The 62749-nt window shown below is 38.8% G+C and overlaps 3 protein-coding genes, 1 long non-coding RNA gene and 2 pseudogenes across 6 annotated transcripts; 3 read left to right on the top strand and 3 right to left on the bottom strand.

The window, feature by feature from the left end:
• Positions 1–3306: 3306 nt before the first annotated feature.
• Positions 3307–14529, bottom strand: LOC145491748 (uncharacterized). Its single transcript, XM_081470995.1, has 11 exons — positions 13868–14529; positions 12928–13188; positions 11583–12349; positions 10469–10637; positions 9703–9746; positions 8966–9094; positions 8178–8357; positions 7607–7728; positions 5723–5876; positions 4299–4444; positions 3307–3828 (listed from the first exon to the last, which is right to left on the bottom strand). Exons 1-11 carry the CDS (start codon positions 14007–14009, stop codon positions 3405–3407), a joined length of 2538 nt encoding a protein of 845 aa, XP_081327121.1. The 5' UTR covers positions 14010–14529; the 3' UTR covers positions 3307–3404.
• Positions 13892–22644, bottom strand: LOC145491745 (V-type proton ATPase catalytic subunit A-like). Of its 2 annotated transcripts, XR_014049879.1 has the most exons (4): positions 22452–22644; positions 22287–22330; positions 15581–15777; positions 13892–13975 (listed from the first exon to the last, which is right to left on the bottom strand). XR_014049879.1 is itself a non-coding variant. In XM_081470993.1 (3 exons), exons 1-3 carry the CDS (start codon positions 22534–22536, stop codon positions 15631–15633), a joined length of 276 nt encoding a protein of 91 aa, XP_081327119.1. In that variant the 5' UTR covers positions 22537–22643; the 3' UTR covers positions 15530–15630. The 2 variants fall into 2 exon arrangements, 1 of the variants encoding a protein (XP_081327119.1); XM_081470993.1 differs by lacking the exon at positions 13892–13975 and having other exon boundaries at positions 15530–15777; positions 22452–22643.
• A 62-nt stretch (positions 22645–22706) lies between these two features.
• Positions 22707–28516, top strand: LOC145491739 (TM2 domain-containing protein 3-like; annotated as a pseudogene). The gene is made up of 5 exons (XR_014049878.1): positions 22707–23078; positions 25001–25093; positions 25866–25932; positions 26739–26814; positions 27373–28516. The product of XR_014049878.1 is annotated as a TM2 domain-containing protein 3-like (transcript).
• A 1243-nt stretch (positions 28517–29759) lies between these two features.
• LOC145492702 (uncharacterized) lies at positions 29760–32134 on the bottom strand. The gene is made up of 3 exons (XR_014050046.1): positions 31665–32134; positions 31500–31570; positions 29760–31222 (listed from the first exon to the last, which is right to left on the bottom strand). It is a non-coding gene; the product is annotated as an uncharacterized LOC145492702 (long non-coding RNA).
• A 1718-nt stretch (positions 32135–33852) lies between these two features.
• LOC145492723 (uncharacterized) lies at positions 33853–36681 on the top strand (annotated as a pseudogene).
• A 14086-nt stretch (positions 36682–50767) lies between these two features.
• Positions 50768–54391, top strand: LOC145491741 (uncharacterized). The gene is made up of 5 exons (XM_081470990.1): positions 50768–51025; positions 52531–52764; positions 52882–53008; positions 53603–53674; positions 54267–54391. The coding sequence occupies exons 1-5, from the start codon at positions 50947–50949 to the stop codon at positions 54340–54342; spliced, it is 588 nt and encodes a 195-aa protein (XP_081327116.1). The 5' UTR covers positions 50768–50946; the 3' UTR covers positions 54343–54391.
• The last annotated feature ends 8358 nt before the right edge of the window (positions 54392–62749 follow it).

The raw sequence follows: 62749 nt of genomic DNA, 5'->3' as shown, positions 1-62749 counted from the left end.
GGAGAGGTTCTTTTCTGCTTTCAAGTCTCACGTAGTGATTGAAACCCTAAACCAGAATTGGAGATTGATTTTACGTCTGCTTCGAGGAGGCGCGGTAGCCTCATGGTTAGTGCGCTCGTCTCCGGATCGAGCGGTCCGGGTTCGAGCCCTGGTCGGGGACATTGTGTTGTGTTCTTGGGCAAGACACTTTACTCTCACAGCGCCTCTCTCCACCTAGGTGTATAAATGGGTACCGGCGAACTTAATGCTGGGGGTAACCCTGCGATGGGCTAGCATCCCATCCAGGGGGGAGTAGAAATACTCCCAGTCGCTTCATGCTACAGAAACCGGGATAAGCTCCGGCCTGATGGGCCACTTGGCTCCTATGCAGATTTTACCTTTTACCTTTTAGCAGGACTATGGCAGTTTTGTTCCAGCGAGCCTCGAAATTGGAGCGCGAAAATATGTTTTAGTGAGACTACAGTATCTTAGTTGCTATGATTGATGAGTGCGCTGTATGTTGAAAAGCTCAATACAACATGGCTGCCTTAACTGCCTCATGGACGTGATAGCGTGTGTTAAAACAACCCATTTAGAGTCCTCCAATGTAAACATTTTGGCTTCTCGTTCCATCTTACAAATTTTAGAAGGTCGTAAATTGTGATTTGATAAAATTCCTTTTAACTTTTATTTATACACGAGTAAAAACATCAGGACTTAAAGTAAATACTAAAATTGGATTAATTATATTGTTAAGATACTAATCTACTACTAATTAAATCTAATAACAACAAAAATAAAATCAATAACAAAATGCCTGCTCTCCATGAATGCCGTGGGATTAATTAACTTATTCATTATCAAAAAGGAAACCCCTGCAGCCGGATTTAAAACGAGCAAGAGTTTGTGCTTGCCGCAGATTGGTAGGTAAGGTGTTCCACAGCACTGCACCACTATAGCTGAAACCGTTTTTTTTTTTTTTTAGAAATTTGGTTCGGGGTAGTGGAAGAACTAGTTTGCCCTCACAATCCCTCAAGAGAATAGGTAGATATTGCACTCCGATCAGTAAACATTGATTTCAGATAATAAGGGCGAGACCATTAAGTGATTTATAGACCATAGTGGCTGCTTTTAATTCCCGTTGAAGATTAAATTTTTGCCAGCGAAGTCTAGCAAAGAGATCATCCGCATTGGCATCATATGAAGAAGAGGTCAAAGTTCGCGCAGCGCGATTCTGTAGTTTTTGTAGTTTAATGGAAAGAGATTTATTGCAATTTTCCCATACGACACCACAGTAATCGAAATGAGGCTGAACTAAAGCATTATAGATGTATAGGAGCGTTTCAAAAGAAACAAAAGACCTGCTTCTCTTCAAGATGCCAATGCAGGAGGCAGTTTTTTTGAAAATATGTTCGATATGTACATTCCAAGTTAAGTTTTAATATAATTTATTTATTAGACAATCCAAACATTTCCTTCCTTTGCAAATCTGTATCTGAGCTTCCTAAGAAGTTAACTTTTACTTTTTGTTGACTTTTACTGAGGGTGGAGGGGTAGCATGTGAAATCACTTCCGTCCACGGTATACAATTCTCGTCCACATCTGCTCTCTCACAATACCTCATTCACTGGGCTTCGCGCATTTTTTTTTTCCTAACATTTTATTATTATCACAACATGACTTACATCACTTTCACTACAAAACGTAAAGTTAAAAAAATTACATTACAAGAAGTAAGATTACAACTAACAGTTAATACATAATATATCCAGTCTTGCTTTGAGGCTTACCGTATATTAAATTATCACCATTTACAGTAAGGAGAGGAGAGGCTTCCATAGCGAAAGAAATTTTGCCTTTTGGCGTTTAGAATATAAAATCGATCTTTGCACAATTACTTTGTCTTTAACAAATTCAAGAAAGTGAAAAAAGCTTGGGGGTTTAAATTCGATCCGTTGTAGGAAGATGTGTCTCTTGCCAAGAAGGAAGTACGTAATAATTAAAGATATGCAATTTAGGATCTTCGGGATTATAGCCATACATTATACTCAAGTCATCTATTAGCAAACATTCACCACTGTGATTTTTCCACCAGCTTATGACTTCAAACCAAAACTTTTGAATTACAATACAGTTAACTAGCATATGGGATAGCGTTTCTAACGAGTCACAATGTATGCAGAGAGGAGAGTTTATGATCTTCATTTTGTGCAACAACACACCATGTGGAAGGATATTATGAATAATCTTATATTAAAATATGCTTAATTTTGTTTCTTTAGTTATTTTAAATGGAAGCATATAAATTGCACTGAGCTTGGAATTCTCTACTCCTTGTCTACAAAGTCTAAGGCTAGCTGACGGTTTTATAAATTTCCTTTGGATAAGTATATTGCGAGCTTTTTTACTAGTAGTTGTGCTAATTTCTATAGTTGCATTTTGTTCCATATCTTGATTGTCCATGATAAATCCCGGTCTCAAAGCACACTTCCATCTATAAGGTATAGCTGATATTAAACCATATAACTCAGTAAAAGGAGCCTTGAGACCAGTTTTTAAAAGAAACTTATCAAATGTAAGAAATTTGTTGTTTTGATCGAGTAGGTCTTTGATTCTCAGTATACCAGCTTCATGCGATTCTTTCCAATATACTGATTTACCGTCTATTAAAATATGCTTGTTATTCCATAGAATTACATTTCTAATGCGGATTTCATTGTCTGAAATTTGCTCTCGGACTTCCGCCCAAGCGTTAAGAACATCAGTGTAAAATGATGGTATGCTGTTTAGACTTAGCAATTTTACATCATAATCACAATCAAAAATTAATGGCCCTCCAACATTTTTCAAATAAAAGAAAGGAATTGTCATCAACCGATCTTCTACACCTTTCTTCATTCTTTGAATCCAAGCAGTTTGTAGTGACTTAGATATAGTCTCAAATTCTGGTAAATCCAACCCTCCTCTTTCTTTTGGACCAATAAGCGTATCCCTTTTTATCTTTGGTTTCTCACCATTCCAGACAAAATCGGTGATTAATTTATTAGTTATATCTATATAATGAGGCGGTGTATTTATACACGCGCTTCGCGCATGAATGAGCTAAAAATGGTGGGGGGGGGGGGGAGGGGGGGCTCAACGTGTTCTGCTCTGCTCGTTTTATATAACAGGCTGTCATTGCAACAAGATGAAATGCTAGGAACAAACTTCATTTTAGTTTAAAGTGCTTAAAAAACAAGCTCGGTAACCCGCAATTTTTTTGATCGAATTGTGTTAAGTATGATAAGATGCAACTTTTTGCAAAATTATAGAAATATTCTGTGGAGAGTGTTCAGAGGCAACTTAAATTTTCGAACAGATTAGGGTGCCCCTGAACCCTCTCCACGGATTTGCAAAAACTAGTGTAATTCCCTTCGTCGTCAATCTCAAATAGTAGTTATTCTTAGACGTGCATGCCCCTTGGCTTGTATGTCGCTGGTGGCAAGGCCTGTGCTCTTTGGTATTAGCAATGTGGGTTGTTTTATCCCGTAAGTAGAGAGACATTCATAATCGTGTGTTGTCGCTAATGTTGACAATTGACACTGGTTACCACTCCCATTGCAAGCAACTTTTTCAAAGGCCCCCGTTGTCTCTGAAGTTGGCAGTGGGAGTTTCTCACTTGCCTTGGTGACAGGAAATGTTTTACAGTTATCTGTCTCAAGCGAGCGCATCTCACATGAACGAGGGGTTGAGACTTGTTGGTATTCGTGCTCTGTTAGGAAGTCATAAAAGCACGTCTCTTCGCTATCCCCTCTGCGTTGGCAAGGTTCTTCCTCAGTCTCATTCATCAACAAGGACTGCTTTGGTTTTCTGAAATTGGAAATTGTTCTGAATAAGCGTGTGATACATCTTGATAGGCGAGTTACTTACGTATAGGCTCATAAGTTCTGTTTGTGGTTAAATGAGAGGCTCCATAAGTATGTTTAATCATTCATGTCAGGAAACTATATATATGTTGAACCACAGACGAGAACCATCACTAAATTTTTTACATCTAAGATCTCAGCCAGCAGTTGAAAAACACGTAAGTAAAACACCATAACCACAGCACGGCAAACGAATACATAAGAATTGTCATGCTCGCCGCTTGTTTAACATATCATTTTGATTGACATTTTTTCTGAGCTTCTAATTTCAATTTGTAAACTCGCAACCTGGCATCTTTAATCTAATGGTTATTTCGGGTTGCCAGCGCCCTTGCTTTTCAAAACTTTACCCATATGAAATCCAGTAAGTAATTTAAAGTGTAATAAAGAGGACGTTGTTGTCCAGTAACGAACCTGCCTGTGAGGTCTTCAAATAAAGCAATACACGGTGGTCTGTGTTTGGGATTGTATCGCCAACACCGCTGCATCGTGTTGTACATCCAGTCTGGACAGGAATTTGGTTTGTGTAACAACTTGTTGTTTTGAATATTGGGCAAAATCTGGGGGGGAAAAATCCAAAAATGCCCACAATAATGACGTAAGAGGAATCATACTCAACCTCTAAATGAGCACAAAGGAGTCAACACTCCAATGAGGTCTTAGCTGATTTAGGCTCGTAAATGGATTGGTCGAAGATTTAAGAGTCATCGTTATGTTTGTCTGAACTGAAGGGATATTTTTCGTGGCAACAATGTTTTGATAAGCGTGGTCTATGAAAATCGACGTTTCTTTATTTCGTCCATTTTAACATCCCTTCTGTTATAGAAAATTTAAGCTAGATTTGTTGAGTACCTGAGTTCAAATGAAAAGTACGAGTTAAAGACGGCAGATCCAAGATGACGGGCTGGCGACATGCCATTGACGTGTTTTTAACGATAGTAGATACCATTTTGTGCACACATTTACATCAAAACGTTTCATTACCATATTAAGTCAAGTCTGCGTTCAAACCCGGTGGCCCATCAGGCTGAGACGGATCTCTAGTTTCCCTCTGGTATGCTAGTCCATCGCAGGGTTACCCCCGTAGCACTGAAATTCCCTGGAACCCATTTATACACTGGGTGGAGAGAGGCACCGGGAGAGAGAGCCCGTTGCCCCATGACCTCACAGTTACAACAAAACGTCATGAAGTACCAATCAGGTGTCGAATGTAATAAAGACACACAGTTTTTGACAGATTTCAATTAGTTTTCATGGGAAGAGGCCAATGCATAGTGGATCCCTTATTTTTCAAATTTTCACCTGATTAGATTCATCTGGAGATAGAGTGGAGAGGTTCTTTTCTGCTTTCAAGTCTCACGTAGTGATTGAAACGCTAAACCAAAATTGAAGATTGATTTTACGTCTGCTTCGAGGAGGTGCGGTGGCCTCATGGTTAGTGTGCTCGACTCCGGGTCGAGCGGTCCGGGTTAGAGCCATTGTGTTGTGTTCTTGGGCAAGACACTTTACCCTCACCGTGTCTCTGTCCAGCCAGGTGTATAAATAGGTACTGCCAAATGGTTTTGCTGGAGGTAACATTTCGGACTAGCATCCGGGGGGTCCCAAATAGGGGGGAGTAGAAATACCCTAGTCGCTTCATGCTACAGAAATCGGGATAAGCTCCGGCCTGATGGGCCACCTGTGGTCGTGTGCAGATTTTCATTCCTGCAGCTGAGATAAAAGCCTCGAGCCTTTAACAAAAGTGTTTATTTTTCTGTCAACTTGCTTGTCTATTAACGTTTAGAGAAGGAAACTTAAACCCTAACTTGTTGAAATCTTTCATACAAATATGGAATTACCTCATCGTTGGAAATGTGGAAGTAAGGCAGCGTTCGTTCTCGAAAACGTGCACCATTGGTGAACGCCGCGTAAAGTTCCCATGCTACCACACCAAATGACCATACGTCACTGGCGTGACTGTAACGTCCCTGTGAAATCACTTCCGGTGCACTCCTATAAAAAGCAAGTTACTTTTCCTTCAGTTTGACATCTTGAAACACGATAGGTCATCATACTATCTCCAGTAAGCGACGAATAGCTTAGCAGATCTGCTCAAATCGCGGTTTAAACAGGGTACAATAGTCTGACTTACAAAAGTCTCACTTACGGTATGGGAACCGACTCTAACAACCCTGCAGAAACTAAAAATAGGTTAATGGGGCACCATTGAATCTGTTTTTTTTTCCTGTTGTCACTGAACCTAACAAAATACATTTTTGAGCTGTGGAGATATTTTGAATGAAAAACAAAACAGGACAGATCAATTTTACTGACTTGTTTGTCTCACGATGGAATCACTTTGAGAGGTCGATCGCTACGTTTGTACAGAAGCTCACGAAAACAACAAGAGCAACAGCTAACCAAGGACCCATGCAGGAATTCAAATCAACTGCGATTTTACCCTTTATCAAAGGTGTATCAGAGGTTCTTCGCCGCTGCCTACAACAACAAGGTGTACGCACTCTCTTTAAATCTGACACAACTCTTAGGCCCTACTTAGTGGTCCTACTTAAGACACCCTTGAACCAACAAAACAAGACGGTGTTGTTTATAAGATTCCTTACGAATGCGGCAAAGTGTATATCGAAGAAACAGGGAGAGCTACGCAAGAGAGGATAAAAGAACATGACAGTGACATACGACTTGCTCGTACGCAAACCTCTGCAGTTTCAGAGCACGCCAGCGAGACTGGGCATTTACCCATTTGAGACAAAGTCAAGTTCATTGATCGTGACCCTCACTGGGACACACGCAGGGTCAAGGAAGCTACCCATATAATACTTCATGCAAATAACATAAATAGCGATAGTGGAATCGAAATTCCTGAAGCATGGATACCTAAAATCAAAAAGCACAACAGCCGGTCAGTTACAATGCAGACCTATGCTTGAGGGAACAGCGTCACAAAGTCGGAGTAATAATGAGGATCGAAATGCACCAATAGCAGCGAACCAAGGTGCTACAAATAGCGACACGCAAACAATCGACCTCATCGCCTGATGAAGACTAGCAGTATAGCAGTCGAAACGTCGCGATCAACATCTCAAAGTGACTCCATCGTGAGACAAACGAGTAAAATTCATCTGTCCTCTCATTTATCTGTCATTATTCACCACGACGAATAATAGACAAATCTTTAATCACAATAATAACACAATTATTATTGAATTCGACCACCTCTGACTTCAGCGGATCGGAAACTTTGCTCGGTCCGCATATTTTTTCAAATGATACTATATACCCAGCCTCAACCAATAAACAGTTAGTATTACATACAAAGTAAGTTTGAGACAAGGTGGCGCAAAGCAGTTTCCAGCACTTTCCAAAAATTTACGCTGGCGCTGAACCCCATGTAAAGAACTTTGCCAAAAGATGCGTCTTATCCTGCTTATCAAAATTCGATAATACAAAATAGTGTTCACCGTGCTCGGTTTTGAGTTATTAGCAGTTAACAGTAAAATTAAAGGTGTTTTTAGTAGTTCATAATGTTGCTATGGCAGCATATTATGTCACGAAAATTATAAGAACGTGTTCACTAATGATTGGGCATTTTTATGCTACATGATTGTAGCTTCCAGTAATAAAAAGTGGATATAATGATGACACAAAAATCTAAGTCTTGGAAAGTGCTGGAAACTGTTGCCAACCACCTAAAAGAAAGTAACCATCAAGGTTCCACTAACCAGCGAGTAGAGTCAGGAGAGATGTCTGTACTAACCACCACTGACTTACTAGTGTCTTTACCGGATCTCATTTCAAGAGACTTGGAGCGACCAAAACGGATTATCTGCACCTGTAAAACTCCCTGTTCAAAAAAAAAATTGTTGTTCATAAAAAGTGAATAGCTGAGGATGGTCACCGAAATATTACTAGTTCTTAGGCTAATTTCTTCCGGTCGAGGCGTAAATAATTTTTCATAGCCAGTCGGCACGAAGTAGTCGATATTGTGATGGTGCAGTGTTTGCAAATTTTATATAAATATAAGCTACTAAACTTTGCAGCTTTAACATTTACGTACCTTAGAGTAATTTGGTATGACCTATCATTGTACTCAGAACTTGATGCTTCCATGGCAATTGTGTTTTGAGAAACATTTTTTTGAAACATTACCCGGGGTATTTATTGTCAATTATAACAAAGCCAGATGGTAACTTGTATAAATCTCTTTATTGAAGTACATCTGCAATGTTTTTTTTTTTTTTTTTGGAAAAAATTGTCTGTTGAGACAGTCATTTGAACAGGACATGACATTACCTCCTCAAGCTCCACAACATTCACATTCTCGGCTCGAAGGGCTGCATGTACAATGTGGTTTTCGTGAAGGTACTGAAGCGCGGAAGCTACTTGAGACAAGAAAGTGACTATGAAGGTCTCCTCGCAACGTCCATTGAGAACATACTCCTTCAAGTTTCCCAGAGGACTTGCCACTGAAATCTGAGAACCAGAGAAGATTTTGACTGAACAGAAAAGTACCATACAACACATACATTTATTAAAGTTAATGGGATAACTGAGGTACTACGCGCGCTCTGATTGGTCAATAGTTGCCAAACCTGTGGTCTATTGTACCGGCAAGCATATGATTCCCGATATGGTAGAAGTACGTGATAACTAGAGTACTCAGAACACTAGCGACAACAAAATTAACAGTTTCCGCCTTCACCATTAATAAAGTTATTGATTGATTGATTGATTCACCGGCTGAGTTATCAATAACACGAATATCTTTTCATTCAACATGTACATGGAAATTTGAAAGGAAAAACAGGACCAGAAGTTTGTCGCGATGTTATCTCTCTTCAGTGGCAAAAGTAGCTAAACGTTTTGCGCCGATTTCGATTACACTTATGTTAAGAAAGACATTTTAAGCGCTTCCAGCGCGATCCACGGTCTGCGGAGGACGCATTTCGGACTAAAGCTGGGCTAGACTGATCAATTTAGGTTATTAAAAAAGCAGGGAATATATTTCTTTCCAGTTAAAATGAAGCTTATCAGCAGTTTTAAATTAATCAAGCTCAATGCATACTCAATATATAGCTTACCATTTCCATGACTCGAACAGGTGACTTTGTCATGCATAAGTTAATGCAAAGGTTGGGATGGTGAAGGTTAAGAAGCCTTTTGTGATGCAGTTCATCTCCACAAATGATACTTTCCGTTACTGAGCCACTCTGGAACAACGGAGACAACGTGTTACGTCTATAGCTATAAGTATATATCTCAAATGAAAATGACTAATGAAAATGATTTAAGACCATGCTAAAATTTCCTAAAAATGTAAAAATAACTACATACAAGTTACAGTCAAACCAGGTGTTCTGTTGATGGCAAACGTCCACCACAACAATAATTTGAATGACAGTTTGAGTGGTGCAGGTTGCATCCTGCGCTAGCAACTTGCTCAGCTCATTTCGTACCTCCGCGTGGTAATGACAAGTGATTTCCAAAATGTTTCAAGAGTGCTGCAGTATTTTGAGGATAGATTTGCGTGTTTCTATGTTGAGGAGCCACTCAGCAACTACAACGAGCTTTTCGATCGTTTGAAAAAAGCTATATCAGTTCTTCAAGGCGTTAACGTCAGCAAAGAACGTCTATTTGTTTTAGCGTGGAAGTGATTTTGACAAAATGTATGGAATGGGATTTTTAAGTAAAGTGCTTGTACCAACGTGCAACTTTCCGTGCGCCGGCACCTGAGCCTTGAAATTTTATAGATAACTTGGCTTCGGTAGCGACTTTAGTTGGGAATGTAACCAAATACCTTAGCTTTCTAAAGACTTACCTCTGCCTCTGTGATCGAATACGGACTACCTTCGCTAGACGAGTCTGAAATCAAATTTTTATCAAACTGTCAATTTAAAAACAGTAATAAATAAATAATTGTTACACAAACAAGATGTAAAGTAGCTTAAATCAATCAGCTTGAATATTGTAGGAGTCGCGGTGGCCTCATGGTTAGTGCGCTCGACCCCGGAGCAAGCGGTCCAGGTTCGAGCCCTGGCCGGGGACATTTTGTTGTGTTCTTGGGCAAGACACTTAACTCTCTTTCCACCCAGGTGTCTAATGGGTACCGGCGAATTTAATGCTGGGGGAAACCTTGCGATGGACTAGCATCCCATTCAGGGGAAGTAGAAATACTCCTAGTTGCTTCATGCTACTGAAACTGGGATAGGCTCCGGTCTGACTGGCTACCCGGCGAGTAATTTGCATAGTCCAAAACAGCAACCACTAAGAAAACGCAGCTCAATTCAACATCGAATCTTGGCACAATTTTTCTTTCTTTCTCTCGCTTTAACTTCGCTATAGAACTCGTTGCGCAAGCAACCGCGAGAGCTTTATGCACTAGTCAGCAGGTTCACTAAAAGTCAACAGGAACCAAAGGAAGGAGTGAAAGGGTGAAATTCAAACTCATACCTGTAACTCGAAAATGACTACCGCATTTTCCGAATTAAAATGATGCGGTCATGGATCCAGTCTAAATTGCCATATAGACTGCTGATTACTAATGCCCCTAAGGGTAAAAACGCATCGTCTATAGGCGGTCTTACCTCTAATGGTTTTCATCACAAGTTCTGATACAACCGTTGCAGGTAGTAAACAAAACTTCCAGTCGTTCCCACCACCTCCTCCAATGTAAGCCTTTATTACGTGCTGTAAAAATTCCACTGCTCGTCTGTCAATCTGCAACTGCGACTCATATAACTCACTGGAGTGGGCCTGTAAGTTGAAGGAACAAAACCTTGCTGGCAATTAATTTCTTTTAGGATCGAAACGACGTTTTTCGTTAGTGTTAGTTGCTAAGCAGCACGAGGTAGCCCTGTAATGTCATGACGACGTGACGTCACAAGGACTGATGAAGGTGAAAACTTGTAACTATCAATTTAATTGAACAGTAAGAATTGTCAAGAAGATTCGCCACGATTCGTCTTAGGCAAAAATTAGGTGTTAATTTTATATTTAGTGTGGTAGAGCAAGGAAGAAGATCTATGTAACATGCATCTGACTGAAATAACTGAAACGTTACGAAACAAACGATTCAACTTTGACTGAGTCAACGTGTCAAAAATTAACATCCAAGAATTTTCTCTCGTTACATTAATTATCACAGGAGAGACCTGATCTAGTAAGTCACCTAATGTATGTTCATAGAGTTTACTCTGTGCGCCGTAATATAAACAAGCACACAATTTACAACCTTCTCAGCAACCCACAGGGTTATTTCGTTTAGGATTTATACCCTTTTTCATGACAGCCTTTTGTCTTTCCGGTGTTAGAGGCGCCATTGAAAGATGGGAAGAGAAAATCTGGATATGTCGTCATCATGTAATACTTCATGTAATCTCATAATTTCGAGTGCAATTTGTCATAAATAGACACGTCACAGTATCTCATGTCTAAATTGCACCAGACGAGTGATCGTATTGCAGAAGTTACAAGAACTGAGAGGCGTTTTCAGGGGCGTAGCTATGGGGGGTCCTGGGATGCCCGTTACCCCCCCCCCCGCCCCTTTTTGTAAGCCTTGTTTTAAGCAAACAACCTAAAACAGGTGGTGAAAACGAAATGACAATCTGGTGAGTACCCTCAATTTCACACAGTGTGATCCCTTCCCCCCCCCCCCCCCCTCCTTTGAAAAATCCTGGCTACGCCCTTGATCTTACTAACCTTTCCATAAAAGTACAATATAACGCAGTGAACAGCGAGCCAGTTGTTCTTGTTGTTGTTCTTCCTTTTCATCTTTTTTACCCACTTAGGGTTCTTTAACTTGTGAAGGAATGATAACCTCTCACCATTGTCGCCCTGTGTTTCAATATTCGCTGGGCATTCATTTAGGAAAGCTCGTACATTTGACTTCTCTGATTTTTGAATTGGTTTTAATAAATATCTAATCGCCTCCTGAATGAAAATTATGGAAAACTGGAATGAGCTGTTCCCCTGGTTGGTGTACTTTGCCAGACAGTCTTGTAACTCTAACAACTTCGTCTTCTCGATGTCAACAGCAAAGAGCCATCCTTTGATTCGCTGGAATATAAGCAATGCTAGAATATGACGGTAAGCAGACAGTCGTAATTCTTTTTCTTGAAGGCCCTCCTTCTGAAACGTCGCATCAGAAGAGCAAATGGACAACCTTACAATTTCCTCCACACCAAGCAAGTTGCTTTGGTTACTCTCGAGATTGTCGAAGAGCATCAGGCGATGCAACTGTTGCAGAGTGTACCTCACTACCTTGGGACTGACTCGATTGTGGCTAATTTTAGCCAGAGTCTCGTAAACGACTGCCCGGCTGCTAGAGTCTGGTTTTCGCCAGGACTCCTCCAGCGATGGAAGGACGTCTTCTATAATTAACTGCTCTTTCTTCTCCAACGATTGTCCCGCGGCATCGTCAAATGCCTTGATTGACTCTTTTACGTTTTTAAGAAATCCTTCCGCTCCTGAAACATAGGAGTCACAGCATGAGGAAACGTCGCAAGAGATTGCAAGAACAATTGACAGAAAAAGGTAAAAGTGAAATTTACACAAGTTTAAAATGTTGCTCCACACTCGATTATAGGAACTTAGGACAAAAACACGAAGTTTTTGGTTATAACCATCGTTAACATGCTTTCTTAAAAGTTCCAAAGTGAACGAGACAGGCGCCATGGCGTAATGGTAAGGACATTTGACCCCAGTTCGAGAAATCCTTGCCCTAGCTGGTAGCATTGTGTTGTGTTTATAGGCAAAGTACTTTACTCTCACAGAGCCTTTCTTAGTCTTAAGGTTTACCGAAAGATGGGTTCCCAGAGAATAGCAAGGTTTTTAATTTCATAGGTTCTGATATTTACTCGGAGAAATTCTACTCAATAAGTTCGATCTGATTCAAAGCTTAGCCAATCTGAAGCATGAACGATCAAATTTAACTAATGAAGAAACATCGCTGTCTCAAGCAGCAACAACAAAGATGGAATATCTTAGATGGGATTCTTTATCAAGAATAATTGACTAGCAAATTGAATTGAGTCTTGCAGTCTACCTGTATCAACGACAATTCCATTTCCTGCAGATCCTGGGTTCACACTCTGCCCACGTTGTTGCTGATGATCCATTGGCGCGCGGGGAAGAACATCATGGTCCAAGCAACCATGCCTTTTTTCTCTCTCGCTTTGTTCTCGACCCTGATATCTTTCTTCTACGCCCTCTCCTTGTCTTGTTATTGTATGCTTCGTGACCTTTTGATTATTTTCCACTTCAGGTGGTAAGTCATAAATGTGATCTTGATCCGTTGGACTTGAAGCTACAAATATACCAGTCAAGATAGATGTGTTTGGTAAAATAAAGGTCTAAAGCATTTTTATTGGGGGGGATCTTCTGATTTTTCATTTTGTTTTTTATCATTCACTTTAAAATGGCAATGTAGCACGCATTCAACAAGTATTCTGACGGTGCCATTGAGACGCTCACTGAGAGGAATTCGCATTTCACAATTTCACTGTACTGATTTTTTTTTTTTATCTTTAAAATCCACAAATACAGTTTCCACATTATTAAGGAAAGGTACAAAGGTTATGGGTCACCATCTCAGGAGTTACATCGACTGAACAGATTATTATCATAGACAATAATGTTAGGGTACTCAATATTTGTCCCCTTCCTTCTTTTACAACGTTTATTTATTTTTTCCTCTTTAAGTTGATAAAACGTGAATTTTCTTACAGTATTGCGGGAGGAAGCAATTTATCTCAACAATTTCGTGTAACACTGGAACTAGTAGCTAGCAAGCCAAATCTGAGAATTATTAAAGCGCACACTGTTGCAAAAATTAAACTAAACTTGATACCTGTTTGACTCAACCCATTCCTTTTTTTGTTAATGTTAATTCCCCTTTTTAGCCTGCCGGTATTCCAAGTGTGGTTCTTTCTAGTCTTAGACTGTTACTCACCGGTCATAGAATCGATTTTAAGAATGTTGCATACCTCTCGGCCCTGGTGGATGTGAGTAGACGTTACTTCCATCCCCAAAAACAATTGCGGAAGCCTGATGGATATCGATGTGGTATGTGCTTCCAAGAGTCTTGTTTACGTCTACCACGGAACAGACAAAATAGAAATCAAACATCACATAAAATGCTTTACGCAGAATACCAAGCCACAAGGCACAGAACCTTCTTCCAGTGCTTATTTTGAACACTTTTAAGATGCCTTCTAAGGTCGTATGACCTAGCGCATGCTGATGAATGCATGCTCAATGAAGGTAAAAAAAGAAACAACTTCGGTTAAGTCTGCGCTAAGAACTGACCATCGCGCAGGTACTTATCTCCTGTTTCTGTAGCATTCAAGGCGACTAGGAGAATTTCTAGCTCCCCTCTGGATGGTTACTCCCAGCAAACAATTCACCGGTACCCATTTATACACCTGGGTGGAGAATGGTACCGGGAGAGAAAAATGTTTTCTCTAAGAACATAACACAGTGACCTCAGTTAGGACTCGAACCCATACCGCTCGATCTAGACTGCAGCGCACTAACCATTAGCCCAGCGTGCCTCCCACATTCAGTGCGGAAAAACGTAATTAGCATGCGGGAGTTTTGGTCGCTGGCCAGGCTCCAAGATTTAAAAAATAGCGGAAATTTCGTTGTTCGTGTAAACAAAAAGCTACGAACTTATTATTATTATTTTTTATTTTCAAGTGAGTAGCAACACTTTCTCGACACTAATAGAAAGTTGGTGTAATGTTCTCTGTTCCATTGCAACCCTCGTTATTGTCTGATGTAGCGGTTTCAAACAGTTTTAGACGCTTTTGGCCAACAGCTTAGTGCGTTTATGTTCGTTCGAATGTTAAATAGATATTTTCATCGAAAGTTGTTTGAATTTGAATAAAGTAAGTCTGTGGTGGATGCGTGTATTTTTCCAACGCTAATTTTGACCTTATATTTATCCCAGGTTTCGTTAAAGCTAAATTTTACGGATGCTGAAGATCTTTTTGTTTTTCATTACATAGCAAAGCATTATACGGCTGAGACGTATTCTTCCTCCTAATGGGTAAACACGGCCAATTTCCTCACCGAAAATGACTCAGTAACCAGTGAACACAAATTAGTTAACCTGAAATATCCCAGTTTGCGTCGATCGAGGGACGAGACGACTACAAGCGTTTCTTGTTGTTACAAAGTAGCTTTACTTTAGAATGTATTTTTCTTGTCTTACAAAATGTAGAAAAATTGTTTTTCTTAATTCGAATGAGTTGAATCTTTGAAATATTTATGACTAGTAATTAATAAGACATTTTGAAGCCAGTGGTATGTAAAAAAAAAGGTTTTCAACAAAATTTAGCGGTTTATTAAAAATCGGCAATATTCTCAACACAACACTAGCTTGTTGTGACTGATTTTAGGGTTCCATCGTCTTGTACTTTGTAGATTAGAGCCATTTTTTTAGGCGTTAGGAAAAGAGACATAATTATTTCAAATTTTCAGCCAAACGTACGGAATTACAACGTAACTGCCTTTATGAAAACAATGAACTAAAAGATTGCTTCTAGTCTGCGATTAGGCCATTCCTCCTTTTTTTTTCGTTTATTGTCGAGTGCCCTTTCTGATTTTGGGTCGGTCGGTCGGAAAAGGAAAAAAACAAAACAAAACAAAACAAAAATAAAATTGGAAAAGGAGTGTGAAGCTACGAGGCCCGGTACCTCAGCATGATATCCGTGGAGCCTGGAAACAACAAGGTGTGGTTACAAAGTCAACATCGCGGCAATGGAGGAAGGAAAAAGTCGACGTCGTTGTAACATGTACATTGGATACAAGTTTCCTCATATACTTGGATCGTTGCCATGTCACCTTCCAGACTAATAATCTCCCCTACCAGCTCACTGTGACCTACGCGAACCTGTACAAAAAGAAGAGTTTGAAATTTGCTGTCACTGTTTGCAGCTCAGCAACCCATATCCGTCCTGGCCAAACATGTTACATAAATACTGCGTACAAATGTATGTCAATGTTATGATACTGTAATGCAAAGTGAAACTTACCTGGTTTTGCAGGGTGCTACAAAAGTGCTGTTCCACTGATAGGCGAAGGGCTAGTGGAATGACTTGTACTGACACTATTCACTTGACTCTGAAGATGCCTTCTGCTCAGGTTGTCGATATGTCAGTCACCAACAGTAGACAAGACGAACTACTGATACTCCTTGTTTCACACCATTTACTATTGTAGTTTATACTGTTTTGTTACCACAGGTTGTCATACAGGCAAGGACTAATGACTGTTTTCTTTTTTCCTTTTTTTTTTTTTTTTGCTTATAATAAACTTTTAGAAGGTCCTTATTGCCATAAGTGGATCCAGACAAATTCAAAATCCACTAATCAACAAGACTAATGGAGAATGGTTTCATTGAGCACTACGGTTTTTATCACTTTTCAAACATACTTGTACATGTACAGCTGCCAAAAATAGCAGCGCAAATGAAAAATCCTAGACTGTTAATTTAACAGTAGCTAATCACATTGTGAGAATCAGTTTCTATGGTTGGGGTGCTGAGACTAAGAGCTGGTTGTTAACACTATGTATCCGTAAGTTGCCATCCAGTGGACAAGTGTTGCAAGACAGTACAGGGAGGAAAGGGGAAGGGAACCAAAAAGCAAATAGTGCAGGTACACTGTGGGGAGTTAGATTAAGAAGGGGTGGGAAGTCAGATTCGCAAGGTGGTGAGAACTAGGAGCAGCAGGGGAAAGTTTGAAAACAATCCATGGTACTTTGCAACAAAACAGCAGCTACAGTTAGGGATGGCAAATGGTCCTTCAAAAATCATGGATCTCACAAAATTTTCGCTGAATTTCACGCTGAATTTCCTAGGTGTACATTAGCTACACTAAAAACAAAGGATAAACATACGAAATGCGTGCAAAATACTCTGCGCAAACCTCCAATACTTGGAGAAATGCCGTATAAATGCAACGCATAACTATCTTACGTTTTATCCTTCAATTCAAATCACACATGCTGGAGAAAATAAGCGTTATAGCCATCATAGAAAACACAGTGTCAAGCTGTGTACAATAGGATCGAAGACTTCATGCTCACCATTCGCTGGTGGCAAAACTACCAATCACAATCAAGAATTCTCGATCTGCCGAACGAGTATATAATACCAAAAACACATGCCAGGTGCGGAGTGTTACCGAGCATTGGTCTCTACCACTCCCTGTTATCGGCAACTGATGAGATCCAGAAGGATCGAAACCGCGGTCTTGCCTGATCTACAAGACTACGAGCCTCCTAACAAAATAGAGACTATTAACAGTCTCAAGAAAACCTGACAGCATCGCAAATAAAAGCAATGACAACCACAACGTGGAGCTGGATGAACAATCATAGGAAGAACTCCTAAATTCAGAACTTTTGCCTGAACAAAACCACACAATATCATAAACAACACGCAAAAAAGTCCACAGACTTGCGCGTGAACACCTACATTTGCAGTTCCAGAACGAACAAACTAGAAGGACAAAAAGCTCGATGAAATTGATGCAAGAAGCATAAGAACGTCTCTTTAAGACAGACTCATAGCTTTCAACAAGGAAAGCTACAGCTATCTCTGGCGAAGCCAGACAAAGATAAATATGACACCCGTGATAACAAGCAGCATAACTTGCAACAGTAAATCAAACAGCCGGGCCCGGCGTAATAATACAAAATGCAAGTAACCAACATGCTCACGGAATATTTCAAACTTTGTCCCTCCAGAGCTAATATTTAGAGAGCTTAAAACATATCTTGCAATCAAATGAGCCAAAAAAAAGTAGCACGTGGCCAAAAACAGAGGTGTCAAACTCAACAAATTACACGCGGATAACAGCGGAAACCACGCAGACCTATGACCTCTAACGGCTCTACTCTGGTGAAATGTCCTCCTAAAAACAGGATTATTGCTTAGAGAAATATTCAAAGATCCCCCTATCGTACAATACAAAAGGGGCAGATCCTCAAAGATATACTAGTTCGAGCAAAACTCTCAAAGCGGCTATGACACGTGGATAGGAGTTGTGTAGGCCTGTCAACCCATTGTTATCACAAAAAGTCCCTTTGGTTCTATAATTGTACAAGACTCAATAACACAAGCATGCTAATTTGAAATATAACACTCTATGCTTTTATGTAACTATTTGCTGTCTACTTTCTTATTGCAGTGTTAAAATACATGAATATTAACCAAAACAGAAGTCCATTTTTACCTTTGATAATCCCAGGATGAATGTTTAAAATGTTAAATTCTATTCAAACAGGCTCTTTTCTAGCGGTGAAAACTAAGCGTGCGAAAGTAAATTCCAAACTTTGGGAATATCACTTGGGGTATATTCTAGGTTATTTTCCAGATTTAACTGGAAAATATTCCGAATTACGTGACGAGTTTACACCAATAATCACTCGCGCGAAAAAATATTTTAAAAAACGGTAAAATAACATTAAAACTTACATGAAATTAACGCGTTAATGATATTTAAAATTACTTTTTTGCGGTCTAGGTGTACGTACTAAGGATGAATCTAATGAGGAACAAGAACCGGAATGCAAGCCTGCCAAGGAAACGGGATGCAGTTGTGGCAGTAAACAAAAGTCACGAAATAAAGCAGCATGTATCAACAAGGGAGGAAAGTCTCGCTGTCCTTGTGTGAAAAGAGGCCAAGCCTGCGATCGTGACCTATGCAAGTGTCGCTCCTGTGGCAATGTTAACGAGAAAAAATTGACGAAGAAATTGACGCAATGCCGGTGCGGAGAAGCCAAAAAAAAAAATGACAATGTAGAACAAACAGTTTCTTGCGTAGATGTTACAGGGAGAAACAGAACAAAATGCTCGTGTTTTACTGCTGGTTTAGCACGCAAAGACTGTAGGTGCTACAACTGTAAGAATAATATGCATGAATAATATCGACACTCCCACAAAAGGTAATGGCCAAGAAAAAAAGAGGAAGTCTACGCTCTCTACTCCACCTTCTCTTAAAAGGCGTCGAGGAACTGAATATTTAAGGGAGAATAACATTGATAATATTGCGGCGGGGTGGAGTCAGCTAGTTAACTGTGGTCTTGAAATGACAGAAAATTTTGTTTCCTCTTCTAATTTAGAACACACTAAACAAAATATATGTACTCTGTACAATTTTGTGATTGACAGAGACTTTGCAAAATGCAATTCCTTCCGTTTTAATGGCCGCAAAACCCTCGCACAGATCCATGGGAAACTAGCGTATATAAATAGAAGGACGGATGCTATATGGCGTTTGCCTAGTAGAGGATCGAAAAGCTAGATTCAAATAGTTAAGAAAAAATGTTTCGAAGCAGCTTAGACTCTTAATCTTTTGTTTTATTCAGCTTAATATGATAACTCATTTGTTAATTGCACGCAGTACACAACAAAAATTAGGTTGTCACGAAAAGTTGGAAAGTTTCAATCGTTATCACGTGAGAACTCAATCATCAACAGAACCTGTCGGATCCTTAAGAACCCATAACTGAGTTGAGTGAAGTATTTTTTATAGTTGTATTTTGCTGTGTTTAAAGGATATCAAAGTTCTATTTGAGAATCCAAGTGTTCTTATTCATATAGGTAATGCTAAACGATTTAAGGACGCGTTATCATTGTTGCTGCTGAAACTGTTTTGTTTACGAATAAACTCTCCGGTTAACACTTAATTGTGACAAGTTTTCTTTTCTTTCGCCACACTTCCACAATCCTTTAAGGTTGAGTGATCAGTGCTGAGAAAAGATAATCAGTGCTTGGGATGGCAATCAGTACTAGGGACATATGATCACTGTTAGGGACAGATGATCAGTATTAGGGACATATGATCCCTATTAGTGACAGATGATCAGGGCTAGGGACAGATGATCAGTATTAGGGACAGATGATCAGTGCTAGGGACAGATGATTACTGTTAGAGACAGATGATCAGTGCTAGGGACGGATAATCAGTGCTAGGGACAGATGATCACTGTTAGGGACAGATGATCACTGATAGCGACGGATGATCAGTACTAGGGACAGAAGATCAGTGCAAGGGACAAATGATCACTGCTAGGGATAGCTGATCTGTGATACAGACAGAAGATAAGTGCAAGGGACAAATGATCACTGTAAGGGACAGCTGATCTGTGCTATGGACAGATGATCATTGCTAGGGACAGATGATCAGTACTAGGGACAGATGATCAGTACTAGGGACAGCTGATCAGTGATAAGGACAGACAATCAGTACTAGGAACAGTTGATCAGTGCTAGGGACAAATGATCAGTACTAGGGACAGAAGATCAGTGCTAGGGAAAGCTGATCAGTGACAGGGACAGGTGATTGGTGATAGAGACAGACAATCAGTGCCAGGGACAGTTGATCAGTGCTAGGGACACACAATCAGTGCTAGGGACAGATAATCACTGTTAGGGACAGAAGCTCAGTGCTAAGGACATATGATCGGTGATAGGGACAGGTGAATAGTGCTAGGGACACGCAATCAGTGCTGGGAACAGATGATCAGTGCTAGGGACACACAATCAGTGGTAGGGACAGATGATCAGTGCTAGGGACAGATGATCAGTACTAGGGACATGGGAAAAGTGCTAGGGACAGACAATCAATGGTAGGGACACACAATCAATGCTAGGGCCAGATGATCGGTGCTAGGGACAGATGATCAGTACTAGGGACACACAATCAGTGTTAGGGACACACAATCAGTGGTAGGGACAGATGATCAGTATTAGGGACAGAAGATCAGTGCTAGGGACAGATCATCAGTGCTAGGGACTGATGATCAGCGCTAAGGACACACAATCAGTGCTAGGGACAGATGATCAGTGCTAGGGACACACAATCAGTGATAGGGACAGATGATCATTACTAGGGACAGGTGAATAGTGCTAGGGACAGACAATCAGTGCTAGGGACTCACAACCAGTGCTAGGGACAGATGATCGGTGGTAGGGACAGATAATCAGTACTAGGGACACACAATCAGTGCTAAGGACAGTTGATCAGTGCTAGGGACACACAATCAGTGCTAGGGACAGATGATCGGTGGTAGGGACAGATAATCAGTACTAGGGACACACAATCAGTGCTAAGGAGAGCTGATCAGTGCTAGGGACACACAATCAGTGCTAGGGACAGAAGATCAGTGCTAGGGACACACAATCAGTCTAGGGACAGATGATCGGTGATAGGGACAGGTGAATACTGTTAGGGACAGATGATCAGTGCTAGGGACACACAATCAGTGCTAGGGACACACAATCAGTGGTAGGGACAGATGATCAGTGCTAGGGACAGATGATCAGTGCTAGGGACAGATGATCAGTGCTAGGGACAGATAATCAGCGCTAGGGACACACAATCAGTGGTAGGGACAGATGATCAGTGCTAGGGACAGATGATCGGTGATAAGGACAGGTGAACAGTGCTAGGGACAGACAATCAGTGCTAGGGACACACAATTAGTGCTAGGGACAGATAATCAGTTCTAGGGACAGGTGAATAGTGCTAGGGACAGACAATCAATGCTAGGGCCATATGATCGGTGCTAGGGACAGATGATCAATACTAGAGACACACAATCAGTGCTAGGGACATTTGATCAGTGCTAGGGACACACAATCAGTGCTAGGGACAGATGATCGGTGATAGGGACAGGTGAATAGTGCTAGGGACAGACAATCAGTGCTAGGGACAGATGATCAGTGCTAGGGACACACAATCAGTCTAGGGACAGAAGATCAGTGCTAGGGACAGATGGTCAGTGCTAGGGACAGATGAACAGTGCTAGGGACAGAAGATCAGTGCTGGGGACAGATGATCAGTGTTAGGGACAGGTGAATAATGCTAGGGACAGAAGATCATTGAGAATCACTACAGTGTAGTCTACATGAAGTAGAATACTCTAATGTAGTTTACATGAAGTAGAATACTCGGTGCACTTATGGCATTCACCCATGAAGTATATACCTGGAAACCACTGGTAAGGAAGGGGTGAGAACTGGGACTTGAAGCTACGGGAAGGAGTAAGGTCATACCCCTCCCCCCCCCCCCCCCCCCACTACTACTCCCCACTCAACAGCCCCCCTTCCCTTCCGGGAAAGTGACGTACGAGAGCCACACTGTACTGTAGGTGGCACGTGCATATGCACAACTCTAGATCTAAGAAAATTCCGACTTCTCTCTTTATGCATAATTATGCAAGACGAGTTTGGTACTCCAAAGGACTTCAGGCTTTATTTGAATGAGTGAATTTATGTTAATATAGATATTGACAACCCTCAATCGGTTCAACATGACATAACTTAACTTCACTAGTAGTCAGTAACTTACATGTGAAGAAAGCTTTACTTTCGCTTAAATTTCTACTCACCAATTCGTACATAGCGGCTCCACTCATGTTTTCCGCCGTCACCACTACATAAAAACAAAAGTAGATCGATATATTCACTGTAATGGGATATATGAAAACTGGAAAGGAAGAGTTGAGGAATTGCGATGCATGTTAAATTAACTGGAGAAGTTTGATCTCACTTACCGGGTCCTGACACAGCGAAGACATATCCAAACTTGCTCTCCTTCTCCTGATCCTTGATTTTAGGAGGTTTATTCGCGAGATCCATCTCTCCAGCCTGTGTGAAACAGAGCTATTTTCAAAATCAAGTTCAATTTAATCTTTTACTTAAATCAAAAGATAAAACTCAACGCAGGTTCACCCACCATCTTGGAAATGATTTAATAGTCACGTGGGTACCTTGAGATCGAAAAGTCGCTGGTGCCCAGTGTTTTTCGTTTTCCTTTCTCTCTTCAAAACATGGCGGACTTTGTCGGGGTGACTCATCACGTCCTAGTCGCTTTTCTACTGAAATTTGCTCTTCAATATAACATTGCAGCACAGGGAAACAGTGAAGCTACCCCAGCTATCCAAGTGACAGTTACGAGTTCGCAGTCTGCGGAAAGTTTGTCGTCTGTTTCACCCACCAAGACAACAGCTATCAAAAATAATTCTTCAGGAGATATTGATTGGTCAGATTTACAATGCCCAGACGGTGTTCGATGCCGTGATCTTGGGGCTTCTTGTATTCAGTGTGAATTTAATTACTCATGTATTTACGGGAAATACGTTGAAGTACAATGTAAAGCAATTAGCTCAATTAAATGCACGGTAAGTAAGCGTTACTCTATTAAGCTTAAGCTTGTATTTTTAATGTTGTAACTTAATTAAGTTTGAGCTTAACTATGTACATGTATGTTCACGTACAAATTTAATATATAGATTTAGGCTAACCTAAAAGCGTAGCTCCTGGGCCGGGGTGTTCAAAGCCCGATTAAGCTAACCCATAAAAAGGTAGAATTTTGATTTGAGTTTTGTAACTTTGCGGTCATGTGAGGTTTCTGTATATTGTTTGGCCTTCTGTTTTGAGGTTTAATAATTACCATATACACAAAACAAAACAGCAAAAAACATTTGTATAGAAGAAAAAGTTATAACTCAATTAACTTTTAATCCTGGGTTAGCGTAAACCGGCTTCCGAGCAATCCTGCCCTGTTTCGATAACCAGCACTTGATCAGCGGTCAACTTCAAGAAAACTTGTGACCTCGAGGAGCTGTAAGCCTGAGCCCGCGATATGGTCACGTGATACTGGTCAGCAGATACCTTGTTTTGAACGGTGTCAATTGATCATAACATGGATGTCCAATATCAAGGAAGTACACGGTAAACCAAGGCTGCATGTCTCTGTCAACCTATTATTTGGAATATGGCCGCCATGTTGGGCAACTCCGCCGTTGTCATCGTCGTTGTCGTCGTCGTCGTGCGTACACACCCACGAGCAATACTGCTAGCCATGATAACCATGAGAAAATCAACTCGTGGGTTTCCTTTTCTTTCCTATGGGTCTGGACGCACTGGACTGACAAAATTTGTTTGGCCCTTTCAAAAATCTTGACAAAATTTGTCTCTGCCAAATTTTTAATTTGTCAAGCGTAGGCGCACTGAATCACAGCAAAATATTTGTTAACCACAAGTGTCAATCACATGGAAATTAACACCATCGCTTGCACGCTTTCAATTTGATTACATGTAGTCGACAAACTTGCACTTGTACTTGTACTCGGCTGACTCGGGTGGACATACGGATGTACAAATTGAGCAGAGCTTGGTCCTGGAGATGCAGCTGGAACGTTAACGTAGACTTGGGAACCGTAATAGTTGTACTGTGCGAACGGATCGTCATGGAGCATACCAAGGTACGAATCTTCCATGTTTATCGTTGATTGCCGCGCAAATATAAATTTAATTTTGGCGGGCTTCGGACTGAACTACTCCGACTAAAAATAGAGATCAAATTTTCTTGATTGACATTTTCCTTCAAATCATGGCGTGTAAATTGACAAATCTGTCAGATTTCACGCCTGACAAAAATTTGTCCTGCTCCGAGGCAGGACGATGGCGTCTTTGAAGTTTGGTAAGCCTTGACAAAATTTGGTAGATCTAAAAATCACCAGATGCACTTGTCTCAGGGAATTGATGACAGATTTTTTTGCAAAATAAACAAAAATTTGCCCAGTGCATCCGGGCCCTATATGAGTATGGGGCTCCGCTATAAAGCAAAAACAGTCAAATTTTATTCTGACTAAATATTCTTGACAATTCTCCCAGAAGTTTTGTAAGTTGGGAAAATAACAAAAATAGCTCGAAACATCTGATTTCCATGGTCAATAATTTGTATCAAATAGTACCATTACTGTATTGGATTGTGAGTAAGCTTTTATCAGTTTTCCAGTTTATTATATGGCTAAGTCTTTGAGTAATGTAATAAATTCTTTGTTGACCAAGTTTGTGGGGTAAAGATTGCTGGATATTGGCCTCGTTCTTATCTTTGTACGTGTTTATGGACCTCGACTCCATCTTGGCCATTAGCACTTCAGGAAAGAACTTGGCCAGTATCCAGCCATCTTGATTTCAATTTATCTTATGGTAGGAGAAAAAAAAAAACGAGGTTAAAAATCAAACTTCATCAACAACAAACTAAAACAAATTTACACCCCACAACAATAATAAAATTACTGTTGTTTCTGTACAGGGTTCTCAGAGTTTTAAGAGGACACTAAACTGTAGATACTGTTATCAAATGAATCCTGATGACTACATTTGCAAGAAGCAGTCATGATGTAAGGTAAATATCTGGTCATTATTTCAATTAACAGACTTTACAGTGACAGAGGTGGTTTACATTGAATTTACAATTAGTATGGGGACCATTCTTAGTTTGTATTAAGCAAACAGGAGGTCCATATGGGAGACTGAATGCAGTGAGGTCTGTGCACACAACCGAGGTCAAGATTCTCCCATACAGACATACTAAGGTCGGTTAATAAGATGTTGATTATATGGCAAACAAGAGAAATTTAGTTTGTTTAATGTAACTGGTTTGTACTAAATGATATTTTGCTTGTGAACAGCAATGAGCTGAACTTAAATCTGCCAAAGTTTGCTTGCCCTCTTTACGTTCTTTTCTCATCAGGCTTTTTGGCACTTCCATAACTGATATTTTTAGAAGGAAAAAAAGTCAATCTTTTTGTATTTTAGTTTGCAACTTTTTTACGGCAAAATGTAATTGGTCTAGGTGCCTGTCTAGATGGGAGAATCTACACCACCATCACTATTGATTTCAGCCAATCAAATTCATGAATTTGGTAGTTCCCAGTCCTTGTGAGACACAGCCATATAATAAAGGCTGAATTAATCAGCCCTAGGTCTCAAGTGACAGAATCTATCAGGCACAGCAAGTCACTCTACAGAATAACAGACTAGTGGTGTTTAGAGTTAGAGTTAGGGCTGCTTTAAATGTAGCTTTGAAAAAGTCAAGACATCAAAAGTTATATGGGATCCATTGAATTCAAGATGGGAATTCATGCCACTTTTTTTGTTTGTTTTGTTTGGAATAGGTAGTGTCCAGTCCCCAGGAGAGATATCAAACAAACTGCACTGTAAAAGACAATGTACTCTGTCTTGGTAAGTTTACATAAAAAAAGATGTCTTTTATTGACTCTCAGGCTAAAGGACCTATTATAATTGTTTATCAACACCAGTCATGACTTGTTCTCACATATTTTCATCAGGCACATATTTGTTTCATAATTTGTTCACGTATTGAGTCTTTCAATTGCCTATTTCCATTGTGATTGGCTTATTTAGTAAGTTATGACTTTGGATTTGGTTCGTGATGCTCAATTGAAAACCACTCTAGAACTTCTCTAAATAACAATGAGTTACATTGTATTATTTTTTATATATATTTGATGATGTGCTACTGACTATGACATTCCATTTTTATTATAAAACAATGCTTGATATGTGGTAATTATATGTATCACAGTTATGAATTGGCTAAAGTAACACTTGCATGACCCTGTTCATACAGCTGGACCTTATTTCAGTTTGTTCTGCAGCATAATGTAATATGGATTGGATGCCAGTCCATTGCAGGGTTACCTCCCCCCCGCCCCCGGTATTTATTTTCTGGTACTCATTTAAACACCTGGGTGGAAAGAGGCGCTGTGATCTAGAAAGTGTCTCACCCAAGAACACAACGCAGTGACCCCAGCCAGGGCTTGGAAATCCAGAATGCTTGATTCAGAATTCAGCCTGTGATCATCCTCAAGATTCTTAATCTGACTACTTTATCCTAGTTCCTCATCACCGTTGAAGAGTTAAAATAGCAGCAGCGAGGTCTTAGTAATTGTGTTAATGTACCAGTATTTCCTATGCCACTGAAAATGCAGAACTACCTGTTCTTTATTGTATGCTTTGTTTCCAAGGTAACCGTACATTTCCAAAATTGTTGTCATGCAATTGGACTTCAGGTTACAGATGGTCTACTGCTGTATTACTAAGGTAACCAAAGACATATTCTGTAACTATATCAGTGTTGATAAACGTAGCTGGCTGCTGCGGAAAATTCCCATCTCTTCCATCTCATTTGATTCTTTAGAAAGAGATTGCAAAATCAACCAGCTACTGTACTCCAACAGTAAAGCCACCTACCTTCAAAACTTTGTGACAACCTTGCAGTGTGGTATTTTATTACATGAATAAGTTAGTTCACAGGGCCACTAACTAAAATCAACCAATCAGATTGCTCCACTGCTGGTCTAATATTCTCTCAGTATTGGACTGGGTACTGTCTTGAATGGTCCTGCATGGTCACTCTTGAAAATTGGTTGTTTTAAGGCTAACATCTCTGAAAGATGAATTTTTATAAATATGTCTGAGGGTATTACACTGTACATAGTCAAGGAACATCTTTTTTGGCACCACTCATAAGGGGTACATAATCTAAGTGTAATTAAGATTGATTACAATTAATGAACTTGTGATGATAATTATCTAAATTTGTAGCCAGAGCCTTCTTGTTTTCTTGTGAAAAGAACCATTTTCTCTTTCTGTCTGCAGCTTGACTCTTGGTGGTTTTGGTGTGGACCGCTTCTATTTAGGACACTGGAGAGAGGGTCTTGGAAAGCTGCTCAGCTTTGGGGGCCTGGGAGTGTGGACCCTTGTGGACCTCATTCTTATTATCATTGGATATGTTGGACCAGAGGATGGCTCCCTTTACATATTCTAGGTTCTGCTACATTACAGAATGGGTCTTGGAAATTCCAGCTCCTTGGGGTCAGTTTTGACCACACCCTGAAAAAGTTGGACCATGCCATCTCAGGACCTGTTGGGCCGGAGCTCACTTGAAATATTCAAGACTATTACCACTGAATGCCAGAAGAACTTGGTCTTTGGCAACTTTCTTTCCTAGGGCCCGGTCCTTATCTGCACTACTACATGCTGCAGATTTCAAGATGACCTTTAGTCCTGTACGACTACCACTTTGCACTGCTGGAGTGGAAGAAACCATTTTCCCAAACAACGTGGAAAAAACTCAATAAAATGAATGGTCAGACACGTGGATTTTATCCACAGGAGCAAAAAGTAGAACCTTAATGCATGGCTCAAGATTTGGCTGAAGTCAAGAGAAAGAATTAAAAGTTAGATTATTTTGTATTTGAATAACTATGTCCTTTGAATTTGGAGTAGTGGTAGTTACTTTGAGAAAATAAAACAGAAGTGGACTGTCTTTGTTTTGGATCACAGAACAAGACAAAATAATTAATCATGTGTTATGAAACATTCTAAATAGTTTTACATGTAAGAACTGTGACATATATGTTACTGCCCACTCAGATGCTGTATAGTCTAGCCAAGTACTGCTATTGATAATGTATAGACGGATTGGAAATATAATTTATTAATGGAGACTCTCTCTATTGAATCAATATTCAGTTGTCAATTGACAGTTATGTTGGAGGGCAAAAGAATGTTGTACATTGGAAATAACTAACATCAATTTAGAATTCTTGAAATAGTTATTTAAAAGCATTGCATACTTACTGTAATTTAAACTTTTGACAACTTGATGGCTTCAGTTTAAACGAATACCAAGTTGAGGCATTCGGTCGGACGAGCCATAACAAAAAACTAATTTAGCTCGGGTATACTACAAACTAACATGAACTCATACTTAAAAATATCAGACAATAAAATTTGCTTCCTTGTCATATTTCTATGTTGTAACAAATTATGTGTTTACATATGAAGACTATGTGTGCATTGTTTCATTTCCCCTTTAAATACCTTTTTTTTGTGTGTGTGTATTAATTAACAAACACAATATACATAGGAGAAACTAAACAAAATAAAAAGAGGAAAATAAATCTCCCTACCCTGTTATATACCTTAATCGTATCTATAACAAACTTCTCGCTCGTGTTATGCTCTCCGTGCGCCTATTTGTTACGTAATCGGCGCGCGATCACGTAGGTGTCCAATTACAGGTATCCAATTTGAATTGGATACCCACATGATTCGCACGTCAGTTACGCGCGCTTTAATGGCTTCCTTCGCACCGTTTCCTACAGCTTCAAAATTTTTGAAAAGCGTTAAGACGTTTTCACTCAAAAGAAGTTCTCAAAAGACATTTTTAATTCCGAAATTTGTTATAGATACGATTTATTAGTGATTGGACCGAGTGGAGTGCAATTCAGGGAATAATCGTGCTCGTAATTTCAAATCGGCCTCGCGCTTCGCGTCCGTCCGATTTTGAAACTACTCGCGCGACTGCTCCCTGAATTGTACTCTACTCGGTCCAATTACTATCACTAACGTGTAAAATCCCTACCCTTTTATATATCTGAAGCCTGGAAAAGGTACCCCTTTCCGGCGGAGCCTCCCCGTATAGTACCCCCCTTCCCCAGGGAAGGTTACCGATTGTCGAAATGAATAACATAAGAACACTTCAATGTCACTCATGGTGATGTGTGGTCTATTCTGATGGATCTGCAGATGTAAAACAGTGACAGCGGTGTTTCGACTCCGTAAGAGCATTCCCCGGAACGGCCTCCTTATAACATATATGTCGTGCCCCAATTAATATGAATATACCTATTTTTCCACCGACATTGTTGCGTACATTCTTAGATTACTGAGAATTTTTAGTTAAATTATCAAGCCGAGAAAATTTGTTTACGACATCACCGTACGAACCCGTATCAATACCATCTTTTCTTGGCGGAAAATTGGGCAGGCAGCGTTTTTCTGGCGGGAAATAGCATGAAAACCGCATCAACCAGTGTGACAGAGAGAGTTTGCTTTTGGCGAAACGATTGCTCCCCCAAAGTTTTCCAGTTTTAGAAAAGAAAACTCATTTCTATTGTTATGTCAGCAAACGAAGGCGGCGTCAGGATATTACGTTTTCAAGACAGGGTTTAACTGAAGCACAATGTGAAAGAGAACGCAAGATGATTAGTGTCATATACTTTAGTCCGCAGAACAGGCGTAATTTTTTGCGTATTTTAGCCGAACATCATGTACAGAGGCGAAAGCGAAGCCAACGCGAAAAAAATAACGCGTAATTTTTTTCGCGCACACCCAACCCGATTTTTTTTTTTTTTTACTTTTCTCTTATCTTTACGTGAAACCTGCAGTAGAATTAAAGCAAGGGGAGTAGCCAGGATTTTTCAAGGGGGAGGGGGTGAGGTGCAAAGTAAGGGTACTCACCAGATTGTCATCGTTTTCGCCACCCGTTGTATGTTGTTTCATGGGCACCCCAAGACCTTTCCCCGTCGGCTCCGCCCCTTTAAGAAGGTGAGTGATTTGTCGAGTGTTTCACATAATTATCGTGACGTCATCGTATTAGGAAAGATCCGTTTTCTAAAATATTTTCCGTCTACCCTAAAACGTACACTCCGCTATTTTTCAAATTCCTCCGGTTTGTAGAGCACTTTCGAAAAACTACGTTTTCGTGATGCCTTAGCGTGGAAGGTTAGCTTAACCGTACACGAGGTAATAAAGCCGCGTTTTCAAATTTCTCTTGCATGGTGTTGACGGGGCCTGAGACCAAAGCAAGACGACTCAACAAGGACATGATACCATAGAATGAAAACAGATACGTATACGACGTTTGACAGTTCAGTATGGATGAAATTCGTAATGCTATTAACATTATTTATAATAGATTGTACGCTCAATCACCCTGTCGACAATTACGTTGGCATTTTTCATCTTTAACAAGGTAAGGAAGGAATGCCTTTCTATAACTGCCCTATCATGGGCTATGCATTAACATCCTAAACCCTGATTACGTTGTAAAATACTTACAAAGCAGTACAGTAATCTCTTTTAAAGTTGGGAGTAAAATTAATGAAAAAAAAAACTGTTAATAGAGATGCCGATAGGATACTCTTAACACTCTTAATTAAATAATCGACAATGGCAATGACAACGGTGACACTATTACCTTACACGACGGAAAACTATCAGCCGCATAGTTTGATGCTATTTGTAATAAGGTTGGAGAGAAGATACACGCTTACATTTATGCTCACAAGTAAAATAAAAACGGCAGATTTCAACACTGAGCTCTGTCAAGGAAATGTAAATATTAATGTGAGATAACAGTTATGAGACGTGTTTGGACAAGACCTTTTCAAACAAAGCACTTATCTTGAACAAATCTAGATAACGTGTGGCCATTGGCATTTTAATATGACGGCTTTTTAGTAAATAAAGTCTACGTATCAATTTCTAACTTTTCTGTTATCTCTTCTGATCATGCACTAAACTAAAAAATCTCGCAGTTTTCACAGGGAAGCCTGTTATCCTATCAACCATAAATCCATTAATGGACTACATCAAGGACTGCTCTGTTCGACGTTCATGTTATTTGCTCCAAGAAAATCGTGTTCATTTTGAGTTTATCCTGAAAATAAAGAGAATATATTAGTTTTAAATACTGAACTGCAAGATTGCACTGTCCGATCTGATTACTGGATTTGGCTGATAAGGCAAACAGATCACTTGATTCTTCAATAACAACAATACTGATTAAAAAAGCAAATATTCAGCTGTGCAACAAAATTGTAGTCTCTTCGTACGAGACGTTCTTCGAGATATTGAATAACATTAGATAGCTCTCTCCTTAATTTCCAGACCTCAACAAGTGCTGCAACGTAAGACGAAGCCAGCGGCTGACGTACCCGTCATTTGAATTCCTTTTCATTCGCCTTGTTGACCCTTCCTTCTTGCCATCGTCTTATCGCGCTCTCTTCTAAGAAGAGGAGGCATACTGTTAGCATTGTGGGGTTTAGCATTAAGCAGTCGCGCAAATGTTACGGGATCGCGCAAATATTAGAGAGACGAACCATTAGCCCGTGATGGTTCAGGATGATCACAGCCCGATGGTCGTGTGAGGGTACAACCCCAAGCTAAAGCGGCTACTTTGAGACGTTTCTCGAGACGTTTCCAATCCGTTGCGCTGTCTCCATGTCGTTTTCACAAGAATTTAGACGCGAATTTTACGAATGAATTATCAAATGCTAAATCACATAAAGCCGTGGAGAGCTGTATAAATTAAAATACTACATCACGCCCTCGGTTTGGTTATGGAAAGTGCACATTGTTAATTAAAGCTCTGTTAACCAATCAGCTTCTTGTAAATGTGACAGCCATATCATTTACACTGACAGCTACATGTGGAAGTAATAGCTGATTCAGAGGAGGTAGATATGTCTACGTATCGACCAACAGACCGTTACAAGGTCTGGTGTCTCGATATAGTTTGTTCTGAAGCATGCATACCAAGCATTTTTAATCAGCTTTTAACAATTCTTTCCTTCATCAGATCGACGTGAAAATTACATCAGTAATTCAGTGGAAATTTGATTGAATCTGGTATCATGTATTTCATAAGGCAATCGATATTTCCATGGAAACAATAAACAAGAAAAATTAAAAGTCGGTAAAAATAAATTTTGTACTAACTAGATGAGATATAAAAAAGCTCATACCATTGTCTATAATGTAAAATGGAATGTACGAGAATGCAAAAAATGTAAAGTTGAATATACAAAAAAAAAAATGCATGTTTAATTTCGAGCGTTTCAAGTCAAACGTTTTGCATACTAATAGTAAATTCAGGTTTCAGATTTTTTATTGTTTTTCACTATTTACATATTGTTAACAATCAATCTAAATATTACATACTAATTGTATTGCTTCAAATAATATCATAATGTGTTCTGATGTTATGTTTTGAAGCTTTTAATATTTTGTTGGGGTCTTTTTCACCGATTTATGACTCATTCATCTGTTTGGTATGGTCTAGGAGAAAACTCCATCGAAAAACCTTAAACGACGCATGTGAAAGCTTCTGCACCCTTCGAATCAAACGAAAAGACATGTAAGACTTTTGTACCAAATTACTCGTCTAAAAGTTGAATTTTAGCGCCCTGGATCGACTGTCTGATTGTCCTAAAAATATAGGCACTGGTCAAACTCTAAACTTCACATTAGACGAACCGTCTGACCTGAGCGAATTACGTTATGATAAGTTCGACATTTGACTCAACTGAGTTCATCCGACTGAATTTGAATCGAACTAGACAATCTGTCCGTGTGCTTCAGATGTTTGACCCAACGGTCTTTACCCGTTTGCAGGATCGACTCAAAATAATTTGGTTCGTCTCATGTGAAGTTCGACGTTTGCCCTGGGTCTTAGCGTCTATTTGTGTACACTTAAATATTTTACTTGCGTCTAGTTACTCTCGACGATCTTTGAGTTTTAAGAAAAACGTTTATGAGGTCCTGTAATCATCTACGTGATCTTTAATTACCGATCATGGAAGTTTTCAGTCAACTTACTCTTAAGTTATCTTCTTTTAGTTCCGTGAGTCATAAGACCTCGTGGCTCTGTCCTGGCACTTCATGGCCAAAAAAACTGATAAACTTCTGATCTATTCTCTAGATATCGAGGTCAATTTTTTTTATTGAGGGCTTCTTTTACAAACTGGGCGCTTCCTCTTGTTCACAGTTTCGTAGAACAATGAAGATCTAATTCGTGATTTTACTGTGTGTTGAGTGAATTATCTTAGATTTCTTACCTATAAATAGTTACATGTAATACTTACTTGTACGGTCAAAAATATATTTTATTTAAATATTCTAAACAGAGTAGCCCTTGAAGTACTAGGCTGCTATCACAGGGGCCCTGACACTTTGGTTGACTGATTTCAATTAATAATTACCCTTTGCTCCTGTAAAGGATTTTACGAAAAGACTGCTTGCAGTCTTCTTGAAGTCTTCTTCCATGGAAACAAATTGACTTATCGTCACATTTTGACATGAAATTAATTTTTTTCTTTTTTGCAGTGCAGTATTTTGTATACATTTATTGCTACATGAAAGAATAGCGCAAAAATCCACGATGGTCTTTTTATTTTCTTGTTGTCTTGTCATGGTCCTGTCTTTTACTAAATTGCAGGGCGAAATACGCGGATTAGCTGGCAGAAACATTCTGAAGCAACAACTATCAACTAGTGGAATCAATTCAACATGCCGTCGATGTCCAGCTCTTTCATGGACAGCGGAGTGGTTACCTTTGACCCCACAGATGAGGAAACTAACCGAACGCCAAAAAACGGTAAGACTGGTAAAATGGCTGATACTCGCAACGAGAAAATTAAGGAAAACGCAATTTGAGAGGAAAGCTCTTCTCTTGACGTTCATGAGCATTCAAGACTGAATGAAGAGGACACTTGTCTGTGACTGGAAGAACGATCAATGAAGAAAAAAACCCATAAATTTAACATTGCTGAAATGGAGGCTTGGTCACATCCAGGCAATCATGAACTCATAAACTGAAGTTTGATCTCGCTGTTATCGTAGTTGAAGCTTAATAGCTCTATTCCTGTGTCACGTGATGTTTTTCTCCTATTTTCTACAGATAAGAGAGAGAGAGAAAATGGGCTTTCAACGTTAGGGCAATTAGTGTCTTAGCTAACGCGTTAAACATTACTTCAAAAACAACATGGTCCTAATTGGGTAATTAGAAACAATGTTTCTGTAGCTACTTGGCTGAAGCATAGTTAGCGCTCACTTGTGGACACTTGATTATTTTACTTGCGTCCTAGTTACCCTAGACGATCTGAGTTTTAAGAAAAGCGTTTATGAAGTTCCTTGACCATCTTTGTGATCTTTAATATTGATAATGTAACTGATTGATTTTGTTCCGTCCGTAATAGGACATGCTGGTTCTGTCTTGACAATAGTTAAAATATCCTTTGAGATCTGATATTTTGTCGAGGAAAAGATTGTTGTTGTTCATCGTGGTAGATGCAATAATAAAGTGTATTATCGTTTGTCTCACGATGTAGCTAGTCACTTGAGATGTAGATCGCGGTGATTCGACTGGTTACTGCTAGTCTTCAATTCTTCAGGCGATGAGGTCGACTGATTACACAGCATCATTTATATTACGAAAATCGGCTGTGATTCGTGGATTTCAATCCTCCCATTGTTCCAATGTTCCGGTGAGTAGCTGTTCCCTCAGCGGTTCGCTGTTGTACCGTTTTCCCGTTGTTGTGTATTGATCGTGGGTATCCATGAATCAGGAATTTCAATTTCACTATCCCTGTTGATGTTATGAAGGTGAAGTGTTATGTGGATAGCTTCCTTGACCTTACTTGTGTACCAGCGAGGATTTCGATCAATAAGCTTGACCTCGGATAGTGGCCGGTCTCGTGGGCGTGTTCTGAAACGACGGAGGTCTGGGTTCTGGCGAGTCGTATATCCCTGTCGTGTTCTTTGATCCTCTCCTCCATAGGTCTCCCTGTTTCCCTGATGTAGACTTTGCCGTACTCGTAGGGAAGCCTGTAGACCACGCCATCAAGTTAAGCTGGTTCGACGGCGTCCTTTGGTCACACTAAGTGTGACCGAAATGTCGTGTCAGACTTAAATAGACAGTGCGAATACCTTGTTGTTCTATGCAGCGGTGGAGAAGCTCCGATACTCCTTAGACATAAGGTAATTTGAACTCTGCCACGGGTTCTCTTCTTGGGGCTGTTCTTGTCTTTGTGATCTTCTGCACAAAAAGGAGGTATATCCGTTAGAAACAAGTACAGATGACAGGTGTTTCTTCTCTCCACGATTACTGATGGTTTGGTCACGAGACGTTTGGCCCGGTCGTACAGACACTTCACAATACCGTGCTTTACTGACTGAGGGTGTTGTGAATCATACCCTAGGTACAGATCAGTATTTTGCCGTGACTCTTACCAGCGTCCCAGCCACGGAGATATTCGCCAAGGTTGAGTCAGCAGTCAGGCCACTGGATGCGGAACGAGTAGACACAGTCAAGAGAGCTGTCAACACCATCTTTCAAATGGCACAACCAACCACGCTTAACACCACGAAGGAACAGCAAGAGGCTCTAAAATTAAGCCTAAAAGAGGACAACTCCATCATGGTCCTCCCGGCTTATATAGGTCGCGCCAGCGTAATCCTGGACGCTGAAACATATTACACCAAAATGTCAGCGCTAGTTGATTCCGGACCGTACCAGCTGCTCAACAAAGACCCAACAGACAGCTTGACCTGGAAACTTTCCGAGAAGCTACTAGCCCTGAAAAGGGATGGACACATACCAGATCAGACCCCGACATAAACAACCTAGGATTAAGGGTTTACCTAAGGTCCACAAGGCCGACACACCGCTTAGGCCAATTGCGTCATGTGTCAATACTTTTGCTTATGATTTGTCTGTTTTCTTGGCTAACATCTGATCTCCTCTAACAGGCAACTCGAACTTCACAGTGGAAAACTCCGCTTACTTCGCATCCACCATCGTCAGTGAAAAGATCCAGGAACACGAGATCATGGTGTCCTTCAACATAGAGTCGCTGTTTACCAACATACCTATCGAGGGAGCCGTACAAGCCGCGCTGCGGAAACTAGAGAGTGACGCAGACCTGGCTGACCGCACGACACTAACACCAGCTCAAATCGCGGATCTCTTGAATTTCGTATTAAGATCTACGTATTTCTAGTACAACGGATCGATTTACCAACAACGAAACCACACAGCCACGGGGAGCCCGGTATCCGCGGTTATTAGTAATCTCTACATGGAGATATTTGAAGAACAAGCAATAGCGTCCGCACCTTGCAAATTTAAGATCTGGAAGCGCTACGTAGATGACACCTTCACCATCCTGGATCGGAATAGAGTTGACGTCTTTCTACGACACCTAAACAGTCAACAATCATCAATCCGTTTCACCATGGAGATCGAGAATAGCAGCAAGATCGCCTTTCTCGACAAGTCAGTTTATAGAGAAACCGATGGCCGCCTTACCACCAGTGTCTACAGGAAGCCAACACATACTGATCAGCACCTAGCGTATGTTGACACAGTGAGACAAGCGATAAAACACTTTATTATCTGATACTTTGTCAGAAATGCATTAGTTGAAAAGTTCAGGGAAATAAACTTCTGATCTAACTTCTAAATATCTTGATCAATGTTTATACGAAACTGGGTGCTTTCTCTTGTTTACAGTTTCGTTGAACAGTTAGTAAGACCTAACTCATGATTTTACTGTGTGTTGAATTGATTCAACTTGGATTCTTAAAAAATAATAGTTACTTGTTATACATCGCATTAGATGTTTTTAAACGATTCTAAATGTAAGCTTATTACTATATTGGAAACTTTGGCTAACAACTGAAATAACATGATAAGTACACGATGATAATCTTGCAATCTATTAGTTGTTAGAGAAAAATTCGTTAATAGGGAACTCCAAAAACGCAAATAACCAGTCCCTGTAAGTATATTTTTGGAAGGGTTAACAGGTGGGCGAAACTTAGAAGCAAGTAAAACTTAAGGTGACTGTCAAGAAGCGTCTTGAAAAACACAAGAACGGTGATTTTAAACAAGACAAAGAGAAGTTGTAAATGAAGTAACTCAGTAAAGACTATTTAATAATCTTTCTTAGTGCAATTTATTATTGTTGGCTTATTTACCGGCACGGAGTACCCGCGGTTGTTTGGCTAATCCCCTTCCCATAATGTGTAGTAATTTGTAAAATAGTTAATTATGATTTAAAAAATCTTATTGCTTTGATATAATCCTTTTTTGTTTAATTTCCTGATGCTCATCTGGTCATTTGCATAAGATTTGCATAATGCAGATTGAAGGTATTGTAATTTCGTTATTGTCTTTCAGGAGCCTGCGTGCCGTTCCTGTTTTCAGTGGTTTCACTTCGAAGTGTCGAAAGAGATTCACATTTTCTTTGGTTTTGCATAAGAGAGGTTTTGAATTGGGCACCGTAACGCCCAAACCGAGGTCATCATTCTGGACAGTGATCACAAAAGACACACACTCCATAGAACCAATCAGACCTCTAAGCAAATACATGTCGCCGACGCGAAGTGCAGGAAAACCAGTGTGAGCGAAAAACTAATGGTTTTTTTTCTTTTTTTACATCAGATTTGATGGCAAAGTGGCACTAAATTTTTTATTCAGTCGATTAAAAGGAGATAAAGTACTGCTCTGTTTACAAACAGCATGATATAGCTTTGAAACATTAAGCAAATTTAGAACAAAACATTATTTTGATCTCTGAGTTAATAATGAACATTATTATATGGCTGTCTCACAAGGACTGGGAACTACCGAATTCACGAATTTGATTGGCTGAAATCGATATTGACCGCGGTCTAGATTTTCCCATCTAGACCGGCATCTAGACCGGTTTCATTTTGCGTTGAAAAAGTAGCAAACTAAAATACAAAAATGTTCACCATTTTCTTTTATTTTCTTCCCAATCATTTATGGAAGTGCCAAAAAGCCTGATGACAAAAAAAGGTAAAGAGGACGTACAAATTTCGGCAGGTTTAAGTTAAGCTCATCGCCGTTCCCAAGCAAAATATTAGCAAACCAGTTACATTAAACAAATTAAAGTTTTCTTCTTTGCCATATAATAAACATCTTATTAACCGAGCTAAGTCGGTCTGTATGGGAGAATCTTGACCTCGGTCGTATGTACAGACCTCACTGCGTTCGGTCTGTACTCACGACCTCGGTCAAGATTCTCCCATACAGACCTCCAGCTAAAAATTAATAAGAGCTAAAAACTACCTTATTACAGGAAATTAGCGATGCCCGTCGACAAAGCGAAGAAAAGTTTTGTTACGTTCCACAAAATTAACGTGAACTTTCCAAAAGTCAGGTTTACATACATTAAATTAACGCGAAATTTTCGAAAATAACGGGCCATGGAAATTTTAAGAAGAAAGGCTAAAGCAGCCTATCCATTTGAGAAGACGATCGAACGACATTTTGAACTCATTAAGAAATGGTAAGCGTGCAGCGAGCAACTATCGAGTTATGGATGCACGCGGGAGGTTGCTAAGCGCGAGAGAAGCGTAAGAGTCGCACGAGGTAATAGCCGACTGCGACTCTAGCTTCTTGAGTGCTTAACAAACCTTCCAAGTGCATCCATAACTCGATAGCTGCACATTGCACGCTTACCATTTCTTTCATAACATTGAGACTTTTGAGATAGTATATATTGAATCTCGTCCGACTTACATGAAATCAAAAGCACAACTATAAACCGGGCAAAAATGTGCGTTCTAAAATCTGACAAAGCGACACATCAAAACTTTTCTTGGATCGCGGCGAGTTAATAGTTTCTCGGGCAAAAAAAAAAAACGATTTCAAATTACAGTTAACCTTAATTCTCTTTCGTAACATAGCAGCATCTAGTTCTAAAGTTTGCATCCAAAATGTAAGTGTTTTTTAGACTGCTCAGATGATTCCTTCTGCTTTTTCATAGTATAGCAGCATCTAGTTAGAAAGTTGTATGCAAAATGTTATAGAAGAGTGGTTTTCAGACTTTGCTTCTCAAAAGGCTTCATTTTCCCCTTTCATAACACAGCAGCATCTAGTTATAAAGTTTGCAAAAAAAATGTTCTAGTGTTTTTTAAAGACTTTGCTTCTCAGATGGTTATGCTTTTTCATAACAAAGCAGCATCTAGATATAAAGTAAATGCATATAAAATGTTATGGTGTTTTTTTAGGTTTTGCTTCTCAGATGGTTCCTTATACTTTTTCATAACATAGGGTCTTGGCAATGTAAATTCTTCCATAGTTCGATGAAAATAAACATACACGAACAACTAACAATATAAGTTTTATTATTTATAAATAAAGTATAAAATTTGAAATGAAATGAAGATGTCATAACGGCAGTTGTTTACTTTTGTTGGGATAACATACATATTAAATAAATAAATAAATAAATAAATAAATAAATAAATATTGTCCTGGTAATTTTCTTTCTTTTGGGCGGGTTTTGTTAGGAATCCAAAGGAATTAAAAAGTGTGTCAGTTACACATGGCAGTTTGAACACAGTTTGGGGGATATACAAGCTTTGGTAAGGGTCCTCAGTACTTCACGTTGGCGTCAGTATTCGATCACGCGTTCCAGTCGAACAGGAGACATGAATTGAAGTGTGTCGTTTAGGATACCTTAAAACCTCACGTATGCCTCAGTATTCAAACATGAACACGTTTCATACTTCGCATGAGTCTCGTGTCCCAGTCGAACACCACAGAATACTTGAAGTGTGTCGTTCAGAATACCTTAAAACCTCACGTATGCCTGAGTATTCAAACATGAACACGTTTCATACTTCGCGTGAGTCTCGTGTCCCAGTCGAACACCACAGAACACTTGAAGTGTGTCGTTTCGAATACCTTAAAACGTCACGTATGCCTAAGTATTCAAACATGAACACGTTTCATACTTCGCATGAGTCTCGTGTTCTAGTCGCACGCTTCGAAACACACGCGTGTTGTCTGACTGAACTATGCGGTAGCGTATATTACCTGCATAAAACCCGTTCTTGGCGACGCAAGACATCTTTGGCTGTGAAAAATGTGACATGACTTTCGTATTCATAGCGTGCGATTCTCGAAAATTGGAGCATACTTGACGTATTCATTAGTATTCGAAGACGTTCACGTCAGAAGTGGCGTCGTACATCTCGTGTTCCAGTCGCAAACTCTCGAACGACTGAGAGTATTCGAAAATGTTCGAGTCATAAATGATCGCTATATCTTCGAAGAACATCTAATGCAACATTATTCTACCAAAACGTGGCCCGTATGATTTATCGAACACTTCGAGTCATTCACGAGTATTAAATTTGAATACGGAAAACCAGGCCGGATTCCTATAGAATATTCCAGGTGTATTTCGAGTCAGCCGCAATCGAATACGTCAGAACATTGCGGCATACGCGGCGTGCGCCGATCCGTATTCGAGCGAATTCGGGCCCGAATATTTGGCTTTTCGCGCAGTGCAAAGCTTAGATGGAATATAAGAACATCGAGACAAACTTAAACAGTACGAGGCTGTCAGGAAAGCCATGAACTCGGCAAGCTTGAGGACATATTTTCTTTCTATAAAAGTACGTCTTTCTGGCTGAGAGACAGGTTTCGTTTCAGTGCCATCATCATTGTACGGTGTTACTATCCCAAAAAGTTCAAAATTGAGCGCCAACAAAAGGTTGAACTACGAGAGAAGCAATGCGCCTCTTTTCACGATTCGTGTTCTCGGCGCCATTTTGATTCTCTGGAGACTTTTCGCACACAATTTCATATTTGACGCCGAGGCTATTATTTCAGCCCGGGCTGAAATTCGTTATGTAATCGCAACAAAATTTCAGCCCCCTAGCCGGGCTGAAATTCGCCATGTAATCAGGCCCTAAGGCTGAACTTAACTGACATGAATGGCTTTTAAAAATGATCTCTGTCACTTTCGTTACTTGGTAAAATAAGCTTAAATGAACAGAAGACAGAGGCCCTAAAGGAAAATGTCAGAAATAATAAGCTTATATTTGTACACGATGCAGTCTTTCCTTCGAGCGGCTGGTTCTTCAAGAGTTCAATCCACGATGGAGCGACGAGCGTTCGAGCAAAACTAATACCCGGGAACTGAAATAATTCATCCGAGGCTACCAATATTTGATAAAACTCCCTTTATTAAAGCTCAGAAACACTATTACCTTTAACGTTTTTGGAACACAAGGATTTCGTATGTAAGACTTCACAAACAGAGATTTGTTAAAGCTTTCATCTTTTGCTCGCCGAAAGCTTTTAAATGGCTTTCGACGCCAGAAAAGGTTTTACAATGAAAGCTTGTGCTGAATTTTATTGTCGCCAAATCGCTGAAAAATTCTCTCTAAAATTCCCGCTATGCATAACTAACCTCGAAAGGTTGATACAGACCAGTTTGTTGTTTTTTTTGGTCCGTCTCCGAGTGCCGAGTGCCTTTGTTCAACCGGCTGATTCAACTACTTCTCGCTTAAATTAGCAAATCTCTTATGTGGAGGCCCGTCGATAAACTTGAGCTCGAAATTTCTTAGCACACAGGAATAATCTTCCTCATATCCGGAAGAATTATTAGATTTTTACACATTTTAGGAGAATAAAAATAGGAATTATAGTTTACAAAGTGTCAACATCGATGAAAAAAAAATTGCCGAGAAAAAGTACAAATAAACAAACTGTCGTCAGCGTGCAACCCACAGGCAAATGGATCAAGCGTATTAGCCAATCAGAAAGCGCGCTTCGCTTAGGCTATGTCATAAATTCTTATAGAAGAACTGCCAAATAGTGACTCCGAGGCATTAATCCATGGAACTCTGAGCAAATGAGGTGTTGTTATTGAAGTAAAGGTGCTGTAGAACAACAATGATGTAAAACAGTGCGATTTAAATTAACATCGACATAAATTAAAATGCAGGTGCATTCCTCTCATTGAAGTACTTTTTCGAACTGCTGAATAAATTTCCACACAATAGAGTATAGGGTATGGGTTTTCTCGACTTTTATTTTTCGTGCCAGTGGGCTTTAGACGATATGAAATTGTAATTAAGGGACCCCAATTAACCACGAGTTATTGCAGCCCAGAATTCCCTCCAAAGCATTTTCTGTAATACAGAAATAATTACACATCTTTCCTGTTTAATTAACTGTTTATCGAATTCCTGTTTGGCCTTTGCAGGGAACCTAAGGTCATTCTATATGAAAATAAAACAAAATAATCATCTTTCATTTGTAATACCAATACACAGCCCGCTCGTGGCGCTGCAGAATCGCTTACACTTTTCCATCGTCTTAAAACTGCACGAGAATAAAAGCGGCAAACAGTGAGCAAAATTTAATACTGCCGTGTCCAACCGTGATCAAGTTGTACATGAATTTTATCGCGCAACGTGTTTGACCCATCAGAGCAACGTACGTTTTCTAAAAGCACTCACTCATTTAATGAGGAAGACTCGTTGTTTTCTTTTAAATATTTCGATGCAGGCTCCCAGACGTCAAGGCAATTTTCTCGCATGTATTAATCATTGTGTAACTGAGACATATCAGCCCACGCGGCGATTTCTCGAACACCGCAATACCGCAGAAAAATTCGGCAAATACCTCAATATCGCAAAAAAAAAAAAAAAAGAAAGAAAAAGAAAGAAAAAGAAAAAAAAAAATCCCAAAATACCGCAATACTTCAATACCGAATAGATAGGCGATGTTATACCGAAACCACTACTCTGTATGTCAACGTTTAGAGCTAACAAAACGGAAATGACAGTTAAGAATTTGTTAATAATCGTTAGGACAGGTAATTTTGGATTTACACAAACTACGTAACATCCATTAGCGTGGTTGGTTAATAATTAGCAAAAAATAATAAACCCTTTTACGATTGCGACACAAGGAATTGCAGTTTACCGTTACAACAGAGGCGCACAAAGAACACTGGTTGAAGGTTGTCCTTTAATCTTACACGGTAAAAACATCAGGTAGAGAAAATTACATAATAATAACTAAAAATCCAAATCCTAACATTATATTATCTTACATTAATATGCCACTTAAGAAAAATCCTGGTTTCCATGAATGCCGTGTTTAAAAATTATGGTAGAGAAGGCGTTTAAATTTGTTTAATGAACTAGACTCTCTAATGTTACAGGGTAAACTGTTCCAAAGGGTAGCGCCGCTGTAAGTAAAACTATTTGTCTCTGTTTGTCCTAAAAACAAATTGTAATTTCTGACGTGTGTTGCCTACACGTCGACATGGTTTCCTAAGCTGTGATAAGGTTTAAAGCCGTAACAACTTTTGGCGACTGGAAGTCAAGATATTTTTCTTAACATTTGATGTCTTTGTTGCATTGTTCAATTCGCTGCAGGTGAACTCCATTATTTCCATCACTTCTGTGATGCGGATTGAACAGATCGAAGTTTATGGACGCGAAGGTACGAGTCACTTACATTTTGCGTGTTTTAGCACTACACGTACGCCATAACGTAAATCCCACTAATTCTCTAAGAGTAGCGTAGGCCATCTCTGGACGAAATATGAAAAAAAGTATCATTCAGCAGGCGCCACCACTGGCTCGATGTTAGTGGACATAAATTCTGGCTCGCTGCAAAAACATTTAGGGCCTGATTACATGGCGAATTTCAGCCCGGCTTGGGGGGCTGAAATTTTGTTGCGATGACATAACGAATTTCAGCCCGGGCTGAAATATTAGCCTCGGCGCCAAATATGAAATTGTGTGCGAAAAGTCTCCAGAGAATCAAAATGGCGCCGAGAACACGAATCGTGAAAATAGGCGCATTGCTTCTCCCGTAGTTTGACCTTTTGTTGGCGTTTAATTTTTAAATTTTTGAGATAGTAACACCCTACAATGATGATGGAACTGAAACGAAACCTGTCTCTTAGCCAGAAAGACGTACTTGCATAGAAAGAAAATATGTCCTCAAGCTTGCCGAGTTCATGGCCTCCCTGACAGCCTCGTGCTGTTTAACCTTGTCTTGATGTTCTTATATTCCATCTAAGCTTTAAAATTAGAGAGATGCTCTATTTTATCGCCTTTGTTCCACTGAGATCGCTTCTACTTCGTAGCGGCAGCCATCTTACTTCCTGCTTTTCAGCCCGGGCTGAAATTCCGTCTCGATTACATGGGATTTTTTCAGACTTTTTAGCCCGTTTGCCCGGGCTGAAAATCCTAGCCCGGTTTTTCAAACTGAGCTAGGATTTTCAGCCCGGGCTGAATTGCGGCCCGGGATGAATCCCTCACCATGTAATCGCCAATTTGATTTCATGAGAATTTGTTTCAGAAGCCGGGCTGAAATTTCAGCCCGGCTAACCAGGCTGAAATTATAGCTCGGGCTGAAATTCGCCATGTAATCAGGCCCTTATTCGTGCCGTTCTTTAAGCACTGTTCGCAAATTTTGTTTGCGTTCGAAAGTGTAAATAACACGTATATCAAAGTTATATTAACCTTTTTAATGCACTTCGTTTTCTTTTTTTTTTTTTTTGGCTTTCGTTTCCTTATTCCGTGTCAAAGTTTGATCATGTCAAAATGATTATTTTTGACTGACCCAGCCTTAGTTAGCCTGCGACAATATCTGAGTTTTTACTATGATTACCGCAGGTTAATTAAAGAGTCTAGATAATATCCTGATATTTTGTTACCACAGTGATGATAGTGACCTAACGGTTTTGGCCCTATTCACAAAAAAGTGATATTATGATAAAACATTTTAAAAATGAAAATAATGAAAACTGCTTTAAAAAATCAGCCTTTAAGGGGGCATTACGGTTGATTTTTAAAGAAAAATTTAAAATTTCATCCCTTTTTTATTTCCTCCTAAATGATACTAGAATCCATCTAGTTTCAGATTATATGTGTATTTTACGCTTAATTATTCATGCGCCGCTAAAAACAGCTGCTTTTGAAGGCTAGTACATTGTTTGTCGTTTGGTTGCCATGGCAACCACAGGTAATCCAATCGTTTTGCCGCGTTTCATTTCTCCAAAATTGTACAAAAACTCATTCCACTTGATCCTGAGACCCTTGAGTCCACTAATACGAAGCCCGGTTACAAAGCACTCAGTCTTCACAGATCGAGCGTGAGCGTCCATCTTGTTGACAGGTGTTCTTGTCCGTAAATCATACCAAAAGTTGGGGAAAAACAGTCTGTTTTAAGGAATAGTGCGTCAAAGAGAAAGAAAGGTTTTAGGGGAACTCAGAAACAGGAGGTAGCGCAGAAGAGAAGGAAAGAAACGCGAGCTGTAGAAGTCACCTTTGTTGGTGAAGACGATGTTGTCAGCGAGCAAATTCCGCCCCCCGCAGAATCTGCTTCCAAACGGAAAATACAGCCAAACGACGATGAAAGTTCCTCGAATGAGAGTATTGAAGATGATCTGGCGTCTGTCGAAGCATATAGACTTATCTCAATGGACAGTCTCCTTAAATTTGTGAAGAGGATTCACGCACGAATGAGTAGTCCGAAAGGGAAGAAATTTGAAATTCTGTAAAAAAATCAGATGATGATCAAATTGCCAAAACAGCCTCTCAACGTAACAACAAACATTTGCTTGTCTCGATTAAAGGGTTTTTATCCGGATTTATATCGTTTTCTTTGTATGGCAAATTATTAAAAATGTGCCCTAAAATGGCCGCTGAAAGCCTTCTCAGAGGGGCAAAACCAAGATGGTGGCCCCAGCGCTAAAATACGAATCGAATTGAACTGAAAGTTATATTTTTGTAAATCACTTGTCTAGACCATTCATCTGAGAAAGTTTCTGGAATTTTTGCAGAGGGCGCCTCTTAAATTGGGCGGAAATTAAAAACTACCCGATGAATTTTTTTTACACCTGGCCCTCAATGAGATTAATCCATATTCAATGTAGTACCGGAGTTTCAGGTAAATTGAAGCATTTTAAGGCTGCTAACTTTCAGCGTCAACTCAACAAAATATTGCGTTGATTTTCACTCATATTGTTTGTTGTCTTCATTAAAACTTTCTTTTGTCTCAAATCACCATGCTTTTGTACATTTCTGTATATCATGAATTCATAAAACGCGCGATTGCCTTCCGGCGACTTTCCCGAGGCGTGCTAAAATTTGTCGAGCTAGCACTACAATAACAACAAAATGTATGTCACACTTTCACTCATCTCGCGTTAACGCAGACACGCCAATGGTAAGGGGTGAGCGCAGGTTGAAAATCACTATGCTGCAAGTCTTGTTTATGTTTAAGACGTATATTTTATTGTTATTGTAGTGCTAGCTCGGGATATTTCAGCATGCTTCGGAAAATCACCGGGAAGCAATCGCGCGTTTTATGAATTTGGCACAAACTAAATAATAAAAATATAGATGCAGTTACATTTCATTTTACAGACGATGAAGACAGTTTAGTTTATTTGAATGGAACTGACATAAGCGTCATTGTTGGCATGGAATAAATATTTTTTTTTACAGTCAGCTGGGTTAAAAAGAAATACTGATCTTAAAGACTAATGCAAAAAAAATCCATTTGAGAAAGGTTTTTTTAAGTAATGATAAATATTTGAACAAAAACTATTGAAAATTTATATAAACGTTGCTCTATAAAATTAGTTACTAACAAGAACCACACTTTAAAGAGACTGCAAAACCTACTATTAAATCTTCAAATCTATTTAATGATATGGTTGTTATAAACAAAATGAAAGAATTGAAACTTATTATATGACTTGTGTTTGTAGCCGATATAACGCGCGATCTGATTAGCTCATACAAGGGCATTATTCTTCCGTAATGCCCACGGGCCGATTACGGGCCTGCAAAAACCAAGCAAAAAGTCATATAATAAACTAATTATTAATCTCGAACGTTCGGTCTTTACGGTCTCGGTTTGAGATTTTCCCGCAAAGACCTCACTCTCGGTTAATAAGTAGGTAATATTGAAACTCATGATGTTTATGAAGTTTCGCAATTAACAATAAGAAACTACGAGATAACTCAGATTATGACAGAAATTCTAAATTCTACTTTGGAGGAAACGAAAAAACAGTCAATGTCATTTGAAAGATCAATGCGCTGGAATATTAATTGTGGAATTTTCGGATTGAGGTCTAACGTGTACTCTTATGTGAAAGAAAAGCAAAGATAGATAGAAAAAGTGCTATCCGAAATTAAATTCACGAAAAAGTCTCTAGTGCTTAAGCAAGAAAATAAAACTAGCAAAGACATTTTGCCTTTTGTTACAAAATACGAGCCTTCAGTGCCACTGTCTGGAGTGTTTCATATCTCCTCAATCGAAACTAAAACTAAGGAGAAAAAGGAGAAATAAAATCGTAAAAATCTATGCTAATTAAGATCAGATATCCAAACACTGTCATGGTCATGATTTCCTTTGTTTAACCTTGATGAATTATTAATGAGTTTGAAAATTATATTTCATTCTTCTACTTGAACAAAATGAAAATAATTCTGCAGTGTGGTTGTTCTCCATATACACAAAGACCACTCACTAGGAACTAACTCTTCTGTAGACTAGGTAGGTTGATTGACAAACTATACTTCTTTACTGATTCAGTTTATATTATTATTATTATCTGACTTAACTTAACTTATCCTCTCCTTAAAATCAATTATTGTTTGCCGCTTAGCCCCTTTTAACCTTCCATTTTGCCCAGTGCTCGGATGGTTACTTCTTGACTGGCAATTTTGGTTTAATATTCCAAGTCGATTAAACATTGAAAAATCAAAGGAACGTTTGGCAGCGGACTATTTTTTTTTGTATACAAGCTTATTCTTATTTGACGCGCTATGCTATTACCAGATTTTTCTGTTTGACATTCTTCTAGAAAGCACGAGCTTTGTACAAGGAACAGAAGTAAAATAACTTGATGAGTGTCTTTTCCCGTTGATAATTAAAAACAAAAATGACATCTTTGCTATGAACATTTTAGGCAACCGTTGCAAGTCAATGGATTGAAAATAAAAATTTACCAAAAAATTTATAATCGGGGAATGGATAATCTTCAGTTTAATTTTTGGGAATAATCTTAATTGAAACTAAAGAATTGGGTCATGCTTAGCGTGTGTATGTCGAGTTATGGATGCACGCGGGGATTTTGGAGGGCACGAGAGGCATAAGAGAACAAATTTAGTTTCTTGAGCGCTCTGCATCCATAAATCGATATTGCACAGCTGAGAGTATGAATTAATTATTTTACAACATAGCGATAACTACTTGGGCTCTAAAACATACTTTTTTGTGAATGAATACAAAGTTTTTATAATGCACGGTGAAGGAAAACAAAGAACCACATTGCATGGTTAAAAACACGCCACAATCAGTTGAGCACCAGTTGAACGAAAACGCTTCATCTGTTTTAATTTCTAAAATTGTCAATAATAAATTCGCATTCTTGAATTAATGAAAATGTAGGCAAACAAAGTCAAAATGCTCAATGGATATGTAGACAAACAAAGTCAGTATGCTTCAGTTTTAGTAAGCATCTTAGCTTCGTAATAGTCAAAGGCTAGTACGATAAGGTTTGGATCTTTCAGAATGTTGTTCATATTGCCGAAATTTCAACAAAACAAACTCGCAGCGAAACTCTGCGGCTAAAATGAAACTGCACACGTCATGGATTTACGCTTGGCCTTGAAAAATAAAGATTTTTACCATGATTGCTCAATAGGAATTAGGTAGAACCGGCGTATGCGCTGTGTTTTAAAACATAATTACCGTCAAATATATGAATATGGCTATAAGGCAAACTGTGGGGTGGTCTCATTTCAATTTGTAGGAAAAACTGGCTCGCAGCTAATTATCTTTTGTTAATAATTATCAATAATAATTACATATAACTTTGACTTCAAATATATGAATTCAGTGATACTTCAATCAGCCAAGTGGTCTTCTATTTAATTTGTCAGAGCAGATAATTTACTACGGCAGAAAAATCTCAACTGTCGCGATATTTGATGCTAACTCTTTTAATAATAACAAAATATAAAGTTGTTTTCAAATATATGAATTGTGTTATACTGTAAACAGGAAATATTTGGCGAGTGGTAAATTGAATTCAATTTAAATTCAAGGTTATCTAATCTTTTCGTTACGGCAGTAGCTCATTTTTCCCAAAGAGACATTCCTTGTTCTGGTCGTGTCGCAGCTCACGTTTTATTACAGCCTTCTTGAGCCCCTTTACTTTTCTGTTTTTAGAAACCATTGAAAGTTTATGCCTTCTAATTTTGATTAGTCTTATTATAATGTAACGAGCACGAAATCATTACATGGAAAGTTGCGCTATGTATAGTTTGATTATTATTATTATTACCAGAGGTGTTTACTTCATGATGGGTATTTCTTCCTCAAGGGTGGGGCTCAGACCGTAAACCTGTCCTTGTTATCACTTGATGGCTAGAACTTTCCGGAGAACGTGCGCAGTTCCCAACGGTGCTGGGTTTTGAATTTCGTAGAGATTTACGTTTCCTGATACATATATTTCACTGATGAACTTCTATGAACCTTTGTTAATTTCCCCTATAGCGCCTAGGAGCACTAGGATTGTTGCGCTTTTATCTGCCTCTCTCTTTTGATTTCTATTTCAAGATTTCTACACTTGGATAATTTCTGGAAATGCTAGGTGAAAGGGTTTGGGTTATTATTATTATTATTATTATTATTATTATTATTGAAAATTCACACAGCTATTGATGGTACCTTCAGCACATTACGATCACCATTACTCCCTAAATTGTACGACACGAGTTCCAATCACTAATTAGTCGTATTTAGAACAAACTTCGGAATTAAAAATATCTTTTGATATATTCTTTTGAGCGAAAAAGTCAGTAAGTTTTGAAAACTCGAGGAAACATTGCGAAGAAAGCTATTAAAGCGCGCGTAATTGACATGCGAATCACGTGGGTATCCAATTGCTGGTATCCAATTACAAAAAGCTTTAATTGGATACCTACACACACGTGATCGCGCGCCGATTACGTGAAAAAAAGGCGCGCGGAGAACCAATCACGATCGAGAATTTTGTTATAGATACCATTATTATTAAAATCGCTATTGTTATTACTATTATCATTGCAGTTGTTCCACCGAATTAAGGATGCAAAGCTGGCTTTATACAGTTCCCGCTTTATTTGCAATATTGGTGTGCAAACCGAATGGTATATATCTTTCCTTCTTTCTTTTTGCAATCAAAATATTTTGCAGTTGATTAGCCAATTATGCAGTTTTGGTATCTACACACTCAGTGAGATAAAATGGTAAAGTGTTTTTCTTTCAAGGCATCTTTGTTGGTTCGTTATCAATGGCTAATGTATGAGCATTATTGCATACTTGAGTTGAGCATTTATATAACCTGATCAAAACTGTAAGAGTTCACTGAATGCTACTACCTTTAAGAGCTTTTTTCTTTACAAAAATCTGTTCTTCATCTTGCGTGCCCTTGTTTATAATTATCTAACATTGAGGCATCTACTCTTATAGATGTCTTTTCTATGACATGCGACTTTGGCGTACAAGGCTCTGGCGAGTTCATCAGTTCCGAATCATCTGAGCACTGTACGACTGCCAGCTGGGTCATCACAGCACCTCTGTACCACAACATCAGATTAAAATTTGCGACGTTTCAGCTATCTGATTTAAAATTGTTTGGACAGAATCGGATCCACATCTATGATGGACTCTACAAAAACAACACCTTATTAGGGGTTTTTACCGGAGTAAGGCGACCTTTCATCGTACAGTCAAGTGGCCGTTTTATGTTGGTGAGGCTAATAAAACTATACCGGTCTACCCTTAACAACTTTAAGGGTGTTTACACGTTTGGCACAGCTAAAGGTAAGTTTTTGGTAATTTGATAGCTATTTAAAGTAAATTAAAATCAGTATGAAGAGGGTTGCTCGAAAGTTTTCCTTTTTTCTTTTTAATAGCATCAAGTGAAACCTCCATTATACAGGGAACCACTGCAATTTATTTATTCTCTCTTTAATTACGTACAATATGGAAACATAGTATTAGATAATCAGGTCCGAACCTTTGGAAAAAGGTAACATTGAACTATGCAGCAAACCCAACATAGAGTCTTTTAAAAAAGGCTCCAGGTGAAATTAATGTTGTGGACATATTAGATGGACATATTAGATTGAAATGGCTATCAAACTGTGCAAAGAGTTTTGAAATAAAGTGAATTGTCGAATTTTTCACAACCCCTTAATGTCCGAATCATCTTTTAAAAGTTTCAAGTCAAAGGGGATTTATTTGTTTGCGGTCTAATAATACACATGAAAAAATTACTCGATTCTGATTGGCTAAGAGCAGTGCAGTTCAAGTGTAACACCAGTGCAAAAAGTGTAACATCAGTGCAAAAAGTGTAACACCAGTGCAAATCACACATCAAAATTCTGGATTATGATTGACTGAAAGATAATAGGAATTTTTCTAAGAAAATGATATCAGGTAAAATGATGACGAAAATTTTGTGTTGAAACTTTGAAAAAAGTTTTCTCAAATAAGAAAAAATGGCTCCAAGAAAGATCTTCCGGCACTTCCTCCGCGCGAATTTTTTCATGTTTATATTATTAATAAGTAATCATACGGTTTTTCTCGTTCAATTTGGAGTTAATTTGCACTTGTGAGTTTTTCAAAAAGCTGAAATTACACTCGCCGAAGCGGCTCGTGCAATTTCAGCTTTTTGAAAAACTCACTCGTGCAAATTAATTCCAAATTGAACTCGAAACCGTATGATTACCTATACAAATTTGGACTGTAGCTAGGTAAACATACAAACAACAAAACATGTGTCTCCGAATTTTATATTTCCAAATATTTTTTCTCCAAGAAAAACTTTTGTACGATCACTCCACATTTGTTTAATCCTATTACAAAAATGTGCTATAACTTTTCACTGAAATTGAATATTGCGAAACGCACACAGGCTTTTTTTGTGCGTTTTGCGTCCGGAAACTGAGGAACAAATTATATTGCGAAAAACAAAATTCGCTTTGACTCGCAGCTTTCTAAAGGTGATTGGTATGCGCGCATTTAGAGGTCGTGAAAAATTCGACCATTTATTTTATTTCAAACTCCTGGTATAATTAGATAACAAGCCCTATAAGCTATAATTTGATATAGGCTTTAGGTATTTATGTCTAGACCAGACGCGCTACATCGCTTGGACGTGAGACACCAAGTATACGGTAACCTTAAGTGCGAGCTAAGCATCAAGAAATAAATAAAAGCTACTATTATTATGACGCAGTGTTATTTTTTTACATCACGAATGTCTTAAATAGTCTAATAAACCTGGGTTTGCTCTCTTTACACATTACTGTTTGCATATGCAGATAAACCGAAAATATTGATCGCAGACCCAGTTGTGCGAGCAGCGCCAGGTCACTTAGTTTGGTGTTTTGCGGAAGGATCCCCACCTATCAACATATCCATCTTTAAGAACTCCACGTCCTTGGCTAATGGGACTGGCTTGGTAATGACTGCATTAAATGAAACTGGAATCTACTCGTGTGTGGCAAGTAATGAAGCTGGTACCGACTCCAGAGACCTATCAGTTACTATTGTGGGTAAGATGTAGTTTGCTGTAGTAGCTGCAATGATAACCCCTGGTTTTGTTATGAAACTCTTTTCCCCTTCATCAAATAAATAATATAATAGTGATTAATTCCTTCATTTACATTTAGATTGCGGAAATCTGTGTTCTAGCCATGGTAAAACAATGGACAATCAAGTTGAAAATGAATTTTGGTGTGATGGGTCAGATTCATCAGTTGATATCTTAAACTGTCTTCCATCGACGGCTACAACTCTGTAAGTACATTGTACACCAACCGTGATTTTACGACCCATTTGGATTTTCTTTCTCAAAAGGCTCGTCTACTTTTCTTATAATTTTCTTTTAATTTTTTGAGGACAGATAAAAGTTATAGATTTCTTATAATTACTGGTAAATACACTCTGGATGTCAGGGCATCAAGAGACGGATAAAACATATTAAAAAGTGTTAGCCTCAAGAACATTTTGTTCAAACTCTGAGGTAAACGAGTTCTGAACAAAGAAACAGTCTCTTAAATAAGCCTTTAATTTCAGGCAACTTTAATTGGATGAAATTATCTAAATCATATTTTATTAGTCAATAATAATTTTACTACCTATGATAATAATTATCATCCGATGCATTGTTTCCTACTTTTCATTTGTCGGGAGCCCACCACGTGACCTGCAAATAACTGCCTACAAATAATGGTCTGCGCATGCGTAGTACCGTCTAAATGTGTTTTGCCGCCAATAAAATTCTGCTCATGAGAGAAAAACCCTAAAAGACCCAACTGATACACATCCTTAAACTATTCCAAGTGTCATTGATGTTCATATAGCAATATTGTGTATGTCCCACTGAATTAGCACCATAAAGGGGATGAAGATGAGATATTTGCCTAAAGAAGCCTTCCGTCACATGACTGCGCTTAAATACCTGTAAGTGGCAACTAACAAGGCTGCTTTTGTCAAAGTCTGTCAACAGGCTCCTGTCTAGGGGTCTTTGGGCGAAATGACAAAAACAGCGGAGAAATGGGCGTCTCGAGTACGGTTTAAAAAAGAAACATTTTATTGAGGAGCCTGTTGAAATGTGATTTTTGACATGATGTGGCATTTAAATCTTTGCTGTTAATGTTTTTCTGCCTATTATCGAAGATACAGATACTATTTTTTATGCAAAGTTTAAACAAAACCAAGGTAATTTTTTGGGTTTGTGCTGTACCAATGTTTTTATTTGTTGCTGGTCCTCAGAAAGTTTGAACTACAGAACAAGAAAAAAAGGTGCTTTTCGCCTAGTTTTCTACGTACCCAATTTGCTTTTACATTTATTTTTATCTTTATTTATTTTTTTTTTACCTTGCTCTTCTACCCTTTTCTTTTTCCTTGACTACTAGACTAATTATCAGGCTACCAGGGTAGATTTTTCCTGCCCAGCCCTCTTCCACCAGTATTAGGAGTGATGCAAAAAAAGTATTCTTTTCTTTCTATTACATGCACCCTTATAGTAAACAATTTTCTTTGTTGTCACTAGTAATATCACAGATAATGAAATAGAAGTGCTACCAGAAGTACTATTTTCAGAGTTATTCAGCCTGCAAGAACTGTAAGTTTGCAACTCAATAACATACGATTACCTTTTAAGACGCTTTTAGATATAGATTAAAGCTATTACACTTTGCAAATTCGCATCCTTTGTTCATTTGCTTAGATGTGTTATTTAGCCAGATTTACTTATTACCAACCAGAGTAGAGTAATAATCTAAACCAGTTTACGCAATGGACACGCAGTACTCTACATTGTACATTTGGTGTTCGTTAATGGTTGGGCAATAGTCACTACTTTCAGTTTTTGATTAACGTTGCCTCCATGATTTCTAAGCCTCTTTTTGTGCCGTCCCCTTAGAGAACCTTTTAGGTCGCGCGGTTTTATTGCCCCATTTCAGACCATGTGACGATACTCTGATAATGGTCGCGTGTATACGAATAAAAATTTTTAGATGGATAAAAGAACAATTTTTCTAGAGAATATCACGTAGTCTGTAATGGGAAAACAAACTGCCCAAGCTAAAAAGGTTTATTTATCTACATGCACTTACTGTTGAACTTGCGGGCGACGAATTCCTAGAGAAGGTTCCCGTGATCTCGACGTTGAACAATTAATATGGTTGCTGCAACATGTATTTTTGTTGTTTTCCACCCTTGTTTTTTTACAGATTCTTACCCGAAAATAATATTACGAGTTTAACGGAAAATGTTTTCTCTACTTTGGTGAGCTTGCAAGTCTTGTAAGTATATCCATTTATGTTTTAAACAAAACGTTGCCAAAAATGTCGGGGTGGGGGTTGGTAGTTTAGGAAGAGGAGGATAAACGAGGAATCACGAGGCGGCTAGGGTTAACATGTATTCAAGCGTCGTTAAACAAGGGTATTTTTAATCCATTTGACAGTATTAATAATATTTTTCTGAATATATAAAATCAAGTTTTTAGGGTTTTTCGAAAAAACATACATCTAAACTAAACTTTTTTCCTTCTTGGTTTGCGGAGATTTATCTCACAACGCTATTCGTCATCTTCCTGCAAAGACATTCGCCGGACCATCTCAATTACTTAGCTTGTACGTTTCTCTTCATTTTCCTCTTATCAAATTTATTATCTGCTATAAATAGTCCCTATTTCCTGTTGTAGGGAACCAGTGTTATTAAGAAACCAACATTTATAGATTGATACTATGTATAAGAGACAGCAGAATCAATGCTGAAGCGTCATTGCTTACATTTGGCTTTACTAGTAAGCTGCTTAAGGCCTTATGCGTCCCGTGGCGCTACGAGAACCGATGAAGTTTACTACTTTGCGTAGAGAAAGCACCACGCTATGTAACATTGACTTGAAGAATTTACAGAACTTATGGAACTTATTAATTGGTGAAACCTCCAAAAGAATTTTGGTGTAGAATTTTAGGGAGATATTGGCTTTCTAAAAAGCACTAGTAAGCTCATTCATTCTCTGTAATTGCCCCATTTTTAGTGCAGAGTGCACTATTGGGATGGATAAGGGGTCTGCTGTTCGCTAAGGCACTAACACAATAAGGTGTAGACTTTAATGTTTGTTTAATTAATTAATTTCAATTAATTAATTGGCCTTGTGGGAAGGAAGGCTGGGTGGGGTAGCTATAGGTGCCCGTGTGCATTACGTAAAACGTGTCATGCTTACCTAACTTCCTTTAATAACATGACAAAAATATTTATATGGTTTTGCAAATCTCATGCTATCCTCGTGGTGTTATTCTCTTAACAAAAAAAGTAATTTGCTCTAAACGCAGGCGCAGATTAGTTAGCGTCAAAGTCGACTATATGTAAGGTGAAAGATACATTTCACACGGGACTACCCACGAACGTTGAGTTCTTTTTCTTTTGGTAGAACATAACATGTAAGACGCATGCGTTCTAGAATTGCTTGTGTGATAAACTCCGTTCTCAAGTTCAGATGCACGCTTATTTTATTTTTTGCAATGAGTGATACCACACTCCCGTTTTGACCAGGAATAGCAGCTATATTTCAGGTAACGTCAGTTCTCCTTTTTTGTTGCAAAGAACGCTACTCTGACTTCGTTCTGGAATCTTCCATAGCTCGATTTAAGAAATGTCGTCTGTTGTGTGTTTACCAGGGTTCAAATAAAGAATGGAAACATACTGCTTCTTCTTAGCAGCTTGTTTGTTTCCTCTTCTATGAAAGAGAGCCAAAAGCTCATATTCAGCCGAAACTTTCCCGCGTTAGTTACATGTAAAACTAGTAAATTTGTGACAAACGAAACTTGTTATCATTGCGGCAGACTCTGCGGCACTTACTGAAACCGCCAATTAATTTTATCAGTCGATGAGGTGACTCACTCACTGATGTGGGATATAATTTCGATCAAGTAAGGATCTCTTCCCTCAATACTTGTTGAAACGCTCCTCAGTTGTCTCAGTCGTATTACTCAATAGCATTGTGTATTAGTTTGACGTGGTTTTATTGTTAACACCAAAGCTGGCAACAGAATAAGAACGCACTATTCTGTGACTGGACGTGACTATTTGATGATTAGATTAGTTCTTGTTGTTTATCGGTGAAATGAAAATTTGCGTTTTCAATAAAAGAAAATCGTTCCTCTTCGACTTGTCAGCAGATATTTAACTTTTATATTTCATTTATCTCCAGCAATGAGTTAAAAAAATAGACATCTTTCTTATATTTTCGTGGAAACAAAGGTATCTTGTGAAGTATATATATAATGGTAATTAAACTGAGTGGAGTGCAATTTGGTCTGAAATCATACGCGTGATTTCAAAATCGAACGAGCGCGTAGCGCGAGTTCGATTTGAAATCACAAGTATGATTTCAGACCAAAATTGCACGACATGAAGTTCAATTGCCACTTTATTAGATCCATTTTGAAATCGCACAATTTTATCGCCTTAATTTTTAGACTTTTAGTGTATTGTTCCAGTAGCCGGTTTGTTAAAAAAAAAAGCGGAACCGGAAACGCCTTTACGTCTCATTTAGTATGCAAAACGATGTCATGTGACGAAAACTCATCCGAGCATGACAAAGAAACAAGCGGTTTTGAAGTCAGAAGGAAAATAGTCTGCTTCAGGTATAAAAGTTCAATTCTCGTCGCTTGAATCAATGATGGAAGGTCTTTCTTTCTTCTGTGGTTGAGGCTGAGACTTTTCATTGTCTTTGGAGAAGGAATTTGAAGGTGCATCCTGCGTAATTCTGCGATGGATTTCTTTTGAGTTGTGAAACTCCCTCGAGTGCACGATGCCCAGTGGATGGTACGTTTTTTTCTTTCATACCGTTTAATGGCATGATTTTAAGGGAGTCCAGCTCGTTATCATCTCCGTTTCTTTTTGTAACCTCGGCGAAGGACTCAATACTCAGGACCTTGTCAAGTTCTTGCGGCGCCATTTGTTTCAAGATATTTCCAAGATGGCGGGACTAACACCAGCTTCGTAAGACGTTCATTCATTCACTGTTTTGCGGAGCGGGGTGTATTTTGACTATGTTTATTCACAGCGACAGAGTTGAGCTCTTTTGTTGCTTCGTTTGAAACTACCAGAAACTTGGAAACATCTATCTTCTTGAGATGGCCCTGAATTTGTTGTTGTGTGGTTTTCGTTTGTTTATGTTTTACTGGACTCGGTATCATACGGATTTTGAGCAGATGTTGAAGAAAAATCGCCAAAATATTCATCAAAATGGACACTGAAAGTTGGAAACTTCCATTAAAGTAGGTGTTCAGCCTGAAGGAGCTGATAATCGTCATTTAGAAACTGTAATTAATTACATTCGTCAAGTTTTTTGGAAAAAAAAACCACAGTAACAACAAAGTTTTGGCAATACTAGTTGCTAAATTCTCCACACAATGGCTTTTTGCCTTTCATTTTCCTGAAATTTTATTCTTTACTTTAAACTAATATTGAAATCTAATTTGTTGTTTTGTTTTACTGTCCCATTCTCAATGGCCGAGAAAAAGATGCGATTTAGAGCAAAAAATAGTGCAATTCGTGAATAAATCGCACCATTGAGAGCCAATCAGATTGCAAGGATAGCCAGTGATTTCAAAATGGATTTAATAAATGAAATAATTCATATTTGAACTGCAGTTGTAGATGAAATTGAAGAATGATCATTGGAGTAAATTTTCCAATTTAAGCTTAAATTGGAACATTTACTGCGATGATCATTCTTCACTTTCATCTACAACTGCAGTTCAAATATGAATTATCTCATATATCTTCTTCACATCATGTCACTCCTCACGGGAAGATATGAACTCAATTAATTGACCTCGCTCCCAATGTGTGGCTTCATAGCTCAGTTGGTAGAGCATCGCACCGGTATCGCGGAAGTCACGTATTCGAATCCCGTTGAAGCCCTGATTTTTTTCATTGCTTAAATTGGAAAATTTACGGCGATGATCATTTTTCACTTTCACAAAGGTATCTTGTTGCATACATTGGCGAGGAAAACAAAAGTATCAAATTACAAACGTTGGCGTGAAAAGTAAAATTGTCACATTTGCTACAAAGTGAACGAAACTCAACATAAAATATCACGATAAATTTAAAACCGTCTTCACAAGCGGTAATTGTAAGTTATCTTTGGGCCTTGAAAGAAAGCACAAACATGAAACACACACACTGCCAAGATTATGACTTATCAAGTTTTTGTCCGCTCATATTTTGCAAAGGAGAAAAGGCTTAGTTGACTACCAAGGGAGAGAACGGCATGGCTGAGGACCTATGTGATTACTGTATCAGAGCCGTAAATTACACTCTGCACTATCTGAGATTGTCTCACAAGTTAGTACTTCAGTTTCCATTTTTTTCGGGGTTTTAATGCTACCTTTTCTTTTGGTCAGTTTGTTCAGAATCGATGTTCGTATACTCAATATGAAGTTATTGGCCTATGCTTATTGCAAATATGGCAAACAAAGATTACCCTTAGGAAATAAGTTAGCTGAACACAAAACTAGCAAAATGTACTTTTAATGATACTCAGTTACCCAGTCAATATGATTTTCTACTTTTTTAAAGAGGAAAAAAAGTGCATTGGAACAAAAAACGATTACTGACCTTATCAATGGCTGCGGTCACATCTACGACGTAACTGAAGTTTAACTTAAGTAAGTCTCAAGTTACGTGATGTCATACCTAACTGTAGTTAGTGCTTTCGGTCGACTTTGCGGTCACACCACGCAGTTAACTGCGGTTAGTTCTAATTAGCCTATGGATGACGTCAGAATTAAAAGAGGTTGGTGACGGCCCTTATTGTCGATCCGTGAAATGTCAACATGGTTGCGCGACGTCGTCGTCGTACGTACGCGCCCACGAGCAATACCGTCAGCAATTTTCACTATGAGAAAAGCGGTTCACGGGTTTCTATGACTATGAGGCTCCGCTTGGCTGCCCCCCGGGCCTCCGGGGCTCCGTTAATAAGACGACCGAGACATGCAGCCTTGGTTTAACAGCAACAACTTTGTAAATGGTTTGAACCCAGGAGTATCAGTAGTTTAGATAGCCTGGTCGTCCGGGTGAGAGTAGTTCTTAAAAGAACTGTTGTTGGTGACTGATGTTTCGACAACCTGAGCGGGTGTCATCTTCACAGAGTTAGAAGAGTTAGTTAGAGTTAGAAGTCTGGTTTAACGTTCACGTTCAACGGACCAGACTCGTAACATCATCGACTGACAAACACTATTCACTTGACTCTGAAGATGACTTCCACTCAGGTTGTCGAAAGTCAGTCACCAACAACAGTTCTTTTAAGAACTACCCTCACCCAGACGATGACACTATGCGAACTAACAACAACTTTATTTGTACTCAGCTAGCTATTAATTAAAAGAACAAAAATATGTTAAAATAAAAAGAGTACATGGCTGCCCGAAATAATTTTAATGGACTAATAAGACTTGGCAGCCTCCCTTAGCGATTTAAAGCAATTATTTACCTAGGTCGAATAAGAAGAGAAAATCAGAAAAAGACATGCAAGAGCACACAAAGCACAAACACAAAGACTAATTATATTTATACATACAGATTGGTTTACAGTGTACATTTTTGATTGAACATTCATTTTATGGTCAATTGTAACATGTCAAAACAAAGTATCCGCTGACCGTTATAACGTGACCATATCGCAGGCTCAAGTTTAGAGCTTATCGAAAACACGTGGGCTTTATTAACTTGACCACTGATCAAGTGCTGGTTTTCGATTGCCCTGCGGGCTCATGTTCGTTTTACTTGTTGTCAAGAGGGCTGGGTTGTTCGGAAGCCGGTTAACGTTAACCCAGGATTAAAAGTTAGCTAAAGTATAAATTTTTCTTGCAGACAGTGTTTTTCACTGCTTCTTTTGTGTATGTTGAGATTATTCAAATTCAAAACAGAAGGTAAAAAGATATACAGAAAACGTCACATCAAGAGTTACACAACTTAAGTCAAATTTTTTGGATTATTTTCCAATCTATCAATGCTTTTGTCCTTGTAAGCTTGTTTGCAGTTCTTTTTTCTTTAATTTATATGAACGTAATTATTAGTAATAATTAAGTATTTGTCCGAACTATGACAATGACCCTCTCAACTCCAACTCTCCGGTTGTCGAGCAAAAAAAAACAAATACACATTTGAGAACAAAGATGCCGAAATTGATTTCAACATTACAAATATTGCTTTTTAATTATCGTTATCGATCGTTTATCGGTAAGTTTTGTTTTTACATTATGTAGAGATCAAGACTGAAAACAGCAGTGCACAGTGTTATGAGGGAGATACATGTATCTGGATAGTTGGGACCAATATATGTTTATTCATTAAAGAAAGGAATTGCAAGGACTTTGATCTATTCCTTTTATAAACAGATTATATCAAGATCATTGCTTTCCACTTATTGGCGAGATAAAAATGCGACCTTATTCACTACAGTAAAATCTCACACTTTTTATCCGTCGACTATACAGAAAATCCGTGTAAATTAAGATTGAAATAACATATGATTTAGATAAACGTTTATGCAGCAACAGTCCAGAGAAGATCAAGATAAGAGAGTCAATCCTGCATAGAGACCTCATACCCAAGGAAATCTCTCATTTTATATGTTTTAATTTTCAATACACGATTCATGCACATTTTTTGTTCGCGTTCTCAGCCGTCTTTTTGTGCTCGTTTGGCTGTTTATTCCTTTGGCGTTCATTTGGTTTCAGGGAGTTTCATAAGAAAACCGCAGTGGCAATGGCAACATAGTTAATATAGGAAACTGGTTACGAAGCCCGGCAAACATCAAAGGAGTAAACAAAGATGCCAAGATTTATGCTGGAAGTTCCACGACTGGGCACAATCGTTTGTTTTGCGCTCATACACTTCACATGAGTTACGTTACTAAAACGTTTCTATTGGTTAGTTCCTCGGTCAGTAATAAACAACTGTTGTGGTTTGAGCACGGTCAAGGCCAAAAAAGAACATAAAATCATACAACAAAGAACTTTGTCGAGTTTCATAACCATTCCCCTCCATTAACTAGGATAGCAACGAGTACAATAGCTGTCTACAACAACAAAGTGAAATGACAACATTCTGCGTATTCTAGAGAACGTGAAATACGACGGGCAATTAAAAAAAACAATAGGCATTTGACGCTGTCTTACATATTATATTGTGGATATATCTGAGAGTGATATAGAGAAACTGAATTTAAATATTGCGTAATTCCTAGGTTGAACATGAGGTCGTTTTCAATCGACGTTGTTCTTGACATTGTTCTCGTTGTTGCTCAAAGTCCCTTTTGCTGTTTAGGCGGGGCGCGTCTGTCTGCACTTTCGACACATCTGTTTGTTTGGTTGAGTTGTTTTCGGCCTTCGTTTGCTTTGCACTCGTTTGGTTCCTCATTTCTTTACCGTTTATTCAGTTTTTTTTATTTTTTGGACAGGGAAATCCGTCTTCCGATTAAAGTTTCGAAATGTATTTAAACCGAAGCTCCTTTGGTTCTTTGATATTAAAATATCAAACAAGGCATCCTTGCACTGTTCCATGTTTTCCTTAGCTTTGAAAGGAAGCGAAACATAACCAAAGCCTCCATGAAAACATCCACGCAACGCGCGAGAAACATCTGCGGAAGAACTGGGTACAGTCGTATATGTGCCATGTTTCAAAATAACTTTAGGTATAAGGCATATATGATAGTTGCACTCTCTTACCTTGATCTTCTCTTGCTACAGTATGATGTCACAATTTGTGCCCCGTGACCCTCCGTTATAGCCACCTCCCTTTAGTTGAACCGAAGTGGCTGTAGGCTTCTGAAATAAATTAATAAATTACGAAACAGTGTTGAGGCCAGTAAAGTGAGTTCGTTTTAATTCATTGGTTAAGCAAACTCATAACTCAAAGGTGGTTCAGGAGAGGGGGGTAGGTTAAACGGATGGAACTCTAAACTTTTTTTCAATACATATAAATAATTTAAGAGAAAATGTTTCCTCCGCT

Source organism: Orbicella franksi, chromosome 7 (genome assembly GCF_964199315.1).
Source record: "Orbicella franksi chromosome 7, jaOrbFran1.1, whole genome shotgun sequence".
Taxonomy (NCBI): Eukaryota; Metazoa; Cnidaria; class Anthozoa; order Scleractinia; family Merulinidae; genus Orbicella; species Orbicella franksi.
The sequence above is the reverse complement of the archived record's forward strand: the minus strand, read 5'-3'. Positions and strand labels throughout refer to the sequence as shown.

Coding starts and splice junctions, on each gene's coding strand:
- LOC145491745 (XM_081470993.1), bottom strand. CDS start 22,536: ATGGATCTCGCGAATAAACCTCCTAAAATCAAGGATCAGGAGAAGGAG. Junction 22,331..22,451: donor CTTCGCTGTGTCAGGACCCG/GTAAGTGAGATC, acceptor GTTTTTATGTAG/TGGTGACGGCGGAAAACATG. Junction 15,778..22,286: donor GAGCCGCTATGTACGAATTG/GTGAGTAGAAAT, acceptor CTTTTTGTACAG/GTTCGCGTAGGTCACAGTGA.
- LOC145491748 (XM_081470995.1), bottom strand. CDS start 14,009: ATGTTTGATTTCTATTTTGTCTGTTCCGTGGTAGACGTAAACAAGACT. Junction 12,350..12,927: donor TGGAATTGTCGTTGATACAG/GTAGACTGCAAG, acceptor CCTATGTTTCAG/GAGCGGAAGGATTTCTTAAA. Junction 10,638..11,582: donor TATTGTACTTTTATGGAAAG/GTTAGTAAGATC, acceptor TTCAACTTACAG/GCCCACTCCAGTGAGTTATA.
- LOC145491741 (XM_081470990.1), top strand. CDS start 50,947: ATGTTGGTGAGGCTAATAAAACTATACCGGTCTACCCTTAACAACTTT. Junction 52,765..52,881: donor CCTATCAGTTACTATTGTGG/GTAAGATGTAGT, acceptor ATTTACATTTAG/ATTGCGGAAATCTGTGTTCT. Junction 53,675..54,266: donor ATGACTGCGCTTAAATACCT/GTAAGTGGCAAC, acceptor TGTTGTCACTAG/TAATATCACAGATAATGAAA.